The sequence below is a fragment of the Haliotis cracherodii genome, unplaced genomic scaffold (genome assembly GCF_022045235.1).
Source record: "Haliotis cracherodii isolate W230 unplaced genomic scaffold, xgHalCrac1.p SCAF_20, whole genome shotgun sequence".
Classification (NCBI taxonomy): Eukaryota; Metazoa; Mollusca; class Gastropoda; order Lepetellida; family Haliotidae; genus Haliotis; species Haliotis cracherodii.
In genome coordinates this window covers 13,820,367-13,880,000 of record NW_027266276.1, presented here as the reverse complement: position 1 = coordinate 13,880,000, position 59,634 = coordinate 13,820,367, and the positions used below count along the sequence as shown (strand labels likewise).

Genomic DNA, 59,634 nt, shown 5'->3' with positions numbered 1-59,634 from the left:
GGTAGGTTATTATAATAAAATTGTAATTACTACTGATAAACAAACCCTAGGTATCAATTCAGACATTAACACTGTCTTGATAACTCACCCAAGCACGGGAGAGACAGGAATAGTCAAACCAAAGCCATCTGCTGTAATTCAGCCAAACACAGAAGTAACATCTCAACCACGTTCAGTAATTGAACAAACACCACATATTGTTACTCAAAATCAACAACATATCGATCAGAAAACAACACTTAGAGTAGGTGGAATTGCGGCAGGTTTATTTCTGATTTGGATAAATAGTTTTGACCAAGCTAAGTAGCAGTCTCAGCGAATAAAGTCTAGAGCCAGGATACAATACTTCTTAATATACCATGAAGTGCAGATGCAGCTTTCCCTGCAAGATTTCCTAGAGCTTCTCCTAATGACTTTAAATTCTATTTATCCACTCACACACCATCCTTATCATTATTTAAAGGTAGCAACAACAAATGAATAATAATTATATGTCCAGAGGAAAGGGAAAAGTGTAAAATCGAGAAATATAGAAATATATTTTCTCATGACATGAAAGAGTAGTGTAAATATGTGGCTTTGCTGCCTTTCAAGACACAATTCTTCTATAAATAATATACTATTATACCAGATGACATACTTATTTATCCTGTCACACTAATCCTTCCTTGTTTACAATGAACGCATGTCAATTGACTAAACAAACATCTTTTTTTATATACTTAAGTAGAAGTATCACGATGGACAGTGCGTACAACTGTTTGTCAAACAATATCAAGCAATATTTTAGATTCAGAATCACCATACCATGACATAACAGAAACATATATATTAAATTGTATATATTCATATTTGCCGCTATTCACGATAAATTTATTTTACCGTCACTGTTTTAAACTACTCTGAACTATCTGTATGTATAGATCATCTTATTTGTAAACAGTAGGCGAACGTATTATATATCTAACTGTTACAAAAGTCTGCTGAAATCTTCTCTTTCTTTATTGTGTAAAATGCTGTCAAAATGAATAAATGCCAATTATTTCACAACACTCCAAAATATAGTTGTCATAATGAACATAGTTTTAAAGTATATTTGTTACATGCAATAATACTTTCCGGTATTATTAGTAATATTTTCAATATCAACCACATATTGTGATAATCCAGTAAGAAGAAACTGAGCGAAGCAGTTGTAGAATCTATCCATATATACAAAATTGTATATTTTTGAATATGCCATATATACAAAATTGTATATTTTTGGATATACCATACATACAAATTGTATATTTTGTATATATTGGAATTTTCCCTTGTGATACAACATGCAGTATACAGTGTGTCGCGAGCTCCGCGCTGGGCTGGAGCACACATTTTCTACCCCTCTCCCTTCGGCAAACACCTCATGGGGGGGGGGGGGGGGGGGGGGGGGGGGGGGTGTAACGAGGTCACAGGTCAGGCGTGCACTCGTCAGTTGTCTGATGCGGTCTACAGTAAGAGTAAGAGTAAGATTGTTGATGAGGTACAACGTGTTTGGAACTGGGAATTGAACACTAAGCACTAATAGAGAAGAGCTCACAATAAAACGTTATGGACTCGCGGGCGGACTTGTGTTTTCAATTCAAGACGTACAGATATAACTTGGTTACCCTCCCTTACTGTAACATTAACTGAACTTTACGCCTTTTATACACATTTGTGCTGGGGCGACAATGCGACAACGAGGCATATTTTGACACTGAAAATGTCGCGTTACGGCATTGTCGCCCTTTTGTAAAATACAGAAAAAGATTATTCAAAGAGCGACAATACGACAACGCGACAATGCGACAAATGGCCAGAATATCGCGTTGTTTAATTGTCGCGCTTTGGGTAATTTTGACACGTTTTGCTAGTTTTTGTAAAGGCGTCAGTGCGACAATACGACAACGCGACAATGTCCATTCCAAGATTCCATAGTGATCCGTGCAAATAAAACTGAGTTATGAAATAGAAGTCTAACATGCCAATTTAAGGGTAAAATGTAAAAATGCGCTATAGCTCTTCAAGAAGGATTATCAATAATGGGATGGGTAATGAGTTCATCTGCATGCCGAGTCTATACGCTGTGATTAACAATAATGCCATGAGTCGATGCATTTTTTCAAATGTATGACATGTATTACCTGTAGGAACATATTGTTTATACTCGTCCATGTTTTTGACGGACAATATAATTTACATGCTCGGTAATAGCGAGGACAGGCATCATTGTGTGTTTCCGTGCTTTGTTCAGATGAACAATTGACTTGTCCTTTGTGACGGGTGCCACCTGTGTGGCAGGATACGCTCACCTTTTCGAGAACACCCGTTGGATGGCCTGAACCACTTCGGATCTTTCCCTACATCAGTCTCATACACCGTTAAAAACTGAAATACTGTTCAAAGTGGTGTTTAATGCGATCCCCGTAGTGTGTTACTGCAACTGTCCAAATTTTGTGTAGTGATGTTATGTAATATGTAAAATAAAGCATATTCAATTATCCAATTGATTTGATTAGAATATACTTGCGTCAGTGTATTTTATTAACGCCCCAAACCGTATTTGTTAAACACATATATAATAACAGATCATATACACGCATGGTGCCTTGACTTACTATTAGCTTTAATAGGCTATTCCGGAAAAGAATAATTCCCCCAAAAGCGAGGAGCATCTGTTTTAGTTTGTTTACAAGAAATATATTCCAAAACATATCCTCATTAGATGAGAAGGTCTGTTAAGAACTACCTCAGTAAGTCAATTACATCAAGTACAAGACGTCAAAATGGCCGACACGATAAACGTGACGGGAGATATTTCCGAAGTTGTTAGTTAACCTGTGGCGATTTCAAGCCTTTTGTCATCACTGATCAATTGGCCGATCATTGAAAGGTGATTGTAAAGATGTGTCATAGAGATACTAAGGTAAATTCATAGATTGCTGTAGATTGTCACTACGATAGTTTGGAAATTTTGGTTTTTTTCCCCTCTAGGATGGGTTGTAGCGAGGGTATCCTTAAACGGGCATGCAACCAAACTCTATGGCTTATCCCAGAGTATGCTAAGACGCTACGTTCAAAATTAAAGGGTCTAAATGATGATAAACAACGCTTCTGTATGAATTCGTACTAGGGAATTCCCAGGGTTTTCCCCAGGAATGTGGAAGTAGTCAGTGTTTACGTCATTTCAAGATACAGTCACGTGAGAAACGTCACGTGACCCACCTCTCGTCCTATGGAAAAGCAGTATATCGTGTAAACTTCACATTACAAAATTAGTTACTGTTACAACCAAATGAAACACAACCCATTATCCGATAGAGGTAACTGTGCATAGCGGAGGGATATGTTATCTCACTAAACTTGGTAACATGGTTTGGTTTGACTTCTTTGGGGGGGGGGGGGGGGCTGCACTGCTTATATTACTTTATAGCTCTGGACATTGGCAGAGTGAAATCACAGTGTTAAGAATGGTTATTGGCGTTTTCAAGTTAGGGCAACGCCAAATACCCCACAATTTGGAGGATTAAAGTCGGTATCACGTATTGCCCAACCACGAGCGTTAATGAGGGCGACACATCTTCTCTGCATCGAGTGCACCAAGCGGTTGATGAAGGCCATGGGATTCTCGGCCCACAAGCGTAGAAAAGCTGCACTAAATTCCGCCTCGGTTATCGGCCTTGGTTGGAGGTCATTGAGACGTCTTTGGATCTCGTCCAACAAGTGTTCTTTTGGATTCAAATCGGGACTGAGGGCAGGTCAAGACACGGTGATTATGTAATGCTGCTGTAAGATGTTTCTAGTGACTCTAGCTGTATGGACACGAGCGTTGTCTTGCTGGAACATATGGCGCTTGTGATGGGCGAAAAAGAGAAAGACTTAAGGTATGACGACTTGGTCTATGTAGCGCTGCGCTGTGACACCATAACCCCTGCCTGGGCCAATATTTTGAAAGACCACAGGTTCTTTGGTAAAGTCGAATGCCGCCCCACTCCATGATGCTTGCAATAGGTTCTGACCCTACTATCCGCCGTCGACACACAATGACAACTTTCATCAGATAAGATGACGTTCCTGATGATGCCAATGTTGACGTCCTGACAATGTTGGTCTGTGACCATGGGCACTGGGGGTAGCTTTTATACCCATAACTATCTCATTCTGCACGTGCATCTTGATTTGCACGAGGAATGTTCGCAACCGCTCCCACTGACTTTTGTTAGGTTGCGTTTGCGCTAATGTTTTTTGTCGGACCTGAAACACCATCTGCGTTTTCAAGCAAGGGTATGATACAGAAAAAAACGTTTACTCACATTCAGTTCCCAAACACAATGTAACCGAGCTCATATGATTTGTATCACAAATGTTTATAGAAATTGCGTTAAGTATATTATTTTGCTATCTGTTATGTACTTCAGTGTGATATATGCAGTTATATGACAATAATACAAGTCTTATTTTCATCAAAAGTCATATTTCACTGTCTTGAAAATAAAAAGAACTATTTTTACTTGTGTGAAAATAATAACCAGTATTTTCATGGCCCTGGGATAACGGAGCTCGTTTCATTCAGAGTTATCGTCCTTGAAAGTTATCTCCCTTTGTTCGTCTGCGAGGGCAAAACCGAAATAAAACAAGATAAATATGTGATATTTAAATACCACCTAATGTCATACAACTCCATGTCATAAAAAACACCACGCTTTCTTGTGTGTTCTTGTTGGACTTCAGTTGGACAAACTTGCGACGAAGCGGGCACCTGTATTTCAGCCATGATTGTCGCTGTGTTGTATACATGTATTAAGGCGCCCCCACTGGTGCGCCACTAAATAGCTAGAACATATTTTTGGAAAGTTTCTCGTTCTTCCAAATAAGGAAAATCAACAATAAATATTTAAAATAAAAAAGACAATAATTTTCCGTGTTTAGTTCTTTAGTTTTTTTGACGAACTATTTTATACACACGCTATCACTTTTGTGACTGAGAATGCGACTTGACCAGCTGTTGACAATGAGGGTAATTTTAGCATCACATTATTTGATCCTTCAATAATATTTGAATATTTTTGAATATGAAAATGAACAATAATGATACCAAGACCGAACCTTGCGGTACACCTGCTAAGACCACGTTTTGATGTACTTTTTAGCTGAAGCTTAATGGCTACCCTTTGATATTGATGTTCTAAGATACTATGAAACCAACTCAATAACTTTCCACGGATAACATGTCGTTTATGAATTATTCTTTTGTGCCAAACTTAATCAAACTACAGCACTAACTTCCTTACATTCATCTGAAGCCTTTGCAATAAAGTCATATAGATATATGTAAACTAATTTGTGATTTGATTTGTACATTAGACACTGCTTTTGGCAGAAATCCGGTCGAAAAAAGAAGAAATTGCCTGCCACCAAAATTACATTGGTGCAAGATCTTTTACTTTAAAAAAAATCGGACTCAAAGCTTTAAATAGTAGCGCTGTGTCGGAATGCTTTGAGTTTCGCGCTCAAATTCAGCGAAGTATGACGCGGCGATGTTTCAGGTAGCCTCCCCAATCTCTCTGTGTGATAAAGGCTCACCGGTAAACGCTTAAATATGCGTATGTCGATCACAGATGATTTCACAATTTCCAGTCACGCTCTCCGCTCCATGAGACCGCGATTTTAGACCATCAACACTGGTATGATCCCATTGCCAAGTGCTGGACCAGTAACAATACACTAACGGGTATCCTCTCAAGACGAAACTAAACCTGCAACTCATAATTTTTCCATTGACGTTACAAAATTGTACGCGAATAACGAAATGGGCTGATTCAGCTGGCGACAAAGTATTGTAATAATGTTGATATATAAGGGAAAATGATATATACATTAATGTAAATACATAATACATCTGCTATATGAATCAGAGGATGAAACGGTCACCTCATTTTATTTTCAATTTCACAAACTAACTAGAGAAAGTGCAAATCCAGTGTGACATAATACTGAGTGAGTGAGTGAGAATGGTTTTACGCCGCTTTTAGCAATATTCCAGCAATAGCAGGGCGGGGGACACCAGATATGGGCTTCACACATTGTACCCGTGTCGGGAATCGAACCCGGGTCTTCGGCTTGACGAGCGAACGCTTTGACCACTAGGCTACCAGACCACCCCGGCATAATACTGAGTTGAGTTACTGATATTAAGGTATTGCCACGTTAGTGTATACTGGGGGAATGTGCGTCAGTGTGAGGTTCTATATGACCTTGCTTTTTCCTGCTATCTGTTATTTGAGAAGAATGTGATAGACGTAATCTCTGAGTAAGTAATGTATACACGCCTTATGTTCATGTAAGTACTATAAAAACAGGGAGGCAGAGAGAAAAAGAATAGCCTCAGTTATACAGACAGATGTCTTAAAGGGGCCCACTGAACAAACATACTTTTGTTGAGTTGGTTATGAAAACATTTCTTTTGTTGTTTGTTCAAAGAAGAACATAGAGATGCAACATTTATAAATAACACTCAAATCCATATTGATATTAAATGGAGACTTTAGGACTGAAAAGTAATAGTACTACGACAAAAGGGTGTTTCATTTATATTTTTGATATAGATAAAGACAGATAGACAACTAGGTTTGGGCAAGTCATTCAATCACCTCATTCCTGTGCTTACTCGACCCTTAACATATCAGCATTATAACAACGATTGAAAACATGCTTACTTTCATACAAGGTATTGGAGAGAAGCTACGCGTTATCAAAGCTACTGTGGATACTATGCCGGGTTGCTTTCATTTCCTATAAGAGGCATTAATTCCGGACTTTGGCAAATATACAAAAAATATTTCATCTCATTAAAATATCTATTCGCACAAAAATATCGACGGATCTCGATCAAATAAATGTACGTGTCTGAAAACATAGCCTGAATGTGTATGATCTTATAGAGGAGTGATACGTGGACGTTTCTATGGCAACAGCCAACTTCGAAACAACGTTGATTTTATTGGTGTTTCTACTTGATTCTTTACCAGTGGAATACCTTCTTGATATCGGTATTATTTTCTTATCTTTGGAAATCATTCCAAGATATTTTTCCAGTTTAAGTGTGTAATGTTCATAGCTGATCGTGTTGTAGGTTATTCAATAAGTGATAACCGTAAATAACATATAAACTAAGCGGCAAAAGAAAGTATAGGTTGGCAATTTTTAATTTTTCAAAAAACAGCGATAACTAGTGGAAAGTGGGTATTAGGAATATGACTGCCCAGGAACAGGTACCAAAATACACCTCATCCGAACGCGCCACCTGTGACGGCGGTCGTGCGGTGACAAAAAAAATGGTGAAACAGGTTTCCCGCCTATGGCATTAACTGCACGTGCATGTTAGCTGTATAAATGGGGGCAACACAGGTCCAAATTGCCAGAAGGTTTGGTTGTACACCATTGACAGTAGCCAGGCTGATTCAACGGTACAGGCAGACAGGGAGGACACAGGACAGGCCTAGAACCGGACGACCCCGAGTGACAACACCACTGGAAGACGGTCAGATACGGCTCATTCACCTGCGAAACAGATTCGTATCGGCGAAGGCGACGACAGCAACAGCGTTGGGACATCCCATTAGCCAATGTACAGTACTACGACGACTTAGTGCTGCTGGAATCCGAGCGTATCGTCCTTTCCGAGGAATGGTACTGACTGCTCAACATCGACGCCTGAGACTGCGATGGGCGAGGCAGGTTCGACGCTGGCAAGTGAGAAATTGGCGTCGAGTGCTGTTTACTGATGAAAGTCGGTTGAACTTGTTTCGAAATGACGGCAGAGAACGAGTTTATCGACGCAGAGAGGAACGTTTGGCTCCGGCGTGTATTCGAGACGTCCATCCATTCGGCGGGGGAGGTGTCGTGGTGTGGGGCGGTATTTGTTGAGATCAGAAGACTGATTTGGTGACTATACAGGGTAACCTTAACGCTGTGCAGTACAGAGACCAAGTGTTGCAGCTAGTTGTGCTTCCGTTCTTACAAAACCAACAGCAGGGGACATTGTTTCAACACGAAAATGCCAGGCCCCATACTGCAAGACTGACTCGGAACTTTCTAAACCACCAGAACGTTGATGTTTTTCCCTGGCCTGCCAACTCACCCGATATGAATCCTATTGAACATCTGTGGGACCATCTTGACAGACAGATTAGAGCACGCCATCAGCCTCCCATCAACAGACAAGAATTGCAGCCCTGAGAAACGAGTGGCAACGGATTCCAGTCCACGTCATCAGAAGACTGACGTCATCGATGAGGCGGCGTATCACAGCATGCATTGAGGCAGCTGGAGGTCATACACGCTATTAAAGGCAATGAAATTTCTTACCCCACTATTGTTTACCTTGAGCTTACATTACCTGTGATTGCACAATTTCATTCAAACTGTGGTTGATCAATCATTTGTTACCCCTCCCTTGATTATATTATAATTTCACAACAAAACCTCTTCTTGTTATTTTGTTATCGATCATGGAACTCGACCTATACTTTCTTTTGCCGCCCAGTTTATTAGTGTAACACCTCCGTGCACTTAGAACGACAAGACGTGGTAGTGGCAAAGATTGGTCTCGTTATTAACCCAATAGAAGTACAGTAGTTGCAGAGTCGAACATAGGAAGACGACGAAGTCACGTTGACACTTGGGTGCTGGTCTCGCTGGTCAGTGTTCGTCTCTCCTTGTCCCTGGTTTTCCTCTCTACTACTGCGACTGCCCTCCTCCAATGGTTTGCTGGTTCTCCCTTGTTAACACCACCTGCCTGCTTTAAAAAGACAGCTGACCGATCATTATTCTGCTGAGCTAGTCAGTTCTGATTAACATGACAAACGCAATGTCAACAATTATGCTGTTTACATATTAGGAATTGACATTCACTATGTTAGAAATTAGGCTGCTTATATCAGTACGTCAGCTGACCAATTATTATTCTGCTGACTTGGTCATTTATACAGTGCAGTTGAAGACAGACTGCATGCCACTTTTTCACTGTACGATTTTTACATCAAGCGCCGGGACTCAGACCAAGGGGGAAACGATTCATTTCAACTTGATTCAGTGTTTCCCTTCTTACATTAAGGAAGCCTGCTTTGTCAAACAAGAGTTTGGCTTTTACGAAGTGCATTACCAAAACAAGCTAACCAACACGGATTCAGGTATGTTCGGCTCATTCATTTCGTATGTTACTTATTGGCAGTGTACATCTTACTTAACTTAACATGTACACTTTTATGTGTATCAAAAGCAGAAATACAACATAAATAATAATTTAAACTAGTAAATCAACACATTTACCACAATTTGAAAACAAAAGGGAAATTTGTTTGTCGCCATATTGCCACGTTTAGGGTCTGTGCACCACGTAATCTAATATACATTAGAACATCGAGAAACTTGTTTGAGCGAGTTGGCATCGCATCGATGTATAGAACTTACTAATAGTAGTTCCTGCAAGGTGACCTAAAAAAATTGCATAGTTACCTGATCGTGAAAGTTTAACGGATTAGTTTATAGCATCGATAACACGATAAACCGAATGAGTGAGTGAGTTGGGTTTAACGTCGCTTTGAACATTATTCCAGTTACATCACGGCGTGTCAGCTTAATGTTGGACGATGCTGATGTAGCAGGGTACCTTTATCATATTCTTCCTAGTTATATCATTATTCATACATCATAATCATAATCATCTATATGTTCAATGTTTGTCTTGTCTACAGTTGAATATCAGTATATAACTCTTTACACAACTCAACACCCTTATTTTTCAGTCCCTGTGAATCTCTCACCAGATCTTCCCCTTCAACCTTCTGTCTATCTTTAGACATTTTTCACACCTGTAGGGTTTCCCTCAGTCTATTTATATCTTGCATTAAGCACTTCCGTTGATGCTTAATGCAATCTGTCTTCTAATTGGCCACCCTGGTCCTCTACAGGTAGCTTCCTTCCATACCTGACTTCCTCCTCACTTCATGTGCTGCTGTTGAGGAAGAAGGACATTTTCTTTTCTTCAGGTATGGAATGGCCACATTTCAATCTGTTTTCATCTGCTTCTGTCAGAAATTAATATCTATATTAGGGTGCTGAATTAAATTGCATAATATATGTAATATCATTTAAAGTAATATTAAATTAATGAATGGAATATTGATATTATAAAACTTGCTTGTAAAATAATTAACCACATGGTCCAGTTTGGCCCATGTGCTTTTCAAGTATCCTATAGTGAACTTATAACAGTAATTTAACATTAAAGTTAGTTTTATCATAGTTATAAAATGGCTTTTGTACTTATATAATTAAGATAAATAATAACTGTGAACTTGCAAATATATGACTTCATGTGCTGCTGTTGAGGAGGAAGGACGTTTTCTTTTCTTCAGATAGTTCTTCAACAGCAGCCACCCCCTTGTAATAAACACATTATCATCATCTGCCTGTGTCTGTGTCTGTGCCCGAGCCGGATCATTACCACTACCCCGGCTACACTGACACACCTAGAATAAATTTAGGGCGACCCAGGATTTCGAGGGACGAATAGAGTGCCTTAAACCACGAGGCCACAGTCATTTAGCATATGAACTTGGGATTTTTGCGGTATCTGCTTCACTTTAGCGCAGATGCTGCTGCTTTGTTTTTGAGAGATTCTGGCCACTGGTTGTTGAGTTATCCCTGGTGTAAACTATGGCGGAACAATAAACAGGACGATTATAAGAGGTCTGTAAGACATGCTGACCTGAAGTCCTAAAACATCATTTACATTGCGCTACATTTCCACACCACACAAGGACATGCCCTAGATATCCTACAAAAAATTTCCTTAAAAAAACCTCGTCACGATATGGCTGCAGTATTGCCGATGTGACGTTAAATGTTAACTCACACTCACTATAAATAAACAAAATGAAACCGGTTTTGCGACAAACGTCCTCTATGCATCATTGAAGACAGACTGCATGCCACTTTTTCACTGTACGATTTTTACATCAAGCGCCGGGACTCAGACCAAGGGGGAAACGATTCATTTCAACTCGATTCAGTGTTTCCCTTCTTACATCAAGGAAGCCTGCTTTGTCAAACAAGAGTTTGGCTTTTACGAAGTGCATTACCAAAACAAGCTAACCAACACGGATTCAGGTATGTTCGGCTTATTCATTTCGTATGTTACTTATTGGAAGTAGACGGCCTCCGTGGTAGAGCGGGATTCGATCCCGGCTGCGTCATACCAAAAGACGTTAAAAGATGGTACTTGTTGTTACCCTGTCTGGCGCTCGGCATTAAGGGGCTAAAACAAGGACTGTTCGGCCCGGAGTCTGAGTTAGGTATTTATGTTAAACTGCGGCATGGTATCTCAGTGAGCTAGCACTATAAATCGGCATCAGTCCTGACTAGTACAAACCGCCACACACACACGCACACGTACACACACACGCACACGTACACACACACATACGCGCACACGCACGTACACACACACGTACACACACACACACACACACACACACACACACACACACACACACACACACACACACACACACACACATACACGTGCATGCACGTCGCTAATATATATAAGTGCAATAATCTTGGTCTAGACTCGATTATTTACAGACCGCCATCATAAAGCTGGAATATTGCTGGGTGAAACAAAACACACAAACAAACAATTGCGAGAGGTGAAGGGCACATTTGTGATACCTCAAGCACCACCGCCGACAACGAACAAACTCAAACTCAGTTGTTAGTCAAATGATATTCAAATATAATAAATGCACATCCTATGTGTGCATTATACAGAAATCTAGGTTCTATAAGTGACACTGTACATGATTGGAGCTCCGCAGCCAGTTTCAGTTATCACTGACATAAGCTATTTATTACTTTTGATTTTGACTCAATTTGTTTGACATATAGAGAATCTCACCCGAGTGTCTTTTGATATCAAATATATCAACACGAGTTGATAAAAGTGGAAAAATTCCGAGGCTTGCCGAGGATTTTTGCCACTTTTATCAACGAGTGTCGATATATTTGATATCAAAAGACACGAGGGTGAGATTTTATTTATCATCCAACATCATTCTTTCAACTTTTTCAATTTGTAGACAGTAATTAGCAGTGTCTTCAGTGTAAAAAGTACTGCTAACAGCTTCAGTAGCAGAGCCATTGGTGATGTCATTTGATTGTGACGTCATGGTAACCAGTGACGTCAAAATGGTCTGCAAAGCAGTGTGATGTAATTTCATTGTAGCCATATCTACATTGTAGATATCGCTTATTATTACCCACATGGTGAAGATACAGGTGGTAAGATACTAAATCCGTACGTCATACGTGTGTCGTACAAGGTTGACCTTGTTTTATTCTTTTTGATTGGATAACCGTGACCTCTGTCACACCGGGACTACTTTTTTCATTCATAAAAAATCGCGAGACGTCATTCATTTTGCGATTACAAGGCAGAACTGAAGAAATTCATGAGAACGAGAGATATTTACAAACACCTTATTAAACCAAACAAGATAGTCACACGCATCAAATTCGGTTTGCATTCTATATACGTTATGCATTGAGCTCCTACAGACATATAATCGAGCTAGATCTACAAATCGATTTACAATGTACGACTGCCGATCGAGCGCGTCCCTTGAGCGTGACGCACCCGACCATTTTCGCAACTTTCAATTTGATTTAACGTAAACGGATAAGCGTGGTGAAATGAAGTCTGTTTAAACTATCTGGACACATATCTTAACTTACTTGGGATGATCCAATTGTGCCATCGGTGTCCCCTTTGAAGCGTAATTTATGGCGCTGTTTCGGGAGGTGTTGTTCATGAATTTACGAACACGACAGCACGACCAGATCACTTAAAGTTCACAGTTCCGATACAAATCATTCGAAAACTCCGTGGAAGTGTGCTTGACTTCTGATTTTGTGGCCCCAAACATCCCAAATGTGAACAGTAACATTCCCTATCTCTAGCGTAAAACGCTGTGAGTGGATCGCGGTTGTCTTTTCTTATTCCGGTGGCGACCTTGCCCTTCGATCGTTCGAAGTTGTCACTGACATGCAAGCAGATTTGAGTTTGTTGATTTTCACGTCTTCAGTATAGAGTGGTACAGTTAACATGAATGTCTTTGGCGAACAGTCTGATTTCCCTCCTCCAAAATGGTACGGACATGATATAAATTCAGCTGATAGATCAAGGAAACCGAACCATTTTGATTGCACAGACGGGACCCCGACAGTGTGATGCGTGTGACTGTTGGTCCGACATTCAAAGCGCGGCGCTAATGTGACATTTCAAATTTTCTTATTGGTGTCCTGCGTACTAACAACATGGCGCTTGAATTACCATAAGTTGAAGACTTTCTTCCAAAAGGATCTTGAGCGTCAGTGCTGGTTTGTTTGCAAACAGAACAGCAGGCGCATGTTGTTAATGCGTATGCATAAACATGTCAACAATGCCCATATTTGGTCATATATCAATATTCAACCGCAACCAGATTTTGCAACCGGTTTCAGTTTGGTCTGTCAACGAACGAAAGTTGTTATGTATTTACACTTAAATATATATTTAACGTGGGTAATAAATAAAATACCACACTCATTCTCGTTAGATACCATTTTTACGAAACTCGTGAACTTTCTATGGTATCTGACCTCGCTTTCGCTCGGTCAGATACCATAGAAAGTCCACTCGTGTCGCTTTCGCTCGGTCAGATACCATAGAAAGTCCACTCGTGTCGTAAAAATGGTATCTAACGAGAATGAGTGTAGTATTCTCTATATCTCATTCAAGCGATATCTCCTGTGGGAGCCAGTTTTGGATAAAAAAAATTGATATTGGCCCAATTGTTTTCCTGTCATTTGGCTAGTTATTTAATGCAAGAAATGAAAGCGACAAAACATTTCCATAATCATAAGAACTGTCTTTAGTCTAAAACTTAACTCGTTTCCTCTCACATTTTGAAAGCTAGGATAACCTGTATTCTTACATCCAGCTACACAATATCATACCGTGAACATTATACATCACCCTACTGTTATACAGAATGCATTTTATGATAATATGGGTGAGTGAGTGAGTGAGTTGGGTTTAACGCCGCTTTTATCAGTATTCCAGTTATATCACGGCGTTTCAGTTTAATGTGGGAGGAAACCCGAAGTGATGCAAGTCTCAGACGTTTACCACTTCGGTGAAACCCACGAGCACGGATATGGTGCTGACAAACCTAGAAACATAATCGGGGCGAACCGGGATCCGAACCCACAATCATAGGTTTCTGGTGTGCCCAAGGGACGCAACTCTATAAACGGAAAACGCCAACGTCAGAGAAGAGTATAGATTACCGGCCGGATCATCTTTCATTGGGCTTGAAAGGTAAAATGCGGGACAAATTATATGAATTGATCAGTGAAATTAACCACCAGATAAAATGGAAAATGTTAAGCATGTCCCGCTCTACCTGTAGGACCCGCGCTAACTGTTGAAATAATTTGGATGGAGAAAACGGTATGCATCTAAACAACTCTGTATATTTAAGCATTGACATCAAAGGGCTTGTGTGCGTTTATGGCGCATACTGTGCAAATACGCACAGCGCTCCAAAATTGGGCTTTATGAATAGGGGAATCAAACCCAGGCCTTCAGGTTGACGAGCGAACGTTTTAAACAATCGGCTGATACAAAATTAATTAATTAAGATTATCGTTACTCATCGCATCTCGTTGGTTAATAATTTTCATACCTATTGTCCTTTTTGATACAATGCAGAAGAATTTAAAAAAGAAATGTCGAACACAATTTACCCACTCACCCATTAATGGACGTCTTTTACAGAGTGAGAACGATGACAACTGTAACCGAGAAGATTGTGATGGAGAGGATGACCAATGAAGAATGTCCTATGGAGAAATGTGACGAACTTTACTTCGAGAACACTAAGGACCAGAGGGCTAAATGGAATTCACGCCTTGAGTATATCCTCTCACTGGTAGGGTTTTGTGTTGGATTCGGGAATCTGTGGCGGTTCCCGTATATTTGCAACAGAAATGGCGGAGGTAACATGATATTAATATTGTGTACCTTATGCATGTTAGAATACAATTTCGCTAACCTTCAGTAATTAAAACCCACGTTCTGGATCTAATAAGTGTTCAATATACACTACTGTTTGTTGTTTTGTTTGGTGTTTGGTTGTCAATATGTCTAATATATAGTTTCCTTTGTCACTATAATGACATATATGAATTGAAAACGTCCACGGCAATAACTGCCATCAAAGTCATTGAATGGATGTTCATAAATGCCCCCTTACAATTCGCGATGATTTATATGTTCACCAGGTGCCTTCCTGCTGCCGTTTCTACTCTGTCTCCTAATAATCGGGTTCCCAGTGTTCTTCCTGGAAGTCTCGCTGTCTCAGTTCTCAGGAAGAGGAACACCACGTGTTTGGAGCTTCTGTCCGATGTTCAAAGGTTGGTGTCTAGTATTATCATATGATGTAAAACATGTACGATGTTTACAATTTCAATATACAGTGTTTAAGGCTTTAAGTTTGAAGGTTCATCTGGGCTCATCACATTACCATTACCAATTCCGAAAAAAATATAGCTGCGAGCAGCGATGGCGGGCTCGCTATCGTAATTTATAGCAGCGGATCCAGTTCTCCATTCATAGAAGTACTTTTGCAGAATTGCACTTTGGTTATACAGAGTACTAAAAACCTTTGAAACTGAGTTCTTAATGGCCCTAATCTATTACCATTAATGCATTTTCTCCTGTTGTTAAATAAGTGCATTCCGATATGAGGAAGGATATGTGCCATATTGTGTACGACTATAATATGATCTGGATTATCAATAGGATATTTCACCGGTCCGTTTTGACCAAGAAAAGAATTCCCATTTTGGCTCTGCATCTGTTCAGGATGGAAGATACCAGCATGCAGAGGTGTTGGTGACTTGTTATTGTAATAAGCAGGAAATGGATCTTGTAATTTGACCCGTGCTCAGGGATGAGATGGCTTGGGGTATTATCTAACAGTAACAACACATGTCGGTCACCTCTTGTCATCTTCTTGTTGAAGCAATTCAAGCAATCAGCAAAGAAAACCCCAAGTCTTCCAAGCTTTTGTTATCAAAGTTGAAAAGAAAATTAGCTGTTAACGCAATAGAGATCATAACACTTAAGTAAGTAAAGAAAGGAACTGGTTTCTTAACGATAATGATATTGGTAAATAAAACTTCCTAAAGTTGGCATTATATCAGGGATGTCTCAGAAAAAAATGGAATTTTCAATAATGAACAAGTTCGCATTATAAAAAGGTAATTTGATAGTGCAGAAATCCGTTCCAAGAAACCAAATGGTGTTACTTTGATACCAATGATTCAAGGTCATGGTCATTCATAATTGGCGCCCTGTGAAGCTTCAAAAGTGTGGACCTTCTAAAACAGGGCGTTTTTCCTGTTGACTTACAAGTCACTACCGGTATCAGGAAGGATATCTGCATTACTGTGTATCATTATAATATAGCCTTTAGTAACTATGTGACATGTAACTTGTCCGTTTTGACTGAGAAAAACAGTTAATTTTGGCACAGGTCCAGTTTGGCATTATTAAGGGTGGTTACTCTATTCGTCCCGTTGGCAACTGGAGCTTTCATTACCAGCCACTACAACAGTATCAACACCTGTACCCGAGTATTATACTGCTCTCCTATTTTCTATTTTACCTATTATCAGTGCCGGTCGAAAGAATTAGTGTTTCACATAACAATTATTTACTCCAAGCTACACTGTTTTCTATGCAGAACCGTTGAACATACGAGCGCAAACGTAAATCTATTTCTATAGTCCGTTTCTGCTTGCGTTATCCATCAGCTGTATAAACACTGTATCTCATTGACCCTGGTAACTGATTTCTGTAGTCCACAGCCGAAAACTATACACAAAGCTCACGTACTGCAGACTGTAGTTGGTTATATAAATAAACCGATACCACTGGTCTATCGACAATAATGTAGTATAGCGCAAAGAGGACACAGTATTGCTGGTGATTGAAGTGCAGTGAACGGGACTTATTTGTAATTTTACTGCTGCTTCTTTCAGTGTCTTTTACTTTAAAAAAATGTTTGAAGTGTCATAAAGCACCTTTGTCACCCTCACAAAATGACATTTTCAAAACACGTGAGATAAGAGTTTGATGTATGTAGGATTTATGATGTGTGACTGCATTTCAATATCGAATTGCACATGTAAATACTAAAGATTGCCTAGCCTGCCAGTTATTGAATGATCTGGTTAGGCGCAATATGTTGAAAGATGTTGTTATACATAAATTATGCATAATTTCTCTCTCCGTCGTCTTATTTCTATGTCGCTACAATTGGGCGTGGTAACAGACATCCCCATTCTACATACACACACGAAATTTGGCCGAAATCGGACAGGTAGTTTCGGAGTTACGCGTGTTTGGAGTTTTGCTATATGGCAAGGTTATGAACGGTCAAAGAGTTCCCTATTTAAAACGCTGTAGTTTCGTTGTCCGTTGAGCTACAGACAAACGGTTTGGTGTTCTGGAATCGCCAGGACATGAGGTATCAGGAAAACACATGACCTTTCACATAAGAACGTTTTCTGCGAAGTTGGTAGTATGGTCCTTGGAGACAAAGTATGGGGAGTTTGAAAGCTTTTGAGCTGGTAGTTTGAGCTGAGGAGATTTTGGGAGTCAAGTACTGAGGAATATGGTAAAAACAGTGTCAAAACACTTAATCCAAAGTGATATCATACCAGGGCAATCATTATAAAGACAATCCAATGTAGTCTCAATTAACACAGTGCAATCCGACGCAATCCTAATTAATACAGATGTGTCCACTGCATTCCTAATTAACACAACACAATGCAACCCAATCCTAATTAACACAGTCCAATACTATCTTATTTAACACAGTGCATTCCGACCCAATCCTATTTAACACAGTGCAGTCAGAAGTATTCCCAGTGCGATCCAACACAATCCTAAGCAATTCTAATCAACAATCCAGATCAACACAGGTCTATTAATGCAATCCTAATTATCAAATTGCAAACTAATCATCATTGAGACACAGCTACATACATGCATTCTAACTCACAGTGCACTCCATTGAATAAACACAGTGTTAATTATTCCTAGTGAACACAGTGCCAACACAATCCAACGCAACTGTAATCAACAGAGTGCAATCCAACGCAACCCTAATCAACAACGTGCAATCCAATGCTAATCCTATTTGAGACAATTTAATGTAAAGTGTCAACACAATCCAAAATTATTCCAATCAACGATTCATTGGAAGGAAGTTCATTCGTCTCTTTGGAACCAGAAGTTTGCGTCATTCCTTACATTTTGTAATTGAGTGTGAAATGATGTTCCTACCATGTTGGTAAAAACCCTAACAAACACACACGCATCCAGATAAGGGATATCCGCCCCCAGCATGAAGACAACAAAACGTTGTTGTACTCTAAATCTGGTCCTTATCAATGCTAGTATTGCTGGCCGACATTTATGAATTGGATGTTTTCATGTTTTAGTTTCTGGTTTTATGCTGAAAGCGGATATCCACTATTCTTAAGCTATGCATGGCTTCTAATGCTTGTCTGGAGTGGAACACGAACACACGTAGGGCCTTACTTTGGAAACTGTATTTGTTCAAGTTCTTAAATGACTCAGTGATTCCATCATGTCGTCACCAGGGGGTTTCTATGGTGGCAATATCTATGATATTGTTTGGCTAGGATTGGAATCCGTGAGACTTAAAAGGTTTTTCTTCATAGGAGGAACTCACTTAATCTTAAAACTGCCAGAGCGAAAACTATTTTACCTTTAAGGCATTCAGGGTTTCATAAATATCTGAGGCATGAAAAATACTGAAAATTTGTGTAACGTCGGGATGTCGGGAAGTAATTTATGAGCAATCTCGCCGAAGTCATAAGGGTATAGCGTCGCCATACATGTGCAATGATCTTGAACGCGAGGTTGAACCCCATTTCTCCTCACTTTATAAAGAATAGCCCATTTTGGAAGCGTGGATTGTCTTGTTATAAAAGAAAAACGTGACTGGGCCCGTACATGAGACCCAGGCTGTATAAATGCTGATCTGACTCATTGTCACTAACTCCACGCATCGGTTCCTTTTTCATTTAGCTGATACACAGCCCGTGAAGATGGGGTTATAACTGATCTTCAGTAACCATTGCTTGTCGTAAGAGTCGACTAACAGGATCGGGTGGTCAGGCTCGCTGACTTGGTTGATACATGTCATCGATCACAATTGCGTGGATCGTCATATCCGGACTCGATTATTTACAGACCGCCGTCATATAGCTGGACTATTGCTGATTTCAGTGTTAGCAAAAAAAAGTACGGCTGATGAGCCGTGATGTAAATGCAATACTGTTCAAAGCGGCATAAAACCAACTCACTCACTTGCCTAATGGTACCAAATGTGTTTATTAACCTACAGAAGAATCTTCATCAATAGAAGTGGTCAAGGATGAAATAGGACCTGATGTCTAAGGTTCGTTGAACAGGGTCTCGTCCCTATAGGCATGTCGGAAAACTAGGATCGTGGGTTCGAATTCCATTAAGCCCTGATTAGATTTCAAGGTTGTCAGCATCGTACCCGTGCTCTTGAGTTTCACCGAAATCGGTAACGTCCAAGACATGCATCACTTTGGGTATTCCTAAAACACCAAGCTGACACGTCATCATAGAACTTAGATACTGTTAAATGCAGCGTCAAACCCACACACAGCTATGAAACAAACGATGAACTTCAGCCCTGTCCATTTCAATTTTTTTCTTCCAAACAGGAGTTGGAGTCGGTGCTCTGGCGATGTATGTTATCTGCATCCCTTACTACAACATCCTCCTGGCCTGGCCCATCTACTACATGGTGAAGTCCTGCTCCAGGATCCTGCCCTGGACAACGTGTGGCAACAGCTGGAACACCGACCTGTGTGTGGAAGACGTGAGGAACATCACCTTCAACAGCAACATGACAGCGCAGAATGACAACAGAACTGTGTCACAGCGTTGGGAAAATGTCACTCTAGCGCATACGGCGGCTGAGGAGTTCTGGCAGTAAGATTACTCCTCGTGAGGACCCGGGTTAGAAAGGTCCTAAACCAGTGGTACTGGTCGTAAACGGCACTTACACTGATGGTCAGGCTTGGTGATTTGCTTGATTGCGTGTCTTCATACCCGGCGGCGCGGAACGTTTCTCTGATCAAAATCCCTAACCGCGATTACTTACAGCTATTGATATTGCTGGGAAATTGCTGATATTGCTGGGAAATTGCTGATGAAGGTATATGACAACCAGCAACGTTCATAATAAATCAGATAACGTATGTCTATTTATCCTTATTAATCGTCAATGGAATTTAAAAAAAATACATAATATTAATATATTGATTAATAATTGAATGATTTAGGTACTTTGTGAGAGTAGAGGTCAAATAATTACTTTTTGAGATGAAAACGTCAAAGATTGATATTCATAGCTCACTCGCCTGAAAAGTGAAAGAGTGGGCAGATGTTGTTTAAGGCCGCAGTCAGAAATATTTTAGCTATGTCCCGATGGCCCGTGGTCGAACCTGGACCAGACAAGAAAGCAGGAGTAAACGCCCACATCTTCGTGGCACCACGACACGCAGTCCACCAAATCACTGACTCGAACCCTTTAATCAACTCTTACGGTAAACTCTGCACACTGGGGACCTATTCATTCCCTGTTCACTAGGTGGACATTCCTACGCGATGTCCGAAGTTACTCTTGTGAAAAGCAATACGTCTTAAACTGCTATTTGTTTAGAATGACGTCATATGATATAGAGATTATTATCCTCGTGTTCTTCCGTATCGTAAATACCATATACTAGGAATAAATATGTATTACTCCCATCAAAGGCTCGCATAATGCAATTTGTATTCCTAACATATGATGTTTACGATACGAATAAAAGCGACAGAACCCTTTCAATATTCATAAAAATCTTGGCAAAACAGAATCGATTGGTCGATTCCGACTATATTATGAGCATGTGTTTATGAATCACTGTCAAATAGTGATGATAGCAGGTGTTCGCGAAAAGGTGAACCCCACCTGTGATTCCCGTCATAACCACACGCAAAGGCAAGTCAATTGTTCACCTGAAAAAAATACAAGATGTATTTCACATGTCTACCATTGTTTTTTGAAAGCTTCACTGAGGCCTTGAATGAGTAACTTTGATCAGAAAACTTCTGAGCAAGATTCTGACGCTCTTTGAAATCTGAGTAGAAAGAGCATTCTCGGTTGTACCTAAAAAACGTGTAATATAAACACCAAAGGCTGGAGCTGCTGGAATATTGGAATGTTATAGCGGGAAGTCTAATCTTGAGCCCATATACTAGTATCAATCAAGGGAGGGGGAGAGAGAAATCTGTACCAAACCATTACAAGGACTTCGGATTGTATAATAATGTGATCTCAAGAACAATTCTGTGCTCGCTGACATGGATGATCAAAATCAAAACCAAACCTTAGTTACGATTTAAACCTAAGGTTGATCTCACTGAACCAAACACACAAAGGTTGATCTTATGTTTGTATGCATTCAGTGTCTTTTGTTTAGTAAACAGAGGTGTGATTTGGGATGGTAATTATCCCGTATTAGGAATAAACATTTTATTTAGCGAGCCTCGACGAGCTACAAATAAGTGTTATTTCAAATAAGTAACGTTCATAGTAAATGTAGCAACAGCCGGCATTGCTGGCCGTGTTTGAGAATCATCACCTGCTATATTCAAAGAAAATTGACACTGTCAAGAAATGTATGATGATAATACAGATACACTATGGAGGCATGTGTCTTTTTCGAGAATGATTTATTTCAGCCATTGGTATCATATTTTGGGAGTTGGAGGGGAACCGTTCGAACCTGTTTATCCAGAAGTTGTTGCCCTATATAATTTGACCAAGGTGTAATTAAATACAGCTCTAAATCATACGTACACATGGATTTAACAACACCAGGTAGGCATGCCATTAATAAAGGTAGGTTGCAATATGGTGTAGAAATATTATATTTGACGAGAATGTATGTCGGTCTTAAAAATTGGCACTCACAAATTGTGTTAGAAACAGGCAGTTAAATCCTAAACTGTCGTGTCTTTATATAACAATATGTCGAGTGATAGTTTCAGCTCGCGATGCCACACAGCCTTAGCGCCGAGTTGACACACAGAGTTAAGAGTTACTTGGTGAAACGGGTGTAACTTCAGACGAAGGAGTGAGTGAGTGAGTATGGTTTTACGCCGCTTTTAGCAATATTCCAGCAATATCACGGCGGGGGACACCAGAAATGGGCTTCACACATTGTACCCATGTCGGGAATCGAACCCGGGTCTTCGGCGAGCGAACGCTTTAACCACTAGGCTACCCGGCCGCCCCTCAGACGAAGGAAATTGGTCAAGGTTAACCTAGGCTAAGGTTGTTGTTTGGAATGGGGCCCTGGCTGGATCATGTGCAATCAGTCCAAGAATAACTCATATGAAATACCAACGAAAAGTCCATACGTCCTGATTAGTGTGTAATTTTTACACAGGTTTTAGACATGTTCAATACTCGGGAGTGTCAACCCCATCGCCCTTACCTTCTGATAAGAAGGAGCAAATCCAGGTGGCCCAGTTGTTGCCACAATCTACTTCGCAGGTTCCTCAGACACGTTAGAATCCTATGATCGAATCCCAGGTTCCCCTGATTATAACCCTTGGTGTGTCAGCGCCATATACATATGAGTGAGTGAGTGAGTATGGTTTTACGTCGCTTTTAGCAATATTCCAGCAATATCACGGCGGGGGACACCAGAAATGGGCCTCACGCATTGTACCCATGTGGGGAATCGAACCCTGGTCTTCGGCGTGACGAGCGAACGCTTTAACCACTATGCTAAACCACCGCCCCCATATACATGTTCGTGTATCACCATACTCTATCACACTAAGCTGATATGTCCTGATATAACTGGAATGCTTTTCAAAGCGGCGTTTACACCATGTTGCTCAGTTGTAATTGTTAGTATTTCGACTGTTCTTGCAGGTACAACGTACTGAGTGTGTCCCGTGGTTTGGAGGAGGTCGGTTCCGTCCAGTGGCACATAGTCGGGTGTCTCTTTGCGTCCTACGTCATCATATTTGTGTGCATGATTCGTGGTGTCAAGTCGGTGGGAAAGGTAAAGACGGCGTCCCCTGCTGCATCTCCAATGACAATGATAACAATGAACAAGCCAGGCGAGTCCAAACGACACCAGGGGGCAGCACCATACCCTTGTGGGTTTCACCGAAGTGGTAAACGTTTGAGACCTGCATCACCTCGGGCTTTCCTCCCACACGCCGTGATATAACTGGAATACTGTTAAAAGCAGCGTTAAACCCAACTCACTCACTCACTCACTGAAGACACATATGGGCTCAGGCTACGACTGCTTTAGGGGGGATTTTCAATAAAAAGTATCTTCACAAAAGTGATGAAACATAGCGTGAATTTTACTTGAATGGATCGCTTAAAATCAGTGTTCCTCAGAATGTCAGATGGTTGACCCTAACACGACTTTCTGTTGTACAGGCAGTGTACGTGACGGCTATAGTTCCGTACATTCTTCTGATCATCATCTTCATCAGTACCCTAATGCAGCCGGGAGCTGGATCTGGTCTGTTGTACTTTGTCACGCCGGACTTCGGGAAACTGCTGGACGTGCAGGTATGTGTCTGCTGTTGTAGTCTGTTGTACTTTGTCACGCCGGACTTCGGGAAACTGCTGGATGTGCAGGTATGTGCCTGCTGTTGTAGTCTGTTGTACTTTGTCACGCCGGACTTCGGGAAACTGCTGGACGTGCAGGTATGTGCCTGCTGTTGTAGTCTGTTGTACTTTGTCACGCGGGACTTCGGGAAACTGCTGGACGTGCAGGTATGTGGCTGCTGTTGTAGTCTGTTGTACTTTGTCACGCCGGACTTCGGGAAACTGCTGGACGTGCAGGTATGTGCCTGCTGTTGTAGTCTGTTGTACTTTGTCACGCGGGACTTCGGGAAACTGCTGGACGTGCAGGTATGTGGCTGCTGTTGTAGTCTGTTGTTCAACATATCACGGTACTCAGAAATATAACAGCAATATGGTGGTTACCTGTATCGAATCTGGACCATCAAACAAGTGCTTGAGCAACGATTCACGCCGTAGGGGAACGATGACACGCAATCAACGAAGTCACCGAGCCTGGCTATCCGATTCAGTATGCTGGTGTTCAATTCCCATGTGAATTTTAGTAGAAACCCGGGGCATGTACGTAATAGAGCAGCGCCAAAAGCAGTGTTGATGTTACTTATTTTTTACAATACACTCCCTAAGTATTTGTTCGTCAAGTTTTCCGCCTGAAATATATTGTCACACTTTGTATATAGGAACCGAAATACCTTATTTAGCAACGTTAAGATCAGTATTTGAAATTACCAAACGGGCGGATTTGCGAAAGAAGTGATTCTGAATGAATATTTTCTTTCGCAGTGATGCGGTCACCAGCAATAGTATTGTCGAACTTAGATTCGACATCACTGGTGGACTATCATAATGCAAGGTTCTAAGATGTCCTGGTAGAATTATCATCATCGTCATCATCATTACTGTTATTATAGGTGTGGCTTGAGGCGTCTCTACAGGTGATGTATTCTCTGGGTCTAGGCTGGGGAACTATTGGCACTGCCTCCAGCTATAACAAGTTCCACGAGCCGTGTCTCAAGTAAGTCTTGATCGTGGCTGATTGATCATTCAGTCCACATAGCGTAAATAACGTTAACCTGTTAGAAGTACAGGCTTCCAGACACTCTTTGGAGCCATTGAGTATTTATTGAGTGTTGTTCTAAATGTCAATCAAAGCTTGGTCTAACTCGACTGGTTACGTGCTAGTCCCGTCGTAGGCGTTTGCCCATCTCATCACAGACATATTCTATGGGGGAGAGGTCTGGGAAACTGGGGTAGTACAGCATTGTTATGCTGCCTCAAAAAGTCTTTAACAACACGTGCAACGTGCACGCGGGCACTACCCTGCTACAACGCGACGTTACGTTCCTGTATTTGCACAAATGACATTCGGACGACTTCGCACCAGTAGCGTACGCCATTAAAAATTGCCTTTAACAATGTTGAGTTGTGTTCTCCCATGAGTTGAAATGTCTACCCATACCATTACACTTTCTTCCCAAACTGACCACGTTGAGTAACGTAAACGTCAGCAAAACGTTCTCCTGGACGTCTGAAGACGACCACCAGAGCTGTTCAGATGAAACCTGGACTCATTTGTGAACGGTATACTGTCCCAGTCTTGTCTCCCTAACAATAGATGCTGTCTGCACCAAGTCGGGCGTGCCGGACGGTGACGTAGAAGCACAATTTTACGGCACTTCGAGGCAGGGTGGCTGCGTAGAACTACGTTTCTGCCACTAATTGGTGTGAACCCAGGAATTGTCCAAGTTGTGAATGTGGCAGTTTGATATCGATTCCCAACATTGTTGTCTTGTTGACGTGACGTCACACGTGGACGACCGGCCCGTGGCACGACATGAGTGTTGCCTTGCTGTAGACGCCAAGGCCGGGTTCTTTACAGTTAAACAAAAGTGTTTTATGAGCACCTGATGGCTAAACATAAGATTCATACTCCAAACAAGCACACAAACATCCAAATTGTGCGTCTTGCATTAACATGCACCTTCGAATTGAGAATCACGTCCTTGAAGTCTTCACGAACATGTATTGAAAGATGCATATTTAATTTCAGAATATAATTATTGTAATTGAGCTTTATATGAAGTCTACTGTTTTCCCGTTAGTATATATACGTATTCAGTTTATAGTAGTTAAGGCAGACGTGGATGGCCAATAGTGACTGAACAATATGACGTTAGGGAAAAATGTCCCATCGCTCTGAACAAATCTGAATCAGGGACTCTAGCTTTTACGGACGTCTTTTACTTGCATAGAGATAAAAGCGACAAAACTGTTTACATAATCATGAGAAATCTCTGCTGGAAGCAAGGTCCATGGTACGACTACATCATAAGGGTGTGTCTATGACTCACAAATAGTGACGATACCAAGTGCCCGCGGATAGATCAGCGTATCCTGCCCAACCGGTGGCACCCGTCTCAAACACATGCTCCTTTTGCCGTCGGACGTTAATGTCGGAGATAATGGCACTTATTACACTCATGTGATCATCCTATGTTTCTAACACATCCTATTTGTTACACGCCTTAAAACAACCTTGTCATGACTGAATGGACCTCTTAAATCCTCCTCCTGACAGGCTATGACGAAATGAGCACTTGAAGCTGCCAAAAACAAAACAAAAGAAACTTCTTGTGAAATCTTGCAATGTGGAATCCTGTTGCACGATTATCCAAACATATGGGATTTTTCCAAATGACCGGTACATTTTTATTACTTATCAAAAGGTGTGTTTTATGTGCACATTGAAGTGACACTTTATATTTATATTCAAATATCGATTTATTATTATTACGTTTGTTTGATATTAAAATAAAAATAATGCAGCAAAGAGGGTTGTGTGATCTTGGCTCAGTCAGGCTCGTTAGGCTCATCATCAGCTCAGGGTCATGACCCCCTCTGCACGCAGCCCAGACAGCGACTGGGACTTCTCCCAGGAAGCGCGGCCAAGTCAAACCCACCCAGAACTTTTCGGAGAATGTGAAGACTCCCCAATACTACAGCCTTCTGCATTACCCAGATTGTCAGAAGGGCTGAATTCCCGGGTACCAAACCTAATCATCAAATAAATGTGTGCAAAAGTGCACAATATAATTCTATCATAAAGCTACTCCATGTTAATAAAATCACGCTCTCCCATTATAACTGGTTAATATAAGCTATTGAGGGAAGGACGGGGATGGTGGGAATGTTCCATTTGTTTCTCAGTAAGGGCCATTTGCACGGAGCTCTCTGTATGTTAGTAAAAGCATATAGCTTTAATATTTTGCTGAAAAAGAAGAAGCCCTTTCACCGTCATTTGCTCTAAGCTTCGAAAGTTTTAACATACCACAATGTTCCTCCGGTCCGAAAACAATACGCCCATATCTGGATCTTAATGGACCTGAACTTCTGAAGATCCAATAATTACCAAGTTTCATGATTGTAAAGTAAAATGGCAGTAACTCGCATCGAGTCATGCAAGGTACGTTTCAGAATAACGCCATGTGTCACCTTGACCTTTGACATACATTCCACTGACATGTCACATGGTTGGATTTGTAAAGATGCAAACATAAAGTTGTTTGTTAAGGTAAGCATGTTTAAGACGACCTGAACGCTGACCTTTGACTGATCTCGACCAAAACATATTCAATGCACAGCCCCATACTAGGGAATGTATATACCAAGTTAAATAGTGCATGAATATCGTGGCCTTGATCTTTGACATTTTCATGACATGTTCCAAATGAATTCCTAAAGGGCATTTAAAAGACATCCGCGGGAGAATGATCCCTAATGTCAATATTTTTTGTTTAGTATATCCACTTTGTAACTATATTTGACACAGAGACGCCATCATAGTGAGTACAATATCAGAAGGTACAAGCATCTTTGCTGGTCTAGTGACCTTTGCTATCCTTGGAGTGATGTCGGAGAAGACTGGCGTCCATATTTCGAAGGTAGTTTCCAGTGGTAAGTTAAGTTGCTTCATTAATTTAATTTGTTTCTATCTTGTGTAACGCCGCAGTTTATTGGTTAACGCCCTTCTCGGTTAAGGCCCATCTCGGCAATAATCAAGCGATACGACGGTCGTCTGTAAATAATCAAGCTTAGGAAATCATATGATTGATATTATGAGCAACAATCCACAATAAACCAAGTCACCGCACCTGACCATCCGATCCATAAGCATAGGTCGCCGTGGACCTATTCTAACCAGGAATTCCCACGGGGCCCAATGATGAATATGGTTCTGTATTCACTTGTATGAAAAAGAAATATCTGTTCTCATATTGGAAGAAAGAATGAATGTGAGTGCGTTTGGTTACCTCCGTTTTAAACTGTATTTAATCAGTATTAAGGCGTGTCAGCTCAGTGTTGGAGAAAGACACAATATGACCCTGGTCTTAGATGTTTACCACTTCTAGAGAAACTAGAGCGGCTATGATGCTGACAAAACGAGAGGAATCATCGGGATGAACTGGGTTTCGAACCTACATTGGTTTCTGGCACGCCTAAGGGACACAACTCTGTGCAGCGACTGGACTGAGCCACCCCCTTATTAATCCTTAAGATAAACCCGAAACGTACCGCATTAAAAGGCCAAGTTAAGGAACATGATGCCCCGTGCAACAATCATGATGTCACTGACGTCAGTGATGCAGACGGAAGCATCTTCCACTATGGGCCTTGATTGCATGTCCAGGTGCCACATGGAAAGATGTCTTTGCGAACAAGATACCTTGGTCCGGCCTTTTGGATGCTGCCAGATCCAATGCTTAACCAAATATAAATTACAAAATCACCTTAAACATGAACACTATCCAGTGGCTAAAACAAGAATGAAAACTGTGTCATCATAATCATGCAAAACCTAAATTCTGAAAAGAACCGTAGAACCAGGTACTCTTGTTTGCAAAATATTAAAAAAATATTTACGTTGAAATTTATCAATTTAATACATTACTCGTAATTGGGAAACTAAATATGTTTTCATCATATTAAATGTCCTTAATTTGAGGAGATGATTGCATTTTCTCTTAACTTCCATGAGGATGTCAACGGCTGATGAATCTTACTTCATAATTCTTTCCAAAAATATTTGTAGAAAGTACCTACATACCCAAACCTATCTAAAATACGAAACTAATATATTATCCATCATTTTTACACCCGTGGATCAATCGGTAGTACACAAGTCAAAGTGGGAGATATTTGAACCAGAATTATATGTCGAAATTCACCACCAATATCTATAACACCATTAAGAATTAGAATTAAGAAATAATTATTTGTCAAAGTGATCGTGTACCACACTATATTGTGACTATTATCCCTGCTTGGTGGCGGTGTATCAAGCCAGGAAGTAGTTAGCCCAGTGGTGGAAACACCTGCTCTTAACGCCAAAAATCGGGGTTCCGTGAACAATATGTGGACACATTTCTCGGTGTTGGAAAACTGCTAATAGTGTAAAGGGTGACATGACCTCGCTCTGTTTGTTAGCACCCACAGCAAATATAACCACATGTATTGATATTTGTCTTTGTGAGTGAAGGTCCAGGGTTAGGATTCGTGGCCTACCCAGAAGCTCTGGTGCAACTCCCGGTACCACAGCTGTGGTCCTTCCTGTTCTTCCTGATGTTGCTGACAGTCGGCCTTGATTCACAGGTAAACAATGGCACAGAACCATTTTCGTAGTCAGGCACCAAACATTATAAAGAAGGATGTGTGGCGTGGAGATTTTGGGTGGGATGGGGTGGGGTGGGGTGGGGTGGGGTATCAAATGGTCGGTCACTCATAAGAAATCTCCGCTGTAACATTCCGACATCATAAACATCACGTGTCAAGTAGTGATGATACCAGGTACTCGCATGAAGGTGTGTGAATCCACGGGTGGCACCTGTCACAAACACATTCAAAGGCAAGCCAATTATCCAATTCAAAATAGGGAATTGCACTGGACATCCTAGGGTTCCTAGGCTTGTCAACACTATACACGTGCTTATGGGTTTCGTCACAGTGGTAAACGTCTAAAACCTGTGTCATCTTAGTGTTTCCTCCCAAACTGTTGTAGTTATTGTTGTTGACAAATAATTAATTTTAACCCACAAATCATTTATGTCAGAACATCAAGAACATCTAGCAACTAACTTTTAATAATGAGACCTAGCAGTATAGCACACACTACCAGTATAATTTGTGCGACTGATTCCTCATGAAAGAACAATAAACTGTAATAAACAGGTATCTATTTCAGTTTATGAACGTGGAGGTAATTTCAACAGCCATAGTGGACAGATACCCGAATGTTCTGTCACGAAAGCGTCACCTAGTTACAGCTGGTATATGTGTGGTATGCTTTCTAGCTGGAATCTTACTCTGCACTCAGGTAAGTGTACACCTACATCCATAATAATAATAATAATAATAATAATAATAATAATAATAATAATAATGCATTGAAGAGTCTTTTATTCGATAAATGGCCACTTATTATTATTATTATCATTTTTTACAGATTAAAATAAAAAAATGCAGCAAAGAGGGTTTGGGTGATCCTGGCACAGTCAGGCTTGTTAGGCATCAGCTTGCAAGCATGATATTTCGAAGGCAAGGTCCGCATATTTGCCATGTTTTTCCTGAATCTTGACAAAAACATTTGTGTCAAAAGGGACAGAAAATTCAATAATATATATATGATTTCATTGGATTTATCAAAAAGGACAAGATCAGGTTTGTTGGCCTGGATACGTCTAAGGCTGTAAACGGGCCTATTCCAAAGAATTGTGTATCTATCTTTTTCCATGTCGCCCTCTACATATTCCGGGTCGTACCATGGGTGGACCTCTGTGTCAAAACCACAAGCATGGCGACGACGGTAATACAATATCGAGTTACACCATCATGTCGCTTAAGATACTGTATTTGTGCCAAAGCTGGGCATCCACTGACAATGTGTTGGACATTCTCATTGAATTCATTAAAGAAACCTACATTTTCATATTTACATTTCGATGTAAAATCACACATTGACGGTTTCGAGTGGGAAGTGAGTGGTCCTGAGCAGGAAACAGAAAGCCTTAGGTTTTACTTTTCAGGCCAGCCGACCTCATCCAAGCGAAGGACTCTGCAGCGTTGCTGATCTTCTCAACATACTGCACATAAAACTCGATGCAGTGGCCGTTCCGATTATTATTAATATTGTTATTATTATTATTCCAGGGAGGCCCCTACATCTTTCAACTCCTTGACTGGTACATAAGTGCGTTATCCGTCTTTCTGTTCTGCACACTGGAATGTGTCTCTGTGGTCTATTTTTACGGTGAGCTTCACCTCAGAGACATCGCACATAATTACATGCGCTGCGTTTGTGGCGCCACATAGTTATGTGGTGGTAGACATTTACGTTTTCGTGAGGATAGCTGTATCATGGATACCCGTGCAGCGACGGGGTGACAAGTAAACTTATCAGCTAGAGAGACGAGAAACATTTTGAATATAAAATGGAATTAGATATAATTCAGGGACTTTTTTAAGTTACACAATTAAACTTTTTGGCGGTTAGCTATACATATAACGTACGATTATCTGTAAAAATCTTAACGATATCCTTTTCATTATGTGGATTTTCTCGACTTGTCACGACGCAGATGTCTTCCGGTTCTTGAAGAGTTATTGTAAACATTCATTTCTGTTAAAAGTAGACCTCAATGCACCAAAAGTACCAACAACCCAATCACTGTAAAGCATATCTTCCGGAAACTTTTTGGTACTGTTAATGTCTGATCTCTTTAGAAAGAGCTCTAACCATGTGATTTTAGCTTATATAAAATAAATCAATCTCTTTGATAAAATCTAGATAAAATTTAGACTTGAATGTGATATTAGACTGAGTATTAGTGATATTAGACTGAGTATAAGTGATATTAGACTGAGTATAAGTGATATTAGACTGTGTAGTAGTGATATTAGACTGAGTATTTGCGATCTACGGCACCACTGTTATTGTATTTGTACACATATTTCTGCTGTTAGTCGCAGAAATAATCCAAATGTGCATCGAAGTAATGCTCTGAATTCCCAGGTGTAAGACAAATGGGCAAGGATGTTGAGATGATGCTTGGGAAGCCGCTTCCGACAATTGTGAAGATCCTATGGGCTTTTGTCATTCCGGCAGTGCTCCTTGTAAGTTTTTGTACTGTAGTTGATTTTAAAATGTCTTAAATACAATTATGTCGGACTTTTATGGCTTGCGACCTGAAACACTCCTCATCGAGCCCTGCATAGGGCATGATTTAAACAAACGTTCCTAAACGTTTTAAACACATTTTTTGCCAATAGTTATAAAGTTTTAGTTACTGATAATCGACTCGTGGTCGTTGTTTATGGTAAAAATAAAGCACTGCAGGAAGAATAAACCACTCGTGGCTGCGCGCCGCATGGGTTATGCTCCCTGCAGTGTTTTATTGTACGATAAACAACGACCACGAGTCGTTTATTGCTTAAGATGACGAATTGTATTCTTTGGTCAATTGTCTGCACAACATTTACACTGCGAAGCATAATATAGTTGAAAACAGGGGCTTGATGTTTTTTTTAAAGAATTCCCTCCCCAGCCAATAAGCAATTCGTGTTTCTCCCTTGTTGTTTCAGATGGCTTTCCTGCTGACTCTACTGCGCTACCAACCTCCAACCTACGGCAAGTACAGTTTCCCCGGCTACGCCAGCGTCATCGGCTGGTTCATCGCGTCGGTGTCCATCATCCCACTGCCAATATACATCATTCTGGCTGTCAAGAAGCACATGGCTTCACACACATTTACAGAGGTTAGTGTCAAGTCCAGACTGCCTCAGTGGTCTAGTGGTAAAGTGTCCGCTCGGAGAGAGGAAGGTCCGGGGTTCGATCCCCGGCCGCATCATATCAAAAGACTTGAAAAGATGGTACTTGTTGTTATCCTGTCTGGCGCTCGGCATTAAGGGGCTAGAATAGGGACTAGTCGGCTCGAGTCAGTATACCGTGCCTGAGTGGGGTATTCATGTTAAACTGCGGCGTGGTATCTCAATGGGCTAGCACTATAAATCGGCATCAGTCCGGACTAGTACAAACAGCAACACACGCACACACACTCACACACACGTGCATGCATGTCGCTATATAAGTGCAATAATCGTGGACCTCACCTCATCTAGTATCAAGTCCGTGTCCATGATCCCGCTGTCACTATACATCATTCTGGCTATGAAGAAGCACATTGCTTCACACATATTTACAGACGTAAGTGATCATCAGCTGTTTGGAGGCTTGCATATGTATCCCGGAAACACTCCGGGTAAGAAAAGATCAGCAGCTTCCTTTGCCTGTCGTACCCGACTTAATGGATCGGTGCCTTTGTCGATTGCGTGACATCATACTCCGAGGGTCGTTGCTCATCACTGGTTTGTTTGGTCCAAACTCGTTCCCCGACGCTGATCGTAAGAAGCGGCTTTATGAATCGGTCGCTAGGATGAGTGACTTGGCTTGGATCGTTGCTAATAATCATTTTCTGGACAAGATTCCAATATTTACAGGTCACGGTCATGTAGCTGGAATATTGGTTTGCTCAACAACAAATAGACAATGATAGCACTGTTGGTCACCCTCTGTTGGCGTGAACATGTGTCACAGGCTCAGGACACACAGATTAGAAGTGAGAAGAGAATGAGTTGGAAGGAACTGATTGTGAACTATATTTACCCCTATGATTGAATAGGTCCCATGCTTGTAATAGTGAGTGAGTATGGTTTTACGGCGTTTCTAGCAATATTCCAGCAGTATCACGGCGGGGGACACAGAAATGGGCTTCACACATTGTACCCATGTCGGGAATCGAACCTGGGTCTTCGGCGTGACGAGCGAACGTTTTAACCACTAGGTATCCGACCGCCCCCATGCTTGTAATAAGACGCGACCAAACTGATCGGTTGGTCAGGCTCTGTTGATTGGTTGATTGTGTGTCACCGTACTCTGATGGCGTATAACGTTACTCATGATATCACCCATCTGGTTGTCCACTCCTGATTCTCTACAGATTGACTTCACTCATTGTATTTGTGTGGGGAATGGAACGCACGCCTTCGGTGTGACGAGGTAACGCATTATCCATTCCGTTAGGCTGCAGCCCCAACCCTTGTGATGCATGTGAAATACTTAAGTCTCTTTCATATATTCGTATACGTATGTTACTTTTCAGAGTATCCAAATGGCTCTCCGCCCCGAAGATGCATGGCGTCCATCAGATCCTCTCTACAGGAAGGCGTACAGAGACAACCTTGTAGATGCAAAATATTCCTTTAAGGATCACCTCAAAAGTGTATTTAGAAAGTAATATGTAAGTAGTATATATCAAACGCTTGTACAATGAATTTGATGGAATCATTAATTGTGCGAAACCAACATATGAACTGAAAGCCTATTATGCAAAAGATAACAATCTGTTAACAGTGTATGTGCAATGTCATTAGGTTTTCAAAGAAGCATGATTGGCTCTATTGGAGACAAGTTGCCATTACCTTGTACAAACGGTTTTACATTACATCTCTGTCAATAATCATCATAATCGATATTTGTCTTATTGTCAGTCATCGCTCTTATATGCTATTCAATGATGTCTAATATCTTTCTTTAACTAATTATGTCGTGTCGAACATCCACTGACATTCATTTTTAAGCGACCATGCGGGCCACGGCTGTCCCAGTCGCACTTCGCTGTCGTGTATAACTGAAATACTATTAAAAGCGACATACTTGTTTCTTTCTTACTTTGCTGCGTATCAGTATATGCCATTAAATGTTACAATTCATGTGTCAACTTTTATCTCTCTGGCTCTCTTTACGTGTCAACCACTGATTACGTACATTACATAACCACTGGTTACGTACATTACATAACAACCACTGATTACGTACATTACATAACAACCACTGATTACGTACATTACATATCAACCACTGATTACGTACATTACATAACAACAACTGATTACGTACGTTACATAACAACTGATGACTTACATAACTTAACAACCACTGATTACGTACATTACATAACAACCACTTATGACGTACATTACATAACAACCAATGATTACGTACATTACATAACAACCACTGATTACGTATATTACATAACAACCATTGATTAAGTACATTACATAACAACAACTGATGACGTACATTACATATCAACCACTGATTACGTCCATTACATAACAACCATTGATTACGTATATTACATAACAACCATTGATTACGTACAAAACATAACAACCATTGATTACGTACATTACATAACAACAACTGATTACGTACATAACATAACAACCACTGATTACGTACATTACATAACAACCACTGATTACGTATATTACATAACAACCATTGATTAAGTACATTACATAACAACAACTGATGACGTACATTACATATCAACCACTGATTACGTCCATTACATAACAACCATTGATTACGTATATTACATAACAACCATTGATTACGTACAAAACATAACAACCATTGATTACGTACATTACATAACAACAACTGATTACGTACATAACATAACAACCACTGATTACGTACATTACATAACAACAACTGATGATGTACATTACATATCAACCACTGATTACGTCCATTACATAACAACCATTGATTACGTACAAAACATAACAACCACTGATAAAGTATATTACATAACAACCATTGATTACGTACATTACATAACAACCACTGATTACGTACATAACATAACAACAACCGATGACGTACATTACATATCAACCACTGATTACGTCCATTACATAACAACCACTGATTACGTACATAACATAACAACCACTGATTAATTCATTACATATCAACCACTGATTACGTACATTACATAACAACTACTAAGTGCGTGCATTTCAAACAGAAGCGGCTCACAATATTAGAAGCTCCAGATTTGAAAGATTTTCTCTGAAGACCACGACCCAATCGATCGTCCATCTGTGTTGAGGTTTTGTGTACAAAAAATGTATCACGTGTATCAGCAACCTTAACAAATATTTCTCATGCAAGAGAAAACAGATGATAAATAACTAAATATTCTATCTAAGGAATGACTTATACGTGTTTGAACACCATGAAGCTATATTGAACTTTGAACTAGTGGGAAGTCAAAAGCGTCTTTAGTTGGGTCTGCAAGTCAACACCACGTTTATTAACATACACGCCTTTAAACATGTTTCTGTTTGATATTACAATCAAATGTTCATAAAAAATCTAACTGGAGTATATCACGTGGAAAACAAACTCAAACGGATTGTAAGAGACTGTGGCCTGAGCGTTCGACATTAAGTTGTTCGTCAAGGCGGGTGTCGTACAATGGAGAACCAGCAGTTGCTTGCCACGAGTGCTTGTTGGAAAGTCCTTGGCAACCCAATCTCATTAAAATCAGACCTAAGTTCTCGCTACCGCTAAACAAAGATCTGAAGACATCCCATTAGGGGTTATGTCAGAACGACCTTTCATCCGACCAATCAGTGCGTCGCTTACCAGATTATGAAAGTGACACTCGAAATGTGATTTCTAATCATGCAACCTCGAAAACTTTTACATGGGGTATTCCGAACGATAGTTACGGGTTTAACGACTGAATCCATACAATCTTGACCATCTACTAGCCATTAGAATGTTGTTTTTGTTCAGGTTTCAATTTTGAAAACGAGAATTTGTTAAAATATGTTTCGAAGCGTAGTCGCCAATTTGAAATTTGTGCCGTAAAGCACGAGAAAGCTGCCTTCTGATTAGTCATTCCATTGGTCGGTCAAAGTTCGCGCAAGGTCGGTCTGACGTGACCTGTAATGGGATGTCCTCAGATCTTTGTTTAGCAGTAGCGAGAACTAAGATCTGATTTTAATGAGATTGTTGGCAACCGGATTTGTTCAGAGTTATGAGACTACTGAACAAAATGGGAGCTTCTCAAACACTGTCCTGGGCGCAACGCAGGTATTGCCATCATGTGCACTGGATTCCCAATTCTCAAGTCTCAAAAAGAGGTCAGGAAAAAGTCAGTTATTGTGAAGAGAGTTTTAATGATTTGGGGAGTGTGGGTGGTCTGTGAGCACCTACATGTAAGTGAAAATTCCGGTCATAAAACAGTAAGTAAACTTTTAAAATCTAAAACATGAGACAAGATACAAATATCGTTTCCGCTTCAGAAAACTCATTCACCTGGACAGACAGAAAATCGTTGCCACTTGTATAGTTCGGGTGCATTTCTACTCTTCAGACACACACCCAACTACCTGCTAAATTATTCCACAAATCACCGTTGCTTAATTAAACCTATTCATAGTCTATGGTGAGTGAGTGAGTTAAAGTTTACCGTCACATCGGCAATATTTCAGCCATATCGTGATCATAGTCTATGGATATTGGTAGGTATCAGACCAGATGCGTTTACGCAGTACAAATGAACGATTTACAACGGACTAAAAGTATTACCTGCAGCAAAGTATGACCAGTATTAGATTTACCTCAGGGACGTGAACTTCTGGTAAAGTCGACCCAGACATTTTTTAAGGTGCCCAACGTTTGTTTGACAATCCTGCTACAATTATCATTATGGAAATGGTTTTTGTCACTTTTATTTGGAATCTAAGAAAATCGAAGAAATCACCTTGCCAGTTGAAGGAACAGACTTTTGCATCTTCTTCGTAGACGTCAGGCGTTTCTGCAGCTACCTGTTGTTCTCTGGTCTGTCCATGATTTCAAATCGCTCTTCAAAACGACGTAAATACTCACAAGCAACTATGAACGTGGTGCGTTTCATACCAGAGGGAAGAAGCTGAAATCTTTGGCATGCCCAGTTCGTTCCTCAAAATGTTCTCAACTCTAGTTTGAGAGATGCCCACCGTCTTGGCTATGGAGCGTGTTGGGAGTCATAGCCACAACTCCACTGCCCACCTTTTGACAGTGGCAAAGGAAGGAAGTCATGATCAGCCTTTAAAGTTGATGGCCTGTTGGCATGGATGGCTGTTGGGAGTTAGCCCTTTCAGTTGTGATACTTCATGACGCCACAGTAGCCAATATGATGCTTGGTATACAATTTATATTTGGTTCTACTGCAGCCTGTATATATGACAATAATTGCACTTAATACTTAATGGTATTACAAACTGTTCGTTTGCTTGTTTCTTGTTCATACCCGCACTCAGCAATATTCCAGCTCTATGACAGACGATCTGTAAATAATCGTGTCTGGCCCAGGCACCTTTAATTCGAACCAATGACAAGCTAATCCTGGTAGCTTAGGAACACCACTCTGTGTACTAGGTTGTGTCCTTGGTCACTGGGTCTCCCGCGCTTCAACACTCGGCCTCAATACATCATGCATTGGTTCGGTAATCACGACTCCTCAATACTGATTCATGAACAGTGATTGGGATCTTTAAGTTCGACTTTGCATTTTCGAACATCTGGTTAGTCTTTGAATTCACAAAGGATTTTGTGATTGCAGGTCCACAGCTAGCTATGCCTGTCGTTATCACCTTCAACCGTAAAACTTCATCGTTTGAACCATAGTTAAGATTGCAGAACAAAGTAGTATTTGTGCCTTTGAACTCAGCTGCCTCATTGTCCCTCAAACCCCATGAATTCATACAACAGTAGCACAGACATGTCTTATTGGTACGGAGTGCTGATTTGTATCTTATCCCCACCAAATCATATGTGCCTTTTCATCATTCGGCTCGTAACTTTCATATTGGGAAATAAAAGTTTACTTACTTGTATATTCATTGATATGTTTTTTGTGTGGACGGCAGGCTGGTGACATATGATTCTAATGGGCCATCAACATGCAATGTATCGAGCGTATGAAGTTGATGTATGTTAACACATTTCGACAATACAGTGTGAGACAAGATGGTGTTGCCCCCGAGGTTGTGGTTCCTCCTGCTGTGTGCCTTGCAACCTAGTGACATTAAGGGTAAGTTTTACTATCGTCAATAGCAAACATATACTGTTATCATGTTCGTATTTATATTACATTCATTTTATATGTTTTAATCCACAACTCCACTCCCTTTTGTTTGAAGATCTGAACAAAACACTTCGCGAACACCCGGTGTCATCACTGATTTTCAGTAATTCATTCATATGTTTGTCACCGCTATATTGCTTTTTACCCCAAATGGACCAAAACGGGATATTCTCTGGCGTTGACGCGTTGTCCAGTCGTCTAGAGCTATTGCAAGGCAATTCACTGTTCAGTTTTCCATCACTTGGGTCACTATGTTGTGGAGGTCGAATCCTAGATTCTCCTGATTATGTGTCTAGGTTTGTTAGCAACATACCCATGCGCCCATGTTTGACAAAACTGTATAAGTAAATACACAGATGCAAGCTTTCCTCTAGCATCAAGCGTTCACATCTTGAAATAAATGAAATATCTTTCAAAACGGCTAGAAACCAAACACACTCACTCACTTGTGTGTGTGTGTGTATGTGTGTGTGTGTGTGTGCGTTATACTTATTATACACGAGATGGCCAACTCGTCCTTATATACTCACCGCCAAAGGAAACGCGAATACGACTCATGATGGTTGATATATGAAGACTTTCTCATGGTCAAGAAATATTAGATTGGTTCGATGCACGAACATACAAGTATACTGTGTGAACCGATGCTCATGAACGCATTACATGTGACGTCATAGATCTATGACTCGAGATGCATCTTTTGTCTCATGGGGGATTAGCGTGTAAAGTTTTGAAATCATGTGCAGCATATCGTGATAAGAATAAAGACACCATGGTAATTTGACTGATAGTTTTGTCATTAATTCGTACACATTGGAAACATCTCTTCTTAACGTAAAACTTTTCTATATGTTTCACGTTTCTTTTGGCGTTGAATATATTACCAACATAATTAAAAATTGACTTTCACTTTGTGCTTGTTCATGTTTGGCCCTCACTCTATGAAGGTACATACTCCAATGAACTCACACAAAATGAAAGCCAATGATTATATTTTGTATCGCTATTTGATACCTCGAGGAATGTTCTACCTAATTTCAATTAGTACACGTGACTGTATGTTTACAGCCACGCAACAACCCACTGTAACGTGGAATAAAATATATCATGCGCGAAGGTATTCTCGATTTTCTCTGCAGGAACATATTTAATCATTAGAGGAGAAAGGTCTCGATATGTTAAGAACTACCTCATTTAGTCAGTCACAATGACAGCTCGTAATACATTCACATCATATTCAGGACGACAAAATGGCCGACACAACAAACGTGACGGAAGAGACATCCGAAGTTGTTCATGAACCTGTGGCGTTTTAAGTGTTAGTCATCATTGATCAGTTGGCCTATCATTGAAAAGTGATAATAAAAATGTGTCAAGTAGATTTATAGATAGTTCTAGACTGTGACTTACCAGTCCAGACACAGATCGAGTCCAAAGTGTCAATGTGCATCTCAATGTTTGTTCACTGGGATGGGTCCGTTTTGTCGTTTAGAGGATATTCTTGAATGGGTATAAAGTCAAACTCTATAACTTCCAAAATGTATTCTGAAGCGCTTATTTCAAGATTAAAAGATCTAAGTGATCAGAAAAAAACACACTTTTGTATATACATTCGTGCTAGGGAATCCCCAGGGCTTTCCTCAGGAATGTGGAAGTAGTCCGTCAGTGTCAAGAATTCAATCTCGTGAAAAGCGTATGAACGTCAAAATGTGTCATACACTTATGAACGACAGTTTCGTGGTCATATGACCGACCTTATTCACATTAAATACCCCATTCACATTAAAAAGTTATTTAAGTTTAATTTTCAGACATTCAGTATTTGATATGCTCACAGTAACTTTTGGTTTTAAAATGCCTGTTTGATATCCTCACATGAGATAAAGCAAACATGAACTAGCAATCAACACTGAATGTCCTCTTCCGTAGTCGGATCTTACGATAGACACCTTGGAAATTCCGGATTAGAATTGATCCACAGCAACCTAGGCTTGTCGCAATGCAGGTTTGGTTGCTTTGTTGACTGCTTGGTGCACAAACCTCTGGTGTGTCTGGTTCAGACGGTCTTATTGACAGGCCCCCCTTGAATAGGACCGCCTCCGTGGTCTTGTGGTAGAGCGTCCGTCTGGAAAGCGGAAGGTCCGGGGTTCGATTCCCGGCCGCGTCATACTAAAAGACGTCAAAAGATGCTACTAGCTGTTATCCTGTCTGGCATTAAGGGACTTAAGCCATGATTGGTCGGCTTGGAGTCAATGTTAAATTGCAGCATGGCACCATAACTCAGCTGTACAAGCAGCCACACACGCACACACGCGTGCATGCACATCGCTACATAAGTGCAATAATCTTGAACGCGATGTTAAACGCCATTACACCTCACCTTTCCCTTGTATAACTGGTATATTTCTGAGAGAATAAAACAAAGAAACACACTCACGACAAGAGACGAACGTTTACTTTGAGATTTGCGTCCACCACAGGAAGCAGCTGTCCAGATGATGTTGTCTCTGTCAGTGGGGGTGAATGCTTCTTCATTACAAAAGACAAGACGACTTATTTATTGGCCTCAAAGTATTGCAACGCCAACCATGCGAATATAGCTTTCCCGAAGACTCTGGCAGCTAACAACGAGCTGAAGTCACATCTTCTACAGCTAAACCCTAACTGTAAGTAGACTACAGGTTTCCAGAGTTCGTGCATCGTCAACCTCACGGGTCAGTATATGCTTACGTTCCCCATCACCCCTAAGTACGTAGGGCCATTTTGGAGTGTAGCTGCTATTTGTACCAACAAGTGCCAACAAGTGCAATCAGTTTTTGTGCAAATGACCACATGTCTCTTGCGAGTTTGAATGATCACAACTTTAAATATTTTTTACGAAGAATGTCAGTATTCATAATGTGTCGAACGTTTCCGTACAATCATCAGATTCATATGCCTTCGTTATTAGGGTCCGCTTGTCGTCAGTTTTGCATCCAAATCTGATTTGTTAACACTATGTCTGAATTAAACATTGTGTCTATGATATGCCATGAAGAGTTCTCTTTTGCTTTAGCTCTTTGTGCACATCATATATCAAACAACGTCTGGAAGATAGTACTGTTATTACATACACAAGGGGGCACGGGTGGCCCAGTCGTCTAAGGCGCCGCGATTCGCTGTGCAGAGTTGCGTCCCTTGGGCACGCCAGAAACCTATGATTGTGGGTTCGAATCCCGGTTCGCCCCGATTATGTTTCGAGGTTTGTCAGCATCATACCCATGTTCGTGGGTTTCACCGAAGTGGTAAACGTCTGAGACCTGCATCACTTCGGGCTTTCCTCCAACATTAAGCTGACACGCCGTGATATAACTGGAATACTGTTAAAAGCGGCGTAAAACCCAACTCACTCACTCACATACACAATGTAGGAAAAGATGTTGGTTCAATGCAATTTTTATATCAACATTTGAAGCATAATCATTTTTGTCAATAGTTTTCAGGGACAATATATTTTTCCGTAAAATCATGAAAGGGTATAGTTTGCATTTTCGTGAACATGACACAGTCCACTCTAAACAACAGGCAGGACCGCGTCTGAATTCCGGTACTGGGTAAACATTCACCGTACAGAGGAGACACCCTTCTACCACGTTGGCAGCAGTTACCCAACTGCCCTACACTGACTGGAACCCAGATAAACCTGTCCCTATGGATGAGTATGGATCTAGCAACTGTGCTGTCTTTGCCTGCTCCAATGGGCAGTACCGATGGGATGTCAATACGTGCAGCAAATCAAGACGCGTCGTTTGTGGAATGAAAGGTACCTTCGGGTCGTATAGTACCGTTATCCTTCTGCTCGAATCTATGATACACTGTAGGGGCCATTCGGACTTACGCCTGTTTTCGCAATATCGTGCGAATAAATGCAACAATGACCTGAAACCTTTTGCATTCGCTCAATTTCTAAATAAGAAACAAACAAAAGAGATTTCATAATTGAAAATGCGCGAGAAAGCGAAAATCTCAAGGTATTGGTCCTGTGACTTTGTTGATTCGCTTGTCATCGACAACGACAGTGTGTGCCGTGGTTCATTATATCAATCACTAACTTGTCTAGCCCAGACTCTATTAATTACTGGCTGCCGTCCTATAACTGGAATGGTGTGTTAAATCACCCAAAACAACTTATATTTGTCCTTGGGGAACGGGTGGTCCAGTCGTCTAAAGCGCCGCCTTTCGCTGTTCAGAGTTGCGTCCCTTGAGCACGCCAGAAACCTATGATTGTGGGTTCGAATCCCGGTTCGCCCCGATTATGTTTCGAGGTTTGTCAGCATCATACCCATGTTCGTGGGTTTCACCGAAGTGGTGAACGTCTGAGACCTGCATTACTTCAGGCTTTCCTCCCACATTAAGCTGACACGCCGTGATATCACTGGAATAGTGTAAAACCCAACTCACTCACTCACTATATTTGTCTTTGGCATTCAATGAAATGAAGAATTTTTTGAACATGGGAGATAAAGATATGTGACTCGAAGTGTGTATTTTCATATGAGATAATATCACACCTGGATCTGTACCATGAACGTATTATCTTCCTCTTCAGACTGTCCACAAGGATGCAGCACTGCGGCTGGTGAGAACAGTCAGGAGTTATATTGTAAAATGAAGGTTGCTGCAGTCTGATTCGTTGAACAACGTTGTTAAATGAAATGTCCATTGCGTTGTAATACTTTTTCCACAATCTCAAGTTTTAAAGAAAGTGTCTTTTGTCGTGGCGAAATGTAAGGCAGTTGATCAATACATTTAACAAGCAGTTAAATCACTTGCTGCCACTGTATTTAATGAATTACGTACATCTACAGGAACATCACAACTCAATGTAACGTTGGACAATATACTTGTGTCATGTTCTGCGCTACCCTATTGTAATCAAACAAAACGTAACGGAAGGGTCCATGTTCTCATTTTCTTTGACAGAAACCTCGACAACTGCGTCTGTTGACACTACTGCGTCTCCTAATACAACATCAACTACACAGGACGTGACAACAGGAGGGCTCACTTCTAATTCATCAATGGACACGGTGAATGTGTTGTCGAATACAACCATGGCAACTCAATTTCGTGAGTTTATACCACGCGCCCTAATAATGTACATAGTTCACCAGCATTGTGTGAGTGAGTGAGTTTTGTTTAACGTCCTTTTAACAGTATTTAAGTTACATCTAGGCACGGCAGCTTAATTTAGAAGGAAAGCCTAAAGTGATGCAGGTCTTTCATGAAACCCACGAACTCGGGTATAATAGTGCTGACAAACCAAGAAACATAATCAGTACTAATATGGGACTCGAACCCACGAGCCTATGTTCCTGGCACGCCTAAGGGACGCAACTCTGACAAACAAACTTCAACGCTTTAGACGACTGAGCCAGCGTTCTCCCTTCCTACCACTAATTGAGTAAATTTACCTCTGTTACCAGGATTTACCAACGTTGGAATGTATTGTTTAGAAAATACTTCTTGGTATTACGTTTTCGTAGTTATGTTTTAGCTATATTGTTTTATTTTAGACATGGGTTCAACTGCCAGTTGGTTTGAAGCATCCGTCGGGACAACCTTACTTGTGATTCAGATCTTCCATTTCAGTTCATAAAGGCAAATACCATGTACATATCTGTACACACAAATACTGTCCATTCCCATTACAATATTTTGAACTTGTGCAGTGAATGATGATTAAAAGATTCTTATGTTGAAACATATTTTTTATTGATATTTTTATGGGGTTGACAAGAGGTCGATTATCGACTATATTCTCAAATTACCTCAGGGAGAGAGAGAGAGAGAGAGAGAGAGAGAGAGAGAGAGAGAGAGAGAGAGAGATTGCAGAGTTTAACATCGAGAGAATGGTGTTTTAAACGTGGTGTTGCTTGTGTCCCCCGTCGTGATGGTGATGGTGTATCACCGTCGTGATGTTGCTTGTGTCCCCGTCGTGATGGTGATGGTGTATCACCGTCGTGATGTTGCTTGTGTCCCCGTCGTGATGGTGGTGGTGTATCACCGCCGTTATGTTGCTTGTGTCCACCGTTGTGATTGTGGTGGTGTATCACCGTCGTTATGTTGCTTGTGTCCCCCGTCGTGATGGTGATGGTGTATCACCGCCGTGATGTTGCTTGTGTCCCCCGTCGTGATGGTGATGGTGTATCACCGTCGTGATGTTGCTTGTGTCCCCCGTCGTGATGGTGATGGTGTATCACCGCCGTGATGATGCCTGTGTCCCCTGTTGTGATGGTGATGGTGTATCACCGTCGTGATGTTGCTTGTGTCCCCCGTCGTGATGGTGATGGTGTATCACCGCCGTTATGTTGCTTGTGTCCCCCGTCGTGATGGTGATGGTGTATCACCGCCGTGATGTTGCTTGTGTCCCCCGTCGTGATGGTGATGGTGTATCACCGCCGTGATGTTGCTTGTGTCCCCCGTCGTGATGGTGATGGTGTATCACCGCCGTGATGTTGCTTGTGTCCCCCGTAGTGATGGTGATAGTGTATCACCGCCGTCATGTTGCTTGTGTCCTCCGTCGTGATGGTGGTGGTGTATCACCGCCGTGATGTTGCTTGTGTCCCCCGCCGTGATGGTGATGGTGTATCACCGTCGTGATGTTTCCATGTGTGTGTACTAGTATATATCTCTTTCCGTACCACGTGTGTGTGGCCACTGAACATGTATATGATACGTTTACTGACAGGCACAACATCCACAGCTAGTTATCAACAGGTCACAGATACAAATATTATTTTCATGGCACTATTTTCATGCCAATCTACAGAGTAATACCCCTGACCTGTAGGTAAATAGTGACGGAACATCCAGCGTTAGCCGGCATAATTATGGTACCTATCATACTCTTCCGAATTCTGCCGTGTAATTTCATCACTGCAGTGATAGGTGTGCGTCTCCATCTCCATCCTCTTTACGCAGTTCCAATGCTGGAAAATAACCTTCGTCGTTCTTGTTGTTTAGACTGGAATCGAAAAATCTTGTTTAGGCTCTCTGCATGACTTAATGTCAGCGACACAATGGCTGAACGGAATGGCTTAAATTGTTTGTATATCTACCTACATTGGTGAAGATATCAATTTTGGTTCATAATTAATCTTTTTAAATAAGTGGTATAGTGTTGTAATTTTATAATTAACTAGATCTGCGGTGACATGAGGATATTGTTAAAGTTGAAACCCACAACGCTGTGATTATGGTGTCGTGCCTGGTTAGCGAAAATCCAGTTTTCCTTAGTATCGGTAAAGTTGGGGTATTTGTCCTACGAAAGCGAAAAATGAGTAATTGCTATAAAAACACCGGATTACCGTAGTTTAGATTAATGCCCGTGCTGTCCAAATAGAGGAGAGGAGAGGAGATTTACTAGGAGAGGCGTTGCGTAAAAAATAATACAGTTGGATGTTTAAACACAGGAGAAGAGATGATCAGTTTCTTAATTGAACAGTGTCTTGACTGTGTGTATTCTTTGATTAGAATGCTTCTCACCGACCTTAGCGTGTAGGGGTGTGATGTCCTTGGCAGGAAACGACAGTGTTTTGACTACTCTTCTTTCATTAATTAACGTGTTAACGTAATTAACCTTTATTAATTCGTGTAAAACCAACACAGGATGTTTCCTGGAAGTGGATATTCGTGAATGTCAAAGGACTGACACGACATGTGTTAATAACTGTCCAAGCACTTCTAAAGTTACTAACATTCTTTATATCTAAAGACTAGTATTATATGTAATTATATACCACTTTATTGTCTCATATTTCAGTGGTTTAAGAAAACACAGAGCTCAAAGTGAAGCCTTTTTCACTCTACATTCTCAACATAGTCTCTATCAGAAGTGTTTGACTTGTGTTGGGTCCGACTTGGCCCGGGCGGTCAAAATCAACTTTAAACATACAGATGTATCTTCAAATGTGTTTACGTCTATAGACTAGCATTATATCTACCTATATACCACTTTATAGTGTCTCAGTTTGCTGTATTTAAGGAAAACAAGGTGCTCAAAGTGAAACCCTTTTCCCTCTACATTCTCAACATAGTCTCTATAAAAAGTGTTTGGCTTGTTTTGGGTCCGACTTGGCCCGGGCTGTCAAAATCAACTTTAAACACATAGATGTATCATCAAATGTGTTTACATCTATAGATCAGTTTTATATCTACCTATATACCACTTTATAATGTCACAGTGTGTCGTATTTTAAGGAAACAAGGGGCTCAAAGTGAAGCCCTCTTCCCTCTACATTCTCAACATAGTCTCTATCAGAAGTGTTTCGCTTGTGTTGGGTCCGACTTGGCCCGGGCGGTCAAAATCAACTTTAAACACACAGACGTATCTTCAAATGTGTTTACATCTATCGATTAGTGTTATATCTACCTCTAAACGTGTAAGTTATTTTCCTTTACAAAAGAATAGGATTTCAATCAAAAGGTTACAGTTAAAATGACATATACAACGTTTAAATCTATAAGGTTATGGTGAATTTTGGCTAAGCGTATACGAAAAAGTGCTTCACTTTGTATACATTTGATACATCAGTTGATTTTGACGGCCCGTGCCAAGTCGGACCCAACACAAGCAAAACACTTCTGATAGAGACTATGTTGAAAATGTAGAGGGGACAATGGCTTCACTTTGAGCCCCTTGTTTTCTATAAAAACTGCGATCTGTGACATTATAAAGTGGTGTATAGGTAAATTTAATACTAATCTATAGATGTAAACACATTTGAAGATACATATGTATGTTTAAAATTGATTTTGACCGCCCGGGCCAAGTCGGACCCAACACAAGCAAAACACTTCTGATAGAGACTATGTTGAGAATGTTGAGGGGAAAAGGGCTTCACTTTGAGCCCCTTGTTTTCTTTAAGTACAGCGATCTGAGACACTATAAAGTGGTATTTAGGCAGATATAATACTAATCGAAAGATGTGGATCCATTTGATGATACATATGTGAGTTTAAAGTTGATTTTGACAGCCCGGGCCATGTCGGACCGAAAACTTGTGTGACTGTTGAGAGTATAGGGAGAAGAGGTCTACTTTAACCAACGTGTCTGCTTTAAATACGACGATCAGTGACATTATAAAGTAGTATTTACTTATATATAGTACGTTCCTATAAATATAAACGCTATGCCGACAGATGGAAATTTGTATCACGATAGCTAAAAGTATTTGATCTTATTTCGTTTAACGATTGCTCTTTTACATGTTACCAAGATCAGCGACGCTTACACACAGCTCCACTTTCTGGTTTTCAAGCGATTTACTCCGAATTACTTATTTATGGTGCACTTTTTTGTTTGGTGATTGTTCATTAATGTCATGTGTGTATGTTTCATCAATTATATGTAGGTATGATCGCCGATAATGAAGTAATTAGCCAGTAACACTTTGGCCCGTCTTGGCCCGGCCCGGCCCGACTTTTAGGCAATCCCTTAAAAATGCTATCTGTCTTCGTTCTTCTTACCTGTAAATGTTATTTCATGCAGCACTTGATGTGAAACTAATTTGTATATATATGTACGTGGGCCTGAGGCCTTATTACCGAATTAAACTGATTGATTGAGTGTTCCTGGTGTTGTCGGAATCGTGCAGTTGGCGCTACTTTTGGCAAGGGTTTCTTGTGATGATGGAACGGCTAATCTCGTTTTTGTCAACTGATAAACATGTGATATAATGTCAGTGTATATGGTCATGTAATTAAGAAACAAACCGCGAGTGGGAGTGTAAGATGAAATACAACTGAGTTATATGTGCTGTTTACATAACAAAGTTTGCCAAATTGTTGCAAAATGTTTGATCACAGCAAGGCTGCGTATTCACAACTTATTGTGGTAGGCACAGTATAACTCTCGAGTGTGGACTGAGGGAGGGCCGTATGCCTCCTTGTGTGTCACTTGCTTGGCAATATGGGACAGGAAAACTGCAGGGGGTGAGGGCAGTTAGTTGATGGCACAGACATATAACAGAGATCATTTTACAAATGTAAAACCTCATTCCACAAAGGAAGAGGCGAAAGCTGAAACTTGCTGAGATTTACATAACAAAGGCAGTTATTTCTAGTTTCTTACTGACTCTCGAGGATACATTTAATAAAAATTCGTGTGTGCGACACGGCCACCAGTCACTAAATTTGGGTCACAATCTTTCTGTCTTCTTTCATTTGTCATCTGAAATACCATCCCTTCGTGCACTTGTGCTTCCTGCTCAAGTTATCAAACACATCCTGTTTACGTACACGTGCAAGATATATATTACCCGAGGAGAATTTACGATTATACGTTGATACGTCTAACTGCTGGCCTGGCTTAGCGTCACCGATCTAGATATATCTATGCTGGAATAGGTCATCCATGCGGATAGCGTAATCTCGATTAATGTATTCAGGAACCTTTCGTGAACAACATTTATTTATAATGCTACCGAAGAATCAAACAACTTTAAGATTTGGCTCTGTGGTGGAATCATTCTAATATTTCACATAACCGTTAACGTACTTCTTGAATGTTGTCACGCCATTCATTCAGACAGATCTCGAAGATATGTTAATATCTATGCGAGGACAGCGGATTAGATATCGCGAGGCCGGTTCTCAATCCGTAAAAGCCTGTGATATGCCATGATAAGCCCATTGCATCTCATGTACGAAGACTTTCTTTTGTACGTGTTGTCACAGAGCCACAAACTTAGGTCAATGGATCAGATAAAAGCAGGACTGCTGGAATCGGTTGAGGTGAACTTCCCATGACATAAACTTCTACTTGACAACCGCTTTAAGAAAGTGCCGCCATTCATGTACACATCCCTGTGGATGAATGAACGACCTAGCGAGGCCAGTAGCGCCACCTAGTGAGATATAATGGAAGAAGACCAACCGAGAGTTGAATCTTGACATACTCCGGTGCCATCTGCAGAACCTTGGTTAGCGATGGCACAGTGATTTATGAGAGTTTATGTGATTCGGATTTTACGCCGCCTTTGCAATATTACAGCAATATCACGGCGGGGGATTCCCACATTGTGCCTATGATATGCAGAGAATCGAACCTGGACTTTCGGCACGAGGCGCGATCGCTTTTACCACTAGGCAACGCCAGCGGCTTTGATCATATGATCAACCTAATGTGTTTTCATTTTTCAAATGTTAAAGTTTGCAATCACAGATAATATTTATCACCACTGTAAAATGCAAGGATATCAGCATATCATCACCATCACCATCATCATCATCACCACCACCATCAGTATCAGCATCGCCACCGGTATCGTTATCACAGGTATATACGGTACTCCACACAGAGATTAACGAAGGGCATCTATTTGATCAGGGGTTAGTAAAATATCTATAGCAGCTGTGTCAGTATATCCAGTTTCTGTCAGTGCAGAAAAATACCAAGTCGGTCAGCTGTGAACACGGTTTTTCAGCATCGGACATCAACTGTCCTTGGCACGCACATTTCAGCGCATTTGAAGCTACTGAGAATGCCGCCTGCAGAGTTGGACGAACATTCTGTGGTAGCGTCCGTTGTGTGTGTGTGTGTGCGTGCGTGCGTGCGCGCGCGCGCGTGTGTGTGTGTGTGTGTGGGGGGGGGGGGGGGGGGGGGTGAGAACGGGGGGATAGATGATGGATTTAACAAGTAAGGTCATCTTGAGCGGAACGGTTTTCGTAGGCAATAGATGGATTAGCATATGAACTATGATTCTCTTCAGGTAGAAAAAGATCCACGATGTTCGACCTCGTAGAAGTGTGTAATCAAACCGCACAGCATTGGTCTTTGATTGACTGTGGCGTAAAAACAAACTCATTGATGTTCTTGATCTGAATGTTCATCTTAATTGTTATGGATAGTCAATATATGGTTATATGAGAGTATGACTTTAGAATGGTACATTCTCAACATAGTCTCTATCAGAAGTGTTTGGCTTGTGTTGGGTCCGACTTGGCCCGGGCGGTCAAAATCAACTTTAAACATACAGATGTAAATGTCTTTACATCTATAGATTAGTGTTATATCTACCTATATACCACTTTATAATGTCACAGTATATCGCGTTCAAAGAAAACTGGGCCGTTAAAGTCAAGCACTTTTACTGTATTTTCTTACGAAAAACCCTGTTAGGAGTGTTGGGTCCGACTTGGCCCGGGCGGTCAAAATCAACTTTAAACATACAGATGTTTCTTCAAATGTGTTTACATCTATAGATTAGTGTTATATCTACCTATATACCACTTTATAATGTCACGGTACATCGTACTTAAAGAAAACAAGGGGCTCAAAGTGAAGCATTTTTACTGTATTTTCTTACGAAAATCCCTGTTAGAAGTGTTCGGTCCGACTTGGCCCGGGCTGTCAAAATCAACTTAAACAGCACAGATGTATCATCAAATGGATCCACATCTTTCGATTAGTATTATATCTACCTAAATACCACTTTATAGTGTCTCAGATCGCTGTACTTAAAGAAAACAAGGGGCTCAAAGTGAAGCCCTTTTCCCTCTACATTCTCAACATAGTCTCTATCAGAAGTGTTTTGCTTGTGTTGGGTCCGACTTCGCCCGGGCTGTCAAAATCAACTTTAAACACACAGATGTATGTTCAAATGTGTTTACATCTATCGATTAGTGTTATATCTGCCTATATACCACTTTATAATGTCACGGTACATCGTATTTAAAGAAAACAAGGGGCTCAAAGTGAAGCATTTTTACTGTATTTTCTTACGAAAATCCAAGTCAGAAGTGTTCGGTCCGACTTGGCCCGGGCTGTCAAAATCAACTTAAACCGCACAGATGTATCAAATGGATCCACATCTTTCGATTAGTATTATATCTACCTAAATACCACTTTATAGTGTCTCAGATCGCTGTACTTAAAGGAAACAAGGGGCTCAAAGTGAAGCCCTTTTCCCTCTACATTCTCAACATAGTCTCTATCCGAAGTGTTTTGCTTGTGTTGGGTCCGACTTGGCCCGGGCGGTAAAAATCAACTTTAAACATACAGATGTTTCTTCAAATGTGTTTACATCTATAGATTAGTGTTATATCTACCTATATACCACTTTATAAGGTCACGGTACATCGTATTTAAAGAAACCAAGGGGCTCAAAGTGAAGCATTTTTACTGTATTTTCTTAAGAAAATCCAAGTCAGAAGTGTTCGGTCCGACTTGGTCCGGGCTGTCAAAATGAACAATATTCTTTTTTAAGTAAGAGCAGCATGTATATCGAGAGTATAGGTTTGGTGCGTGACTTATCACACAGTACTTTCAGAAAGTGTGCATATTCTGTTTATCGGCAATAAATAACATATTGAACTTTGGCCGGGTTTGAAGGATTTGGGTCCTGGCTTGGGCTTTGTGTTGGACGTGTAGACGGCATTTCCAGGTTTGACGTATCAATGACAAAAATGATGTCAGATGCAATTCTCTGCCTTTTCGGGTGAACAACTGGCTTGCCTTTGGATGTGTTTGTGGCGGGTGCCACTAGTGGATCGGAATGAGCTCGCGTTTTTGCGAGCATCTAATGTCATCATTCATTATGATGAATCATGAAACATGCTCCTGATGTTGTCGCAATGGTGCAGTTGGCGCTACTTTTGGCAAGGGTTTCTCATGATAATGGAAATGCTTATGTCGCTTTTGTTGACCGATAAACATGAAAATATATAATGTTAGTGTATATGGTCATGTAATTAAGAAACAAACGACGAGTGGGAGTTGTTTATTGTACGATAAACAACGACCGAGACTCGTTTATTTCTATATGAGATATCAACATTACGTACAGCCTCTTTTAGGGTGTTAAATTAGGAAAAAATACACGCTTTACAATATTTACCCGTACTTAAATAATGATGATTCCTTGAATAGAATCCGACAGCGGCCATGCTAGATAAATCCATTTTAGGATTTGAGTTTGGTCCCGCATATTCTCACTTTTTTCTCGTCAATCATCTGTACCTTTTCTCCCAATACCGATTGTCATATCACTCTCACTTTCGGATTCTCCAGCAATATTTATTGGGAACAACTCACTAGACACATACCTCTCAAAAATAAGGTCAAATTAACAAATTTTACTTTTCAAGTTGCGAGTGTATGTTCGAATCTCAATAAATGACGTCATGATAGAACAATGTTTTATCGTGAAATAAATATCGCTTCCTTCTTTGTTCTTTGTGATTTATCGCGCAGCTATCTTATATCATCAAATGCCAATTTCTAATTGCTTTATCATGACGTATCCGTGTCATGTAGCAATAACATACACAAATATAGTTGACTTAGACGTTGAAAAGTGACATGAAATATGATTATCCTCTTGTGTGCAATATTTCCGGTTGATAAATCTAACATATTCTTACTTTAAGAATAGCGACTATACATTATTATATATCCCTTATCAGGTCCCTGTAACATTTGCAAAATGATACAAATATAAAAATACAACTGAACCTAAATGTAATGTTTTAATATCCTTACGTTGCTGAGTGCAGCATTTAACAACAAACAAACAAAACATAATATCTTTGAGAATTATGTTAACAATTCCGATGCTGAAAATAATCTCACAATCTCCATACCTCTTTCTCTCTATGAAAACATAATAACTTTTTTTTTAATAACCTGAAGGAATAATAATGGCAATACTATCATAATTATCATCATTATGTATGTTACTTATCCTCAAGTGAAGTAGTCCTCCACACTATACATTCAGTGAAGAAGCCCATGTACATATGAACTATGTAACATACATTCATGGAAATTAGATGAAGTTAGCAAATGGTATTATTCGGTCGAACGTCTATCAGCCATCTATTCTATTCATGAAGAACATTTCACGTGGGACCAACAGAGGGAATTATGACTATCGACTTGCTAATTATTTTTTATATTCATGCCAGCTCAAACGATCTACTGGCTTGATTTATTGTTATGGTATCCACAAAATAAGTAGGATCCGATTTTTTCCGTTTTTGTTGAAATAAAACTGAATAATATTTGCTGTTTACATATCAAAGTTTGCCAAATTGTTACAAAATGTTTGCCCACAGCAAGGCTACGTATCCCCAACATATTGTGCTAGGCATAGACTAAAATCTAGTCTCTGAAATGAACATATCGTACATAAAAAACAGTTGTTTAGTTATCTTAATAAAAATATAATAAAAAGGAGCCCAGTGACTCTCTTCATCCTGATACTGCAGTGATCTAGACTTGCCAAACATTATAGACTTGCATGGGCTGTATTTGATATGTATTTGTATCAGGGTCTGTAAGACAGACTATGCTAGGCACAGTATCACTGGACTGAGGGAGGGCGGTATTCCTCCTTGTGGGTCACCTGCTTGGCAATATGGGACGGGAAAACTGCAGGGGGTGAGGGCAGTTAAGTTGATGGTACAGACAGATAAGAGAGATCATTTTACAAATGTGAAACCTCAGTCCACAAAGGAAGAGGCGAAAGCTGAAACTTGGTGAGGTTTACAGAACAAAGGCAGTTATTTCTAGTTTCTTACTGACTCTCGAAGATACATTTAATAAAACAATTAATGCGCGCGTGTGTGTGTGTGTGTGTGTGTGTGTGTGTGTGTGTGTGAGGTAGAAGAATAATTGTACACCATAAAAATGCCCCGCCAGTATGACCTTTGAGTCACTACAGTTTCAGTCATTAAAATGCGTAAAACAGTATTTGAGTGAAAGAAAACACTATAAGTGAGTGAAACAAAAGACCTCAGTACAGGCACACCCAGTCCCCCAACCCCAAGTCTGCATGTATCAATACTCATACCTGCCACATCCTCAACCACTTAACTTACTCACACAATCATCTGACAACATGTTCGCCAACCCTCGTATCACAACGCATGCACGCATGCACGCACGCACACACACACACACACACACACACACACACACACACACACACACACACACACACACACACACACACACACACACACACACACACACACACACATATTCTTCTTTCCCCACCATTATGTCTACGTCAGCCATCATGGATCCATGCGCATGCTTTCATACATAATCCATCCTCCCACCATTCCCCAACATCCATCGAACTATAACTATATCCGCCCTCATGTATCGGTATTCGTGCTTTCATACATATATACATACACCCCCCTACCATTCCCCTACATCCATCGCAGTATAAATATAACTATAACCGCCTTCGTGCATCCGCACTTATGTTCACATTGCATTGCATATGCATCGAATTACACGTTTAAAATATCGTAAATATTTTACAACATGTACATATTATATATCAGCAAACAGAGATTATTATAACGCAATAGATTTCATCCATCAAAACATCACAGAAAGAGGGGCAGCCTGGAATTTTACAATGGCATCTGAATGCACTAAGACGTTCAACTGGTCAGGAGGTGAGAGTTGCGGAAGATTACGGTAAACTTCAGTTACAGATCTCCAATACGAATATCTAAAGTATGAATAAAGATCACAGCTTGCTATGACGTGTACTTCATGCCTGCAGAATTAGCAATGTCCTTAGCTCTAAATTGTATGTCTAAATACTTATGTAGACAAAGACCCAAATGTATATTGGCATGACCATATTATATTCTACGCAAATATCACCACATTTAAAAACAAAGCTAGATTGAGTCTTTAAAGGGCATTAAGAAAATTATTTATGGATGTCAACGGAGGAACACTGCGTTTCGGAATATATACTTTCTCCTTCATCAGGTGCATATTATTAAATGCTATGAGGCAGAGAACATATATTTGTACCTGTAAGAACAACAAAAGTAAAAAGATAGCAAAGAAGGAAACGCAACATAGGAAGCCAACAGATAACTGGCATGGCGCTGATTACCCCGCCTCCCGTTTGCCCATTGTCCATTTCCCATTACCAATCATTCATAAGTTAAGTTTTGGCTTTAATTTGTCCATTGATAATCAACCATCAACGTCTATTATCTCCACCCTAAAAATATGTAGTTTGCTGAGAAAGTGGTATCCAAATATAATGTGTGTCACTGTTGACCCCTTTCTTAAAGGCATTGTTGGTTCAAAGCTTTCGGTCATAGAAGCCGTGCCATTTTTCTCTTGTCAGAGGAGTACACAAAGTATACGTCATCTGGACTAACATTTTTGGTTCGGTGGCTGGGTTAGATCGCCAACTTTGTGTTCTGGCGATTAGGTGCCTCACTCACAGTGTGGGTTCAAATCCCGGACGGGACTCAACCCAAGAAAGTACGAGAATCTGTACTTTACTCAGAAAGTGTTATCCCAATTATAACATTTGTTGTCAAGAAAACACAATAAATGTATATTCGGCTTTGGATGGGTAATGATATCACAGACATATACGGATATTGATGATGACTTGGAGGAGCTTCGTAACGCACGTCTTCTCAATTCAGGGATTGGTAAATCCTTATATGTGCGTGCGCGTGCGTGCGTGCGTGCGTAAATGTGGGCCTGTTGGATGTTACATAAAACATTCATCTTGAGCGGGATGGTAGTTCGAGTTGGATTAGCATGTTAACTATATGATCTTCTTTAGGCAGAGAATGCCGCGCATGAATGTATTGATGAAATTCCTAGGTACATCGGGCCTTTTCGTCCCCAGGAATACCCACAGTGGAGACTTCAATGGGGATAGGGTGTACACAATGTGCTACCTGGTAGATTGTGTGTCATCAGACCGGACAACGTTGGTCTTTGACGGATTGTGGCGTAAAACACACTTATTCATTTACTTATATCGGAAATTGAATGTTCATCTTAACTGTTATTGTTGAACATGTAATATGTTTTTAAAGAAATAAAAGAGTGACATAATAACTACAACTTTATGTGAGCGCGAGTAGCTTTTTTGGAATGAGATGAATAAGTGTTATAAAGTTGTAAGCTTCTTCACAACCGTGTAACTATGAATTGACTTTATTGGGTAATCAAAAAAGAGATAGGACCTAAAATAGCCAAATTTCATACGATTTCACTTGTCCACCATCTTGGATGCAAGGCGAAAACATTTCAGCGCGGTTGAAGCCACTGAGAATGCCCCCTGCAGAGTTGGACGAACATTCTGCGGTGGCGCGGCTGAGTTGACCAGAGGCTATCAGCAGTATTTCCTGTCCAGGTTATTTATAGGCCAGTAGAAAAATCCCTAAAATTAATTCAACCCGGACATTTTAAGGAACAACCAAATTTCTATCACAAATCATAAATTAGGTATAGGAGATGTTATATAAAAAACCCAGACAAAATCAGACTTGAGGAAAATCTACAATGCCATGTCAAAGTTTGCTCCAAATCACTCCCCATTCAGTTTCCCAGTGTTTATAGTTGTAAGGAAAGTACTACCTGTTGCTACCATAAACAAGATGTCAGCCTCAATGTCGTCTGCTTTAAAGTGGAATAATATTCATTTTCTACTTTGTTGCTGTCATGACTGAGAGTGAAAATCATCTAAATGGTGAGTAAAAGTTACATTCTGTGTACAACATTTGTTACAAATGAATTACTATGTTGATCATTTTACTATTTGTGATTCAAATGCACTCTAATGTTAGGCTAGTCAATGATCAATTAGGCAACTTTTATATTTGATGTATGCTAGATATTTCATCAAATATTAGTATCATGTTCCAATTGATTTCTATGTAAACAAACATTGTTTAGGAATAATGAAATATATGCGTTTCATAGACAACTCAGTCCTTAATCAAGGTTAAATTTATACTCTATATATCAGGTGTTGGTTGCAGTGATACTATTTTCCAACATACTAATTTTCAATCTTGGAACGTCAACTGAACCCAATTTTTAATTATTGGTTTTTAACTATTTACTGTAGAAAATCTACATGAAACCCCCTGAATGTAATCTTCAATTCCATACCTTGCAAATTAGCTGTTAGTTGAAGTAATACTATTTTCCATCAGACTTCTTTTCTCTGAGAACATCTTACCAAACCTGATTTGTTTTTTGTAATGTAATGTGTATGAGAAAAGATATGCAGCAAATAACCTGAATATAATCTTTACATGGATCTGTTGAATTTTCAAGAATATGTTTGAATCAATTACTCATTTTAACAAAGAAAACATAAGTGTAATTAATAAGTTATTTTTCTGTTCATTCTAAAGGATACAGAGTGAGATTCTTATTAGATCACTAATTTCATTGTTCGTCTAATATGATTATGCCACAAATAGCCACAACCTATATCAAAAAGAAACTTATTGTTCTTTTACTTAAAATGTTTTGAAGAAATTAGATGATTAGAACAAAATAGAAAGAGACATATATTTGTTTACCTTTATTCATGGGAGTCAATTAATTGTCCAAAGCATAATAACTCAAGAAATAAAGTTACTTTTTGAGACAATGAATTCAATTATTCAATAATGTTAATTTCTTATAAATCATACTAAAACTAAAATATATTGAAATATATGTTTGATTTGAAGTCTTACTATTTTCAGGTGAGAATGATGGTCACTGCATCATTTGTGATCAAGCAGGATGGGATGCTAACTTATCAACAAAGGGCTTCCTATCAATTATTTCTTCGTCTAAGAAAAGACAAGATGGAAAACATGAACAACTGCTGCCTCTTATATCTAATAAACAAGCATTTGTTGTGCATGAATAATGCAGGAAGTCATATACTTCATCAAAAAACATACATTATTTCTTGAAGAAAAGAAATTATGAACTTGATACTTTACCGCCAAGAAATCTTCGCACATTACAAATCAATTTTGATTTCAAGACCCACTGTCTTATTTGTGCAGAATGTATTAACTTTCCTAATGTTGAAAAGAATCCAAAAAGACAAAGCATAGGTTCAGTTGAAATTGTTGACAAATTGGATAAATGTAGCACTTTGCAGAATACATTATTGGAACTATGCTCCAAGCGTTCAGATAAGCAGGCTCTGGATGTCAAGTCAAGAATCATATGTGCTGGAGACATAAGAGCAGCAGAGGCAATCTACCATCGCCAATGTTTGCAAACTTTTTTACGCTGTAAACAAGACTGTGATACGAATGAAAGAAATCTAAATTCGACAAATTCTGAAGGTTTCAGTAATTTGTGCACCTGGTTGTCATCACAAACTGGGAGTCAGTTTACTATATCAGATCTACAGGTAAAACTGTCTTCATTTCTTCCTGAGGATGTTGAACCTTACAGTGTTAAACATTTGAAACGCAAATTGCAAGATCATTTTGGCAATAAACTGAGTATAACTGAACTAGGAGGAAAGAAAAATGTATTCCAATTTAGAAATACAGCTTCAGAGATTTTACACCAAGCTTTTCTTACTGATGACCAGGAGGATGGTGATGAATTGATTGCCAAGTCACGCCAATTGGGAAAAAAGCTCAGGAATCTTTTATCTGACATCAAATTTGACTCTGAACACTTTCCCTCGCCAGATGAATTAAACATCAACGCTTTAGAGAGTCAAGTTCCTGAAGCTCTACTAGTTTTCATGAAGAGTCTTTTAGGATTATCTTCAACATCTTCAGATAGAAATACACTGCAAATGATATCTCTATGTCATATCTTGATGAATGCTGTTGCCCCAAATCCATACCAGTCTCCATTGCTGTTCTCTACTGGTTTATTCATCCATCAGACTACAAGGTCAAAACTT

General features: G+C 40.2%; 1 protein-coding gene and 1 pseudogene across 1 annotated transcript; both read left to right on the top strand.

The window, feature by feature from the left end:
* The first annotated feature begins 14,918 nt into the window (after positions 1 to 14,918).
* Positions 14,919 to 34,222, top strand: LOC139470298 (sodium- and chloride-dependent glycine transporter 1-like). Its single transcript, XM_071252659.1, has 13 exons — positions 14,919 to 15,129; positions 15,415 to 15,546; positions 19,930 to 20,200; positions 23,202 to 23,334; positions 23,727 to 23,861; positions 24,788 to 24,891; positions 27,706 to 27,830; positions 29,413 to 29,525; positions 30,115 to 30,246; positions 31,080 to 31,179; positions 31,942 to 32,042; positions 32,511 to 32,684; positions 34,088 to 34,222. The coding sequence occupies exons 1-13, from the start codon at positions 14,919 to 14,921 to the stop codon at positions 34,220 to 34,222; spliced, it is 1,866 nt and encodes a 621-aa protein (XP_071108760.1).
* A 4,583-nt stretch (positions 34,223 to 38,805) lies between these two features.
* On the top strand, positions 38,806 to 44,561 carry LOC139470007 (uncharacterized; annotated as a pseudogene).
* Positions 44,562 to 59,634: the final 15,073 nt, after the last annotated feature.

Coding starts and splice junctions, on each gene's coding strand:
- LOC139470298 (XM_071252659.1), top strand. CDS start 14,919: ATGACAACTGTAACCGAGAAGATTGTGATGGAGAGGATGACCAATGAA. Junction 27,831..29,412: donor TTCGAAGGTAGTTTCCAGTG/GTAAGTTAAGTT, acceptor TTGTGAGTGAAG/GTCCAGGGTTAGGATTCGTG. Junction 30,247..31,079: donor GAATCTTACTCTGCACTCAG/GTAAGTGTACAC, acceptor TTATTATTCCAG/GGAGGCCCCTACATCTTTCA.